This window comes from Entelurus aequoreus, linkage group LG07, assembly GCF_033978785.1.
Source record: "Entelurus aequoreus isolate RoL-2023_Sb linkage group LG07, RoL_Eaeq_v1.1, whole genome shotgun sequence".
Classification (NCBI taxonomy): domain Eukaryota; kingdom Metazoa; phylum Chordata; class Actinopteri; order Syngnathiformes; family Syngnathidae; genus Entelurus; species Entelurus aequoreus.
Window position 1 is genome coordinate 81,247,955 of NC_084737.1, and position 72,089 is coordinate 81,320,043.

Here is a 72,089-nt window from a genome sequence, read left to right on the forward strand (position 1 = left end):
ACCCTAACCCTAACCCTAACCCTAACCCTAACCCTAACCCTAACCCTAACCCTAACCCTAACCCTAACCCTAACCCTAACCCTAACCCTAACCCTAACCCTAACCCTAACCCTAACCCTAACCCTAACCCTAACCCTAACCCTAACCCTAACCCTAACCCTAACCCTAACCCTAACCCTAACCCTAACCCTAACCCTAACCCTAACCCTAACCCTAACCCTAACCCTAACCCTAACCCTAACCCTAACCCTAACCCTAACCCTAACCCTAACCCTAACCCTAACCCTAACCCTAACCCTAACCCTAACCCTAACCCTAACCCTAACCCTAACCCTAACCCTAACCCTAACCCTAACCCTAACCCTAACCCTAACCCTAACCCTAACCCTAACCCTAACCCTAACCCTAACCCTAACCCTAACCCTAACCCTAACCCTAACCCTAACCCTAACCCTAACCCTAACCCTAACCCTAACCCTAACCCTAACCCTAACCCTAACCCTAACCCTAACCCTAACCCTAACCCTAACCCTAACCCTAACCCTAACCCTAACCCTAACCCTAACCCTAACCCTAACCCTAACCCTAACCCTAACCCTAACCCTAACCCTAACCCTAACCCTAACCCTAACCCTAACCCTAACCCTAACCCTAACCCTAACCCTAACCCTAACCCTAACCCTAACCCTAACCCTAACCCTAACCCTAACCCTAACCCTAACCCTAACCCTAACCCTAACCCTAACCCTAACCCTAACCCTAACCCTAACCCTAACCCTAACCCTAACCCTAACCCTAACCCTAACCCTAACCCTAACCCTAACCCTAACCCTAACCCTAACCCTAACCCTAACCCTAACCCTAACCCTAACCCTAACCCTAACCCTAACCCTAACCCTAACCCTAACCCTAACCCTAACCCTAACCCTAACCCTAACCCTAACCCTAACCCTAACCCTAACCCTAACCCTAACCCTAACCCTAACCCTAACCCTAACCCTAACCCTAACCCTAACCCTAACCCTAACCCTAACCCTAACCCTAACCCTAACCCTAACCCTAACCCTAACCCTAACCCTAACCCTAACCCTAACCCTAACCCTAACCCTAACCCTAACCCTAACCCTAACCCTAACCCTAACCCTAACCCTAACCCTAACCCTAACCCTAACCCTAACCCTAACCCTAACCCTAACCCTAACCCTAACCCTAACCCTAACCCTAACCCTAACCCTAACCCTAACCCTAACCCTAACCCTAACCCTAACCCTAACCCTAACCCTAACCCTAACCCTAACCCTAACCCTAACCCTAACCCTAACCCTAACCCTAACCCTAACCCTAACCCTAACCCTAACCCTAACCCTAACCCTAACCCTAACCCTAACCCTAACCCTAACCCTAACCCTAACCCTAACCCTAACCCTAACCCTAACCCTAACCCTAACCCTAACCCTAACCCTAACCCTAACCCTAACCCTAACCCTAACCCTAACCCTAACCCTAACCCTAACCCTAACCCTAACCCTAACCCTAACCCTAACCCTAACCCTAACCCTAACCCTAACCCTAACCCTAACCCTAACCCTAACCCTAACCCTAACCCTAACCCTAACCCTAACCCTAACCCTAACCCTAACCCTAACCCTAACCCTAACCCTAACCCTAACCCTAACCCTAACCCTAACCCTAACCCTAACCCTAACCCTAACCCTAACCCTAACCCTAACCCTAACCCTAACCCTAACCCTAACCCTAACCCTAACCCTAACCCTAACCCTAACCCTAACCCTAACCCTAACCCTAACCCTAACCCTAACCCTAACCCTAACCCTAACCCTAACCCTAACCCTAACCCTAACCCTAACCCTAACCCTAACCCTAACCCTAACCCTAACCCTAACCCTAACCCTAACCCTAACCCTAACCCTAACCCTAACCCTAACCCTAACCCTAACCCTAACCCTAACCCTAACCCTAACCCTAACCCTAACCCTAACCCTAACCCTAACCCTAACCCTAACCCTAACCCTAACCCTAACCCTAACCCTAACCCTAACCCTAACCCTAACCCTAACCCTAACCCTAACCCTAACCCTAACCCTAACCCTAACCCTAACCCTAACCCTAACCCTAACCCTAACCCTAACCCTAACCCTAACCCTAACCCTAACCCTAACCCTAACCCTAACCCTAACCCTAACCCTAACCCTAACCCTAACCCTAACCCTAACCCTAACCCTAACCCTAACCCTAACCCTAACCCTAACCCTAACCCTAACCCTAACCCTAACCCTAACCCTAACCCTAACCCTAACCCTAACCCTAACCCTAACCCTAACCCTAACCCTAACCCTAACCCTAACCCTAACCCTAACCCTAACCCTAACCCTAACCCTAACCCTAACCCTAACCCTAACCCTAACCCTAACCCTAACCCTAACCCTAACCCTAACCCTAACCCTAACCCTAACCCTAACCCTAACCCTAACCCTAACCCTAACCCTAACCCTAACCCTAACCCTAACCCTAACCCTAACCCTAACCCTAACCCTAACCCTAACCCTAACCCTAACCCTAACCCTAACCCTAACCCTAACCCTAACCCTAACCCTAACCCTAACCCTAACCCTAACCCTAACCCTAACCCTAACCCTAACCCTAACCCTAACCCTAACCCTAACCCTAACCCTAACCCTAACCCTAACCCTAACCCTAACCCTAACCCTAACCCTAACCCTAACCCTAACCCTAACCCTAACCCTAACCCTAACCCTAACCCTAACCCTAACCCTAACCCTAACCCTAACCCTAACCCTAACCCTAACCCTAACCCTAACCCTAACCCTAACCCTAACCCTAACCCTAACCCTAACCCTAACCCTAACCCTAACCCTAACAGTGCATCCTTGCCCATCCCCATTCCCCTAACCCTAACCCAACAACACCTAACTTGGCCAGTGCCGCCAGTCCGTGCGCAGGTGTCTTGTCTCCTCGGTGGACCTGACGGGTGCCTTGTGGGTGAGTTATCCTTTTGCGGCAGGTGTGATGGGGGCAACAAGTCATAAACTTGAAAGACTTGTTTTAAACACATTGTAAATAGGAGTTTGAGGGAGATCAAGGCATATATCTTTTTGCCTTGATGTGGAGGGTGTCAGCCCCGCCCCCTTCCTGCTCAAAACCTCCTCCATTCCTGAGACAGGCACATCTCCCTCACAGCGCTCGATGAGAGGACATCACGCTGCAGAGAAAACATGGAGAAGCCAAAGCCAGCCTGATGAGGCTTGACAAGCCGAAACGCGTCGCTGGAATCAGGTCCAACAATGTGTTTGACATCACATCTAATGCTTTTGTGATTTCTTTCTTGCAGGGTGCCCTGAGGGCCTACCGTTGGAGCTTGACGTTACCGGCACGGGCTGAAGCAGGACAGTGCATCCTTGCCCATCCCCATTCCCCTAACCCTAACCCAACAACACCTAACTTGGCCAGTGCCGCCAGTCCGTGCGCAGGTGTCTTGTCTCCTCGGTGGACCTGACGGGTGCCTTGTGGGTGAGTTATCCTTTTGCGGCAGGTGTGATGGGGGCAACAAGTCATAAACTTGAAAGACTTGTTTTAAACACATTGTAAATAGGAGTTTGAGGGAGATCAAGGCATATATCTTTTTGCCTTGATGTGGAGGGTGTCAGCCCCGCCCCCTTCCTGCTCAAAACCTCCTCCATTCCTGAGACAGGCACATCTCCCTCACAGCGCTCGATGAGAGGACATCACGCTGCAGAGAAAACATGGAGAAGCCAAAGCCAGCCTGATGAGGCTTGACAAGCCGAAACGCGTCGCTGGAATCAGGTCCAACAATGTGTTTGACATCACATCTAATGCTTTTGTGATTTCTTTCTTGCAGGGTGCCCTGAGGGCCTACCGTTGGAGCTTGACGTTACCGGCACGGGCTGAAGCAGGACAGTGCATCCTTGCCCATCCCCATTCCCCTAACCCTAACCCAACAACACCTAACTTGGCCAGTGCCGCCAGTCCGTGCGCAGGTGTCTTGTCTCCTCGGTGGACCTGACGGGTGCCTTGTGGGTGAGTTATCCTTTTGCGGCAGGTGTGATGGGGGCAACAAGTCATAAACTTGAAAGACTTGTTTTAAACACATTGTAAATAGGAGTTTGAGGGAGATCAAGGCATATATCTTTTTGCCTTGATGTGGAGGGTGTCAGCCCCGCCCCCTTCCTGCTCAAAACCTCCTCCATTCCTGAGACAGGCACATCTCCCTCACAGCGCTCGATGAGAGGACATCACGCTGCAGAGAAAACATGGAGAAGCCAAAGCCAGCCTGATGAGGCTTGACAAGCCGAAACGCGTCGCTGGAATCAGGTCCAACAATGTGTTTGACATCACATCTAATGCTTTTGTGATTTCTTTCTTGCAGGGTGCCCTGAGGGCCTACCGTTGGAGCTTGACGTTACCGGCACGGGCTGAAGCAGGACAGTGCATCCTTGCCCATCCCCATTCCCCTAACCCTAACCCAACAACACCTAACTTGGCCAGTGCCGCCAGTCCGTGCGCAGGTGTCTTGTCTCCTCGGTGGACCTGACGGGTGCCTTGTGGGTGAGTTATCCTTTTGCGGCAGGTGTGATGGGGGCAACAAGTCATAAACTTGAAAGACTTGTTTTAAACACATTGTAAATAGGAGTTTGAGGGAGATCAAGGCATATATCTTTTTGCCTTGATGTGGAGGGTGTCAGCCCCGCCCCCTTCCTGCTCAAAACCTCCTCCATTCCTGAGACAGGCACATCTCCCTCACAGCGCTCGATGAGAGGACATCACGCTGCAGAGAAAACATGGAGAAGCCAAAGCCAGCCTGATGAGGCTTGACAAGCCGAAACGCGTCGCTGGAATCAGGTCCAACAATGTGTTTGACATCACATCTAATGCTTTTGTGATTTCTTTCTTGCAGGGTGCCCTGAGGGCCTACCGTTGGAGCTTGACGTTACCGGCACGGGCTGAAGCAGGACAGTGCATCCTTGCCCATCCCCATTCCCCTAACCCTAACCCAACAACACCTAACCCTAACCCTAACCCTAACCCTAACCCTAACCCCTAACCCTAACCCTAACCCTAACCCTAACCCTAACCCTAACCCTAACCCTAACCCTAACCCTAACCCCTAACCCCTAACCCTAACCCTAACCCTAACCCTAACCCTAACCCTAACCCTAACCCTAACCCTAACCCTAACCCTAACACTACTAACCCTAACCCTAACACTACTAACCCTAACCCTAACCCTAACCCTAACCCTAACCCTAACCCTAACCCTAACCCTACCCTAACCCTAACCCTAACCCTAACCCTAACCCTAACCCTAACCCTAACCCTAACCCTAACCCTAACCCTAACCCTAACCCTAACCCTAACCCTAACCCTAACCCCTAACCCTAACCCTAACCCTAACCCTAACCCTAACCCTAACCCTAACCCTAACCCTAACCCTAACCCTAACCCTAACCCTAACCCTAACCCTAACCCTAACCCTAACCCTAACCCTAACCCTAACCCTAACCCTAACCCTAACCCTAACCCTAACCCTAACCCTAACCCTAACCCTCTAACCCTAACCCCCTAACCCTAACCCTAACCCTAACCCTAACCCTTTTTCTTTATGCCTAACCCTAACCCTAACTCTAAACCTAACCCTAACCCTAACCCCAACCCCAACCCCAACCCCAACCCCAACCCTAACCCTAACCCTAACCCTAACCCTAACCCTAACCCTAACCCCTAACCCTAACCCTAACCCTAACCCTAACCCTAACCCCTAACCCTAACCCTAACCCTAACCCTAACCCTAACCCTAACCCTAACCTGATGAGGCCTAGGGGGCCGAAACGCGTAGTTGGACAGCCACAATAGTTTCTGCGCTTGTGTTTGCCACCGCATTCTCATTCGGGGTCTCTGGGGAGTTTTGCGTTTGGCGTGGGCGTCGCCTGACGGGTTGTAGACGGACAGTGCACACCCTTTGCCCCTCCCCCTTACCCTAACCCTAACCCTAACCACAAACCTAACCCGCCAGTGCCTCCAACCCGTCTGTTGGGTGGCGCCCTGCCGTCCGTGGGCCCTCTGGGGACTTTGTTTGTGATGTGGTGGAGGGGTCAAACACATTAATAACACAGGAGTCAGAGCTTGATCAAAGCAAACATTTTAATACAGGTAACAAACACATTGATACTTACCTGGGTGTTTGTCCACTGTGTGACGCACACAATACGTCAAGATGACACGTCACACATGTAGGATTAATTTTTGATCAATATTTTTGAGAAGTCGCTGGCGACACTGCAGTGGAGAGCTTGAGCCCCGCCCCCTGCAGTATTCTCCTATAAATAGCTCCTCCTGCCAGAAGGCTCACTCCCTCCCCGGCGGTCGATGAGGGCACATCCTGCTGTAGAGAAATAGGGAAGATGAATTAGCCTCAGGAGACTAGGAGTGCTCCACCTACTGGGAATTAGAAGCGTCCCAGTAGGCATGAGGTAACAGAAAGCCAACCTGATGAGGCCTAGGGGGCCGAAACGCGTAGTTGGACAGCCACAATAGTTTCTGCGCTTGTGTTTGCCACCGCATTCTCATTCGGGGTCTCTGGGGAGTTTTGCGTTTGGCGTGGGCGTCGCCTGACGGGTTGTAGACGGACAGTGCACACCCTTTGCCCCTCCCCCTTACCCTAACCCTAACCCTAACCACAAACCTAACCCTAACCCTAACCCTAACCCTAACCCTAACCCTAACCCTAACCCTTTTGTGATTTCTTTCTTGCAGGGTGCCCTGAGGGCCTACCGTTGGAGCTTGACGTTACCGGCACGGGCTGAAGCAGGACAGTGCATCCTTGCCCATCCCCCTTCCCCCAACCCTAACCCAACAACACCTAACCCTAACCCTAACCCTAACCCTAACCCTAACCCTAACCCTAACCCATCTGTGTACTCCGGCTCAAATAGATACGGCCGGCCATCAAAATCAAATGCAATTTCATCCACGTCATCCACATCAGGCAAAAATTCAGCCATGACAGACAAACAAACAAACTTTTCTATAAAACTAAAATAACAGTCTTCGGTAATCCAACAGAAAATCACTTCAGTCATCTCTCTTCACCTCAGTCAGGTAACTGTTTTTCCACCGGTGTTTTGTCGCGAGTTATCGCGAGATTTCGGAACGAGATTTGTAGCGTGGTGAGATTTGGACACAGCTCACAACAAACAGCGATCTCCAGCTAAAGGTAGAGACATACGTTAATTTCTCCTTTCTAGTATGTTGTCGGACACTCATTGTAACTATCTGAGCCTGTCAGTGTGAAAAAAATGCATGTTTATAGGCCGAATTTTGACGAGAGCCAGTTGCCCTGTGTACGAGCGTTAGCTGGGCTGGAGGCTGCCTGCCCTGCTCAATACTGGCGCGACCTCAAAAAATGTTTTATCCAGCACTCACATATACAGAAAAAATTATGAAAACAGGGCCCAGGTTGAAAAAAACCGAAGTTTCCCTTTAAGGGCACTGCTATGGGCAAGTAATTTGCGCCGGCTTATGCCAATATTTTTATGGCAGAGTGGGAGACCTCGGCCTTGGCCTCTTGCCCAAAACGTCCCCTCCACTACTTCTGGTACCTTGATGACATCGGGGGCGTCTGGACTCATTCTAGTGAGGAGTTCGGCACGTTTTTGAACGTGCTGAACACTCTCAATAAAAACATTACCATCAAGTCGACCACGAGTATCACATCTGTCGACTTTTTGGACACGACGACATTCAAGGGTCCGAATTTTGCTAAAACGCAACATTTGGACATTAAAGTGTTCTTCAAGGAGACAGACACCCATGCGCTCCTTTACAAAAGCAGCTTCCACCCCAAACACACCTTTCGGGGCTGGTGAAATCCCAATTACTCAGGTTTCATCGGATCTGCACCAGGCCGGGGGACCTTCTGGTGGCCTCGAAGGCCCTCTTTTCTGCTCTGAAGAGGAGGAGCTACTCCAGGTCCTTCCTCAGACGACAGTTGAGGGTCTGTTTGGACCCGAAGGGACCTCCCCCTGGGGCAGACATGATTCCCTTGATCACCACCTACTTTCCCTCGGCCGTACGGGGTCGTTAGAAAGGTAAACAACAACTTCCGGACCTTCGTGGAGAGTAGTGGGAGGCTGCCGGAGCATTATGTGGTGCCGGCCTACCGGAAGAATTCTAACTTGAATGATCTGTTGGTCAGGGCCAGGGTCAGCTCATTGAGAGACCCTCCCCCCACCCGGAGGGACACCCTTGTCCGCCATGCGCAGTGGTTGGTGAACCCCCATAACCGCAAGGTTTTCCGGCCGCTGTGCCGTGGCGGCCCACACACCCATAATTGTGTGTATGTGATTCGGTGTCAACGATGTGGCGAGATGTACATGGGCGAGACGGGCAATACCATAGCTAGGAGATTCGCCCAACACAAGTACAACATCGTTCGACACAAAAATACCGACACTCACCTGGTCCAGCATTTTGTCCGACACGGTTGGTCTTCCGTCCGAGCGACGGTCGTCGAGACGAACCCCAGATGGAGCCTCGCCCAACGCCACAGGGCGGAGCTCCTTTGGATCGTTAAGCTGGGCACCAGATTTCCGGGGGGCCGAAACGAGATGTGAGTGTTAGCCGATTGGACTGTTGAAGGACAGTGCACATTCCCTCTTTATTTCCCCTCTTTATTTTCCTTATATCGCCCCGCCCCCCGTCTCCCCTAACCAATTATTTTCTCCAATCCTAACCCTAACCTCTAGCCCTAACCCTAACCCCAAACCTAACTCTAATCCTAACCCTAACCCCAACCTCAACCCCATTTGGAAAAAGGCTCCAGCTGATGAGGTGGCATTATGCTGGAGACCTCAAATGTCGTAGCTTTGCATGCCCGAAGAGGCCAAGAAGGCCGAAACGTGTTGCATGTTGATATATATATAAAAAAATGGTTGGTGTGTCTGACACCACTCTCAGCAGTGTTCGATTGGGGCTCTTGGGGGTTGTGCGCTTGGTGGGGTGTCACTCTGGCAGACTGTAGACGGACAGTGCCTATTCCCCTTCCCCCAATCCTAAACCTAACCCCCCAACACCTAACTTGCGAGTGCCTCCAGTCTGCCGTTGGAGTGGCCCCCTGCCTTTCGTGCGTCCCCCCGGGGGCTCTGTTTGGCATTGTTGGGATGTGGTGATAGGCTCTGATAATAATCAGACACATTTTAAAATTGGGGTCAGAGGTCACAGACACCAAGGAATTATCTGGATGTGTGTTTATTTTGAAATACTTACCTGGATTTGTTTGCAGTGCTTTCCTTTTCCCAGCTGGTCTGGATGATTTCCTGTATATATTTTGCAGTGATTTATTTGTTTAGATTAGTGTGTGTTGTGATTATTATCTTTCTTATTTTGGATTGATTTTTCCACAACTGATTTTTGCCTTGGTGATCTGTTGAGCTGACTAAATGACTGCAGGTGTGAGTGCTAGCCCCGCCCCCTGCAGAGCTCTAATAAAATCCTCTTCCTTCCATATGCTCCATTTGGAAAAAGGCTCCAGCTGATGAGGTGGCATTATGCTGGAGACCTCAAATGTCGTAGCTCTGCATGCCTGAAGAGGCCAAGAAGGCCGAAACGTGTTGCATGATGACAAAATGGTTGATGTGTCTGACACCACTTTCGCAGTGTTCGATCGGGGTCATTGGGGGGTGTGCGCTTGGTGGGGTGTCACTCTGGCAGACTGTAGATTGGACAGTGCCTATTCCCTTTCCCCCAACCCTAAACCTAACCCTAACCCCTTTGGATCACCAGGTTGGGCACGAGGCATTCGGGAGGCCTCAATGAGGTGTGCGTGTGAGCCCGTCGGATTGTCGATGAACTGTGCACATCCCCCTTCTTACTTCTCTTTTTTATTTTCCTTCTATCCCCCCGCCTCCCTTCTTCCCTAACCCTAACCATTTTTCTTACCTTATTCTTCGGCTTCTTTAGCCCTAACCTTAACCCTAACCCCAACTCTAACCCCTGAGTATTATGCCTTTAGATTCTGAGATGTAACAATTGTTCCTGCGGCATATGCATTCTTGAGTCTTCTAAACACAGTTAAGACAGACTTACTTCTCTTGCTTAGCAGTGCAAACCACGTTCCTACTTGTTTAACAAATGATGCCAAAAGTCGAGTTGTGCTTTTTCTTTTGTGTCTTAAACTACATTTGTTGGACACGTTTACATGTGGATTGGTGAGAAAACCACTGTTGGTGTTACCTTGTTACAGCATGCAGTGAAAGGGAATGACACAGAAATCATTTTGACAGGTAGCTTTTACAAGGCTGTCACCATGTTGCTTTGAGTGTTCACGATTTGGGTCAGCTGCACTGAATTGATGTCCTTATTAAAAAAACATTTATGCCTTTCTCATGTGGGTGTGTTTTTGTTTATGATGGCACCTTTCAGGACCTTACCCTTTGCTGCACATCACAGCATAATCCTCTGGATGGGTCTACTGCATGCCTGTGTCAATGGGAATTACCACAAGTAAAAGCAAAGATTTTAAGCATGATAAAGTACCTTATGATTCAATATTGCAAACAAATCAAGAACAATTGCTGTGGCGGATTCTATTACAGTTTTTTTTAGTCGCTAACAACAGTTTTTCTTAACAGTAGTCACATTTTCAAAACTCTAAACACGATTAGCACAACATCGGTCCTTTGTGGCCATACCATCCACACATTCCATGTTGTTTTCACACAATATGCAGTCAGTGAACACATTTATATTATGCTTACATTTTCTTAACAGACAAGCTATACCTCCAAACAAAATTATGGATTGTTTTTGTATTATTTACAAATGTTAACACACAACATCCCACAATTGCAAACACAATATGCCAAACCTTAGATACAGTATAAAAACCTCTGCTTCTGTAATACAGTAATATCAGTTCTAAAACAATATATCCCAGCTGATAATAAACAAACAATTAAATAATTGACACACAGCTGATGTATGTTGGGTCAACCACAGCTGATTCCACTCTGGCTTAGAATCAATGGCATTACTAAAAGGAGGACTTTGAGGAGTGATGTTTTTGGAAACAGAAACCGAAAAAGATGTCTGGACGAGGAAGAGTTAGAGCAAGGGGCCCAGGGAGAAGAGCAGGCCCAGTGAGAGGAGCAGTGAGAGGTGTAGTAGTGAGAGGAGCAGGAGTAGTGAGAGGTGCAGGAGAAGTGAGAGGAGCAGGAGAAGTGAGAGGAGCAGGAGAAGTGAGGAGCAGGAGTAGTGAGAGGAGCAGGTCCAGGGAGAAGAGCAGGCCTAAGGAGAGGGCAAGGTAGAGGTATAAGAATGCGTGGTGGTGGCATTCTAAGGGCTACAAGGGCAGTAGTGAGTGATGGAATTCGTGCCACTATCATTGACCATGTGATAAACCACGGTCTTTCACTAAGGGAGGCTGGTGAAAGAGTAAAGCCCAATTTGGGGCGGTCAACGGTTGCGTCAATTATACGCATCTTTCAACAAACCAACAGGTAAGTTTGCATTTTACATGGATGTTTCTATTCTCACTTGACATGTCAATGAGGCCATACAGTAATGCATATGTTGATTTTTTTTTGTCCCTCAAAAGATTGTAACATCTTCCTCCCTCTGGGGGAAGAGGAAAGCTCCTTAATCATCAACAAGAGCTTGCCATAGTAGATATGGTTGTTGCAAATAATGCAATTAAACTGCATGAGATTCAAAGCAGAATTTTGGAGGACCAAGAGATATTTCACAATATCAATAGCATCAGCCTCGCAACCATTACGCGGACATTGTCCAAACACAGAGTGCGGATGAAACAGCTCTACACTGTTCCCTTTGAGAGGAACAGTGAGCGAGTCAAGGTGCTACGACAACAATATGTCCAGGTATAGTGTGTATATTCAATTATATGTACAGTTCTATAAACTTTGCACTTTTCAAGTAGGTAACCTACTCAGTAATAGGTTACAGTACTGTATGGTATATAGTACTATAATGGCATGATTTACATACATTTTGTTTCAGAGAGTTATGGAATTGGAGGCCAACCAGGCCCCTCATGAATTCGTATACGTGGATGAGGCAGGATTTAATCTGGCCAAAAGGTGTCGACGTGGAAGAAACGTCATTGGAAAAAGGGCCACAGTTGATGTCCCCGGACAGAGAGGGGCAAATATCACTATGTGTGCGGCAATTTCAAATGCAGGATCACTCCACAAATGTCAGGTTGGACCTTACAACACTGAGCGCCTCCTTGTTTTTCTCGACGATCTCCTCCAGCGCCTGGTTCCAGAGCAGGATCAGGAGGGTGAAAACAGGAGGACCTTCGTTATCACCTGGGACAACGTGGCCTTCCATCACTCACAAGCAGTTACAGTTCTTATGCCTTTTGATCTCTCTCTCTCTCTCTCTCTCTCTCTCTCTCTCTCTCTATGTCCACTACTTGATGTCCATACCCCCCCCCCCCGCCCCCCACACCCCTGATTGTAAATAATGTAAATAATTCAAGGTGATTATCTTGTGTGATGACTGTATTATGATGATAGTATATATGATAGTATATATCTGTATCATGAATCAATTTAAGTGGACCCCGACTTAAACAAGTTGAAAAACTTATTGGGGTGTTACTATTTAGTGGTCAATTGTACGGAATATGTACTTCACTGTGCAACCTACTAATAAAAGTCTGAAAAAACAGCATGGTTTGAGGTCCACCCAAGACTGATTCGTCTATTTCTTCCACCCTATTCACCTTTCCTCATCCCCATAGAGGAGTTATTTTCTACATGGAGGTGGAAAGTCTATGACCATCAGCCACATGACCAGTTGTCCCTCCTTGAAGCCATGGATGCTGGCTGCAGGGACATCACAGTTGATGATTGTCAAGGGTGGATCAGGCATTCCAAGCGGTTTTATCCAAGGTGTATCGCCTTGGATAACATCAGATGCGATGTGGATGAAAACTTGTGGCCTAACCCTGAAGATCGCAGGGATTAGATACTATAAAGGAATTTTGTGCTTTTTTTTAGTTCTCCCTTTTTACTGGGCTTTTTGCTGTTGCTTTTTTGTTCATGGATATTTTGTTAACTTTACTGTAAACAATACTGTAAAACGTTTTCTGTTGTATCATACTGTAAACAGTATTTCTACTATACCTCCTGTAGTAAACAGTAAAGGAAAAAAAACGGATTCGCTTTTTACTGGAATGTTTTGAATGTGAACATTACATGTGGATATACAGTTCCCAACCAAAAAAATAGGCGTAGAAAACTGTGGATTGCATGTTTTGCATGCAAATACCTGTAAAACTGAAACATAAAAGTCTACGCAGTTTTTGTAATGTCCACAACAGCCAGTATTTTGAAACCTGGTGTACTTTGATTGGCTGCATGTTCCTTGTGAAGTGAAAACAAGAGTTATTCTTTGAAATAATAATTTCATTTAGAGTCAGATGTCCAGTGTTTTGGTAAAGTTAATGTGTGCAGAGAAAGATGTCTTCTATTTTGAAATGAAGAGTTAGTATATAGTTAACAAAATGTGCTTTTGAGAAGAAAATTATTTATTTGGCCAATTGTGTTTTGTAGGTGTAAGTGTCACGATTTAACAAGATGGCGGACCCAAAAGCAGACAAGACAGGCAGATTAAAAGTCCAAAGGGTTTAATTTGGGCAAATGAGGGATTAGGGAAAGGCGTTGTCAACTGGAGTGGAGGTGTCTGGCAGGCAGGCAGGCTTAGAGGAGGTAGGCACTGGATGCAGAGGAAACAATGGTGAGTCGAGGAACAAGATAACAGGAGCAAAGGCACAAACAAAAGATCATCAAAAGACTACTAGAACTGGCGAGAAGCGTTACCACATGGAGAGCTGTGAAACGATCTGGCAGCGTCGTGTGAGGAGGCCAGGGCTTTTGTGGAGTGGAGGTGATCAGCTGATGGCAGGCAGGTGAGTAGGCTGATCAGCGCCAGGTGTGCCAGACTGGGAAGCCAGGAACCCAAACTCCGCCCACACATGACCACACCCAGACAAACAACACAGACACACAAGACACTGCAGGGACTGTGACAGTAAGTCTGTGTTAAGAGTTTAGTAAAAGTATTTTAAGTATAGGTAAGCGCTTGTTAGCGATGGAAAAAAACTGTAAATACTAAACTAGATGGAGACAATAATCACCACCAAACACCCTTTTCTCCCAATTTATTAAAAGGCCACTGATAAGCTTTGATCTGCAGGATTCCAAATATAATAGCAAATTCAAACTCCTATTCAATATTCCACATAAATTTACAACATTTCAAAGGAGACCTGTCATAATCATTTTCCATACTTTGTGCTTCTCTAGAGCAATTACACACAATTACCCACTCAAAATGTTTGGAAGATATTTTTAGATTTGCATCAAATCCATGTATACAGTATATATATATATATTCCACCCACCCATCCATCCATTTTCTACCGCTTATTCCCTTCGGGGTCGCGGGGGGCGCTGGAGCCTATCTCAGCTACAATCGGGCGGAAGGCGGGGTACACCCTGGACAAGTCGCCACCTCATCGCAGGGCCAACACAGACAGACAACATTCACACTCACATTTATATATATATATATATATATATATATATATATATATATATATATATATATATATATATATATATATATATATATATATATATAAATACATAAAGTAGATAGAATCATTTGGACAGGGGCCAGGCTAAGCCTTTGTTGCCCACGAGTCAAAACGTTTGGGCAGGCCTGGTCTAGATCATTTCTAGTGGATATGCTTTGGTTTAAATTGTGTATGAATGTTGCTCCACACTCACTTTTAGAACACGCTGTCCATTTGTGGAAACCGTTTAGGGATCCCCTTGAAAACGAGATGCTGTATCTAAAGGGACTATCCAAATACATTGAAATTGAGGTGCTCCCTAAATATGATTTAAACCCTCCATGCCACACCCTCTTTAAAGTCTCATAATTGATGTTTTAAAAATGGACACTAACCCTAACCCTTACCCTAACCGCCCGAATGCAGCTGAGATAGGCTCCAGCACCTCCCGCGACCCCAAAAGGGACAAGCGGTAGAAAATGGATGGATCTTGAAGACGAACATCAGCGTTTTTATTTACATTTTTTGGTCGCGATAAAATAAAACATTCTTAGGTACAGGGTCCGGGTCAGGGTCAGGGTTCGTCTGGTCACATCAATAAGTAAAGCTGCCCGCTCAGATCAATATCAATATAGCACTGCATATAATTATTTACTATTATTATTATTGTGCCCATGCCAAGATGATATGAAAATAACACTGCAGCCTATTGTCTGTCCTGTTTCCTGAGACCAAACAACAATATTGTAATGGCACCTCTTTTCAAGGCTAATGAAATTTTGCAGTGGTCCAAATGTCGTGTGAAAGTATTTATTTTATAGACATAGATCAGGCGGGAGGGTATGAAAAGAAAAGGAATACGAAAGCAGTTTCAGCTGGGGAGGGGGTCTTCAAATCTGTAGGCTGCTGCCGTTTGGTTTAGTGCACCTAAGGAGTTTGATATGGTGCACCTAAGGAGAACACCCAGGAAGACTTTTCACGTATTCACCTTTATAACTCATCAGATAGCAAAAATATCTCACAGAGAGTCTTTTATATTCCTAATGAATGAAAACAAAAAATAGGGTCTCCAACAAAAATGTTACCTGTGCTCGTGCCTGCCGGGCGCGACATTTTGCCCTGGTTTTGGACTTGCTTTGGCATGGTTTACTGTAACACGACCAAATAACAACAGTTGTAGGTCTAACAGAGGAAAAGCACAATAGAGTCCTCTTTCCTTGAATCATGTCCTGAGAAACACACTCTACATAGCAAGATAGTATACATTGTGCCAGACACAAATGACATGTTCTGATAAACATTTTGTATAAGACATAAAAATTTAAAAAAACTGCCATCAAAAGAAAAAATGTCATCATTTCAAAGCAAAACATCAACCCAACAACTCTATTGAGATACGCGTATATAACGGCAATTTACAGTGTTTTCATGGCACAATATCAAATGTTAAGAATGTCACTGTGAAAAATAAGTCCAAAATAAAGCATTTCTGTATATGACTTTTTGATGTAAGACTGGTCCTTCCTTGAGAGTGGCTCTAAACAAATAATTAGCCACTCTTGTCCTGTGAAAGTTGTGTGCCTTTTTCTCCTATCATCTGGTTGCAGATGCAACCCAAGTGCCCAAATTGTGGTCCCAAATCATTCAGGAAGTGAAAATCTTCTCCCGAATTGCTGAATGACAGCTCATCCAGTGACTGGCATCTACTGCCCTCTCCTTCATAAGCATAGTCATGTGCTTGGTACTCTGGGTGGTTTCTGTCCATCATGTGGATTCTCTGTGGGGTGAATGGGTTACATGGCTGAACAGAACATAGCATGATGCAACACAAACAATCCTCTTACTCTGTTGAGCTGATCTGAAATGTTATTGTTGGACCTCAAGGAGCCTCCCTGCACACAGACAATTGGATTGTCATTGTAGTGCTGTGGAAACAAGTAAAATCTGAAAGGTGAATATTTGGAAATATTGCATATTTTTGAACTAATGTTAGGATTATATTTTATAACACAAACATTTGTGCCAACAGTGTTGTCTTTTTTCTTCTGTATGTGACCCCCAAGATAAACAAGTCAGATGTATTAAAGTCACATTTATTTTTGACATTGCAATAATAATAATACAAATGATAAATTGCATTTATGTTTCTCCCCAGCAGGATGCTCTCTCTTCGACCGCTGGAGAAGGAATGAGCCGTTCAGGCAGGAGGAGGTTTTATAGGAGTGCTGTAGGGGGCGGAGCTTACGCTCACAGCTGCAGTGTCGTTAGTGACTCTCAAAGATAATTCCTACGTATGTGATGTGTCTGCTTGACATATTATGTGCATCACATAGTGGACAAACACACAGGTGAGTATTATGGTATTTGACGAATGTAATAAAATGTTTGCTTTGATGTACCTCTGTGACTCCTGTTTTATGATGTGTTTGAATCAAGTTCCTGATTTATTCGGACCTTTTTTAGGTTCCGGTAGCAATTTTTCTGACTTGTAGCCCCTCACCACATTCACACGGTGTCTATGCACACACATGTTTTACAAACAAAGTCACTAGTGGGCCCACGAACGGCAGGACGCCACCCAAACGACAGATTGGAGGCACGGGCCGGTTAGGTTTAGAGTTGGGGTTAGGGTTAGGGTTAGGGGGAGGAGAGGGTGTGCACTGTCCATCGACAACCTGTCCAAGCAACGTCCACGCCAAACACAGGACCCGCCGAGGACCCTGAATGAAAAAACTCAAGTCGGTGTTGAATGGTGTGTCAAACACATATGTGGGAACACTAATTAATTATGGGCACGACTGGCCCTAAAAAAAATTGTGGTATTTTGCCATGGCAAGTCTTTCGCTACGCATTTCTGTCTGTTTGACCTTCATCAGGTGGACTTGCAATAAACGCTCAAGCAGGATTACAAACATCTTTCTAACTGCGTAAGAAGAATTACAAACATCTTTCTAACTGCGTAAGCAGGATGACTTTCATCTTTCTAACTGCGTAAGCAGGATGTCTTTCATCTTTCTAACTGCGTAAGCAGGATGACTTTCATCTTTCTAACTGCGTACTTCATGCCTACTTGGACTCTTCTAGTTCCCTAGTAGGTGTGGCACTTCTAATCCCTGAGGCTAATTAATATTGGCTTCCCCATGTTTCTCCCCAGCAGGATGCTCTCTCATCGACCGCTGGAGAAGGAATGAGCCGTTCAGGCAGGAGGAGGTTTTATAGGAGTGCTGTAGGGGGCGGGGCTTACGCTCACAGCTGCAGTGTCGTTAGTGACTCTCAAAGATAATTCCTACGTATGTGATGTGTCTGCTTGACATATTATGTGCATCACATAGTGGACAAACACACAGGTGAGTATTATGGTATTTGACGAATGTAATAAAATGTTTGCTTTGATGTACCTCTGTGACTCCTGTTTTATGATGTGTTTGAATCAAGTTCCTGATTTATTCGGACCTTTTATAGGTTCCGGTAGTAATTTTTCTGACTTGTAGCCCCTCACCACATTCACACGGTGTCTATGCACACACATTTTTTACAAACAAAGTCACCAGTGGGCCCACGAACGGCAGGACGCCACCCAAACGACAGATTGGAGGCACGGGCCAGTTAGGTTTAGAGTTGGGGTTAGGGTTAGAGTTAGGGGGAGGGGTGTGTGCACTGCCCATCGACAACCTGTCCAGGCAACGTCCACGCCAAACACAGGACCCGCCGAGGACCCTGAATGAAAAAACTGTCGGTGATGAATGGTGTGTCAAACACATATGTGGGAACACTAATTAATTAAGGGCACAACTAGCCCTACCAAAAAGTGTGGCATTTTGCCATGGCAAGTCTTTCGCTACGCATTTCTGTCTGTTTGACCTTCATCAGGCGGACTTGCAATAAACGCTCAAGCAGGATTACAAACATCTTTCTAACTGCGTTAGCAGGATGACTTTCATCTTTCTAACTGCGTTAGCAGGATGTCTTTCATCTTTCTAACTGCGTACTTCATGCCTACTTGGACTCTTCTAGTTCCCTAGTAGGTGTGGCGCTTCTAATCCCTGAGGCTAATTAATATTGGCTTCCCCATGTTTCTCCCCAGCAGGATGCTCTCTCTTCGACCGCTGGAGAAGGAATGAGCCGTTCAGGCAGGAGGAGGTTTTATAGGAGTGCTGTAGGGGGCGGGGCTTACGCTCACAGCTGCAGTGTCGTTAGTGACTCTCAAAGATAATTCCTACGTATGTGATGTGTCTGCTTGACATATTATGTGCATCACATAGTGGACAAACACACAGGTGAGTATTATGGTATTTGACGAATGTAATAAAATGTTTGCTTTGATGTACCTCTGTGACTCCTGTTTTATGATGTGTTTGAATCAAGTTCCTGATTTATTCGGACCTTTTATAGGTTCCGGTAGTAATTTTTCTGACTTGTAGCCCCTCACCACATTCACACGGTGTATATGCACACACATGTTTTACAAACAAAGTCACTAGTGGGCCCACGAACGGCAGGACGCCACCCAAACGACAGATTGGAGGCACGGGCCGGTTAGGTTTAGAGTTGGGGTTAGGGTTAGAGTTAGGGTTAGGGGGAGGAGAGGGTGTGCACTGTCCATCGACAACCTGTCGAGGCAACGTCCACGCCAAACACAGGACCCGCCGAGGACCCTGAATGAAAAAACTCAGAGTCGGTGTTGAATGTTGTGTCAAACACATATGTGGGAACACTAATTAATTATGAGCACGACTGGCCCTAAAAAAAATTGTGGTATTTTGCCATGGCAAGTCTTTCGCTACGCATTTCTGTCTGTTTGACCTTCATCAGGTGGACTTGCAATAAACGCTCAAGCAGGATTACAAACATCTTCCTAACTGCGTAAGCAGGATGACTTTCATCTTTCTAACTGCGTAAGCAGGATTACAAACATCTTTCTAACTGCGTAAACAGGATTACAAACATCTTTCTAACTGCGTTAGCAGGATGACTTTCATCTTTCTAACTGCGTTAGCAGGATGTCTTTCATCTTTCTAACTTCATCTTTCTAACTGCGTACTTCATGCCTACTTGGACTCTTCTAGTTCCCTAGTAGGTGTGGCACTTCTAATCCCTGAGGCTAATTAATATTGGCTTCCCCATGTTTCTCCCCAGCAGGATGCTCTCTCTTCGACCGCTGGAGAAGGAATGAGCCGTTCAGGCAGGAGGAGGTTTTATAGGAGTGCTGTAGGGGGCGGGGCTTACGCTCACAGCTGCAGTGTCGTTAGTGACTCTCAAAGATAATTCCTACGTATGTGATGTGTCTGCTTGACATATTATGTGCATCACATAGTGGACAAACACACAGGTGAGTATTATGGTATTTGGTGAATGTAATAAAATGTTTGCTTTGATGTACCTCTGTGACTCCTGTTTTGTGATGTCAACTTGGAGGTTTGATGTCAACTTGGAGGTTTGCTCCTTGCAGCTGCCCTTTTTTCCGTACCCCTTTGTACGTCACAGAAATTGGTAGTATTGCTCAGAAGAAAACATTACATGTCGATAACAGCATTCCACTTGCTCAACACTTTGATTAATAAATGTGGGATTTGGGGTTATGAATGATCATTCAAAAATGTTCAATGTTTCATGGCTGTATGTCAAATCACTTCAAATATATAAGAAACAGCTTTATTGGCCAGGTATGTTTAACAGACAAGGAATTGGACTTGGTAGTCAAAATTAACGTTGTCCCTCACTTGCTCCCAGAGCTGAATGGTTCTATCAGGCTTGTCCCTGACAGTTTGGCCATGTTTTAGTTTTTCCTCTGCGTTTGTCTTTGTTTCCTGTCAGTGCTCTTATTTTGGTTATTTCCTGATTATCTCCCTGAGTGCTTTGTCCCCTCAGCTGTGGCTGATTGGCACCTGGCCACACCTGGTGTCAATCAGCCAGCTGCTATTTGAACCTGCCTTCCCCTCCAGTCAGTGTTGGATTATTGTCGCTAATACTTGTTGATGTCGTTCCGACCTGTCGTGTCGATATCAGTGTAGCTGTATGCAGTAAGCTATATTTTGTAGCTGTTTGTAGATTACTGTCTTTTTGTTCCTAGTCCCTGTTTGGTGGATCCCTGTTTCCAGTTTGTCCATTCCTAGTTCCTGGTTTGTGTCTTTTCTTTATTTTTCACATTTTGGACATTAAATCATGTTTTCTCGCACAATGCCTGCCGCCTTCTCTGCATCTTGGGGTTCATCACCAACACAATGTGACAGGTTCTTCTATTTACAGCAAGTCCAAAACACTGCTAGCCCTGTGCTACATTCATAACATGCTGGAAACATGGCTGTAATTACTCACACTGTACTACAATCATAACATGCTGGAAACATGGCTGTTATTACTCACACTGTACTACAATCATATATCCTTCATAGTTGACATGCTGGAAACATGGCTGTAATTACTCACACTACAATCATATATCCTTCATAGTTGACATGCTGGAAACATGGCTGTAATTACTCACACTGTACTACAATCATATAATCTTTCATAGTTGACATGCTGGAAACATGGCTGTAATTACTCACACTGTACTACAATCATATAATCCTTCATAGTTGACATGCTGGAAACATGGCTGTAATTACTCACACTGTACTACAATCATATATCCTTCATAGTTGACATGCTGGAAACATGGCTGTAATTACTCACACTGTACTACAATCATATATCCTTCATAGTTGACATGCTGGAAACATGGCTGTAATTACTCACACTGTACTACAATCATATATCCTTCATAGTTGACATGCTGGAAACATGGCTGTAATTACTCACTGTACTACAATCATATAATCCTTCATAGTTGACATGCTGGAAACATGGCTGTAATTACTCACACTGTACTACAATCATATATCCTTCATAGTTGACATGCTGGAAACATGGCTGTAATTACTCACACTGTACTACAATCATATATCCTTCATAGTTGACATACTGGAAACATGGCTGTAATTACTCACTGTACTACAATCATATAATCCTTCATAGTTGACATGCTGGAAACATGGCTGTTATTACTCACACTGTACTACAATCATATATCCTTCATAGTTGACATGCTGGAAACATGGCTGTAATTACTCACACTGTACTACAATCATATAATCCTTCATAGTTGACATGCTGGAAACATGGCTGTAATTACTCACACTGTACTACAATCATATATCCTTCATAGTTGACATGCTGGAAACATGGCTGTAATTACTCACACTGTACTACAATCATAACATGCTGGAAACATGGCTGTAATTACTCACACTGTACTACAATCATAACATGCTGGAAACATGGCTGTAATTACTCACACTGTACTACAATCATAACATGCTGGAAACATGGCTGTAATTACTCACACTGTACTACAATCATAACATGCTGGAAACATGGCTGTAATTACTCACACTGTACTACAATCATAACATGCTGGAAACATGGCTGTAATTACTCACACTGTACTACAATCATAACATGCTGGAAACATGGCTGTAATTACTCACCACCGTGTGCCACTGATGGCCTTTGGACATTCCTCTGTGAGATTGCTGGCCCAATGAAGTCATGTCAGAGTTCCTCTTTTAGAAACAAACATTAATATACAGGTTTCAAAGTGGGATAGCAATGCATATATTAAGGTAAGTCCCTGAAAATCTATAATATGTGCTGTGTCAATGAAGACAAATATAGTCTTGTTACTCACCAGAGTGAGCCCAGCATTGTAAGTATCAAGGTATTCTGTCATTATTGGAGCCACTTGAGTTATCTGAGAAAAAAAACAAAAACATTTCTAGTAAAAAACACTGATAAATGTGTTTGGGCTCATGTAGCTTTATATGGCAAATACTTGAGAGTGTGTTGAAAGACGTGTCAGAAAAGTTTCAGGACAACTGCAATTGATCACATTCTTGGAAGTGAGCGGTATTATTCACTGCGAGTATTTCCACAAAACTGGACAATTAGCATGTCTACTGTCGGGACAGCGCATGATCAGTTGTTGGAATGACGCACATGCAACGTGCAGGTAAAAGCTGATTTATTGATAGAAATGAAGGGAGCACCATCCTGATCAAGGCAGTGAACCACTGATGGACAGAACACGCAGACGTGCCAACAGAATACCGAGATGAACAGGCGCTGTCCAGAGGATGGCGGTGGTTCATCCATATGCAATCATGACATTAACAAAAGGATCCCGCTGTGTTTCCTTTATCAGTTATGTGAGAACAGGTGAACATTGTCACATAACAATGTGGCTGCTACTCCATGAAAACAGGCATGCTCACAACGCCCTGAACATCCACTTGTTCCTGGCTCCCAAGAAGATGGCATTGCTGGAGCAACAGCTCTAGTCACCTGGCTCCGTTTAAATTGTTCTTCTTTTTCATGCTCAATGAGGTCATCAATGGGCTCTGGTTCGCATGAAGGTTTTGCGTGGCAGAAAAGAAGAAATGTGGCTGGGTTGCGCCCAGATTCTACCAGTCTTGGAACACACCTCAAATATATCTGGCTGTATTGGCTATAGTGGCTCCATTTATCTTAGCTCTTTGAGGGTTGCATTTTTGACAATCATAACATTTTATTAAACAAGCGTTCTGGTAGTCAACTTCATCTCAAATTAAAAAAAAATAGAATTTGTATTTCTTCTACTATGTAGTTGTTGACTGATTCCATAGTGCAAACACTAATTAAACAGAAACATTCAGTTGCCAAAAGGTCTTGGTCTATAACAAGTAATACCTGAAGAGTGCCCGGGTGTTGTCCATTTGTAAAAGTCATTGCGACATCCTTTGCACGTGTCAGCAGCAAGGATGGCTCAGTCTAGCACAGGCACATTGGAAAATAACTGAACTTGCAGACAGTACAATACAATAGCTGGTTTATTTCCTATTGTCATTCCTCGTCATTTGTGTAAACACAACACACCTTGCATTCAGAACCGCCTCCTTCTTGGTTGTACTTGATTAAGGTCTGGTGGCCCTCATCTGGTTGGACCTCGGACACATGCTTGAACTTGTTTCGACACTTACACGTCAGGAGGAATAACAGTACTGCAAACACATAAAACAAACAGTTTGTATGCATAAGGTGAACAAAGGACCTGTGAATAACACCCAAGATTCCCAACACGATACGAGCGTCCAATGGCTTACAGACGAGACTGTAGGCTGTGCTGTTGTCATAGTAACACTGTTGCATTGTATTGTATTGTATTGCAAGGATTTATTTCGGACATGTGCAAGAACAAAAAAGGGAAAAAACGAAACGAAAATAGTAATGTAAAGAAAAATAATACTAATACAGGAATTTGTGTTTTCAAATATGTTTAGTTACAAGGTTATAAGGTTCAGGATGTTTAGCATTTTTCCCCTTCCTTGTACTTTGTAAACACTTAAGTTTGAACGGTTTCTTAAAGTGGATCGTATTAGTACATTATCAATCCATTTCATAATTTATTTCCACATACTGATATATACTAAAGGTCTTAAGTGTTGTACGTGTGTACAAATGTTCAAATTACATTTTTCTCTAAGGTTATACTTTGTCTCTTTTGTTGAGAGTAATTGTTGTACATTCTTGTCTGGCAGGTTATAGTTTGCTTTGTACATCATTTTAGCTGTTTGCAAATGCACCAAATTGTTGAATTTCAATATTTTTGGTTCAATTAAGTGTTTGTATGTTTTCTATATTCTAAATGATGTACAAAACCCAAAAGCAGTGAAGTTGTCACGTTGTGTAAATGGTAAATTAAAACAGAATTCAATGATTTGCAAATGATTTTCAACGTATATTCAATTGAATAGACTGCAAAGACAAGATATTTCATGTTCACACTGAGAAACCAATGTTTTTATTTTGCAACTAATCATGAACTTAGAATTTAATGGCAGCAACACATTGTACACAATTTGACACAGGGTCATTTTTTAGCACTGTTTTGCATGGCCTTTCCTTTTAACAAGACTCAGTAAAGGTTTGGGAAGTGAGGAGACACATTTTTGAAGGGGAATTATTTCCCATTCTTGCTTGATGTACAGCTTAAGTTGTTCAATAGTCCGTGGTCTCTGTTGTGCTATTTTAGGCTTCATATTGCACCACACATTTTCAATGGGAGACAGGTCTGGACTACAGGCAGGCCAGTCTAGTACCCGCACTCTTTTACTGTGAAGCCACGTTGATGTAACACGTGGCTTGGCATTGTCTTGCTGTTATAAGCAGGGGCGTCCATGGTAACGTTGCTTGGATGGCAACATATGTTGCTCCAAAAGCTGTATGTACCTTTCAGCATTAATGGTGCCTTCACAGATGTGTAAGTTACCCATGTCTTGGGCACTAATACACCCCCATACCATCACAGAGGATGGCTTTTGAACTTTGCGCCAATAACAGTCCGGATGGTTCTTTTCCTCTTTGTTCCGGAGCACACAACGTCCACAGTTTCCAAAATCAATTTGAAATGTGGACTCGTCAGACCACAGAACACTTTTACGTCAATCCATCTTAGATGAGCTCGGGCCCAGTGAAGCTGGCGGCGTTTCTGGGTGTTGTTGATAAATGGCTTTGGTTTTGCATAGTAGAGTTTTAACTTGCACTTACAGATGTAGTGACCAACTGTAGTTACTGACAGTGGGTTTCTGAAGTGTTCCTGAGCCCATGTGGTGATATCCTTTACACACTGATGTCACTTTTTGACGCAGTACCGCCTGAGGGATCAAAGGTCACGGGCATTCAATGTTGGTTTTCAGCCTTGCTGCTTACGTGCAGTCATTTCTCCACATTCTCTGAACCTTTTGATGATATTACGGAGCGTAGATGTTGAAATCCCTAAATTCCTTGTTGAGAAATGTTGTTGTTCAACAATTTGCTCAGGCATTTGTTGACAAAGTGGTGACCCTTGACCTGTGACCCTTGACCTGTGACCCTCGCCCCGTCCTTGTTTGTGAATGACTGAGCATTTCATGGAAGCTGCTTTTATAGCCAATCATGGCACCCACCGGTTCCCAATTTGCCTGTTCACCTGTGGGATGTTCCAAATAAGTCTTTGATGAGCATTTCTCAACATTCTCAGTATTTTTGCCACTTGTGCCAGCTTTTTTGAAACATGTTGCAGGCATCAAATTCCAAATGAGCTAATATTTGCAAAAAATAAAGTTTTCCAGTTTGAACGTTAAATATCTGCAGTCTATTCAATTTAATATAAGTTGAAAAGGATTTGTTGTATTCTCTTTTTTGACAGGTGACAATTTCACTGTTTTTGGGTTTTATATTATTATAACTGATATTTTTTTGTAACAGTTGGTGAAAGAAGAGTACTTTTTGTAATTATTTCCCCATATTTGTAGACAATTATGGAAATACTAGCGAGTAGAAGAGAATATGAACTGAGTTGTCATCCTCAATATATTTAGCTTGAGTGATTATTGAAGTATTTCTTGCTACCTTATGTTTTATATGAGATGTCAAGTTCATTCTATCTTTTTTTTAAAAAAATATTCACACATGTAGTTTATTTCACTCTGTCAATAACTACTCCATCTATTTGTATTAATCTTTGACTTTCTCTTCTGAGATTGTAGGATACACTCTGTCAGTCCCAGAATTGATTCCTGGGGTACGCCACAAGATAGATTTAGCTCTGTCGACAAACGTTTGGCTCGCTTCAGGTATTGTTTCTATTGTAATGCCATACCGTTCTATAATTGGTCAATTAGAATATTATTATTGTATGGAATGCTTTTGTCAGATCAATAAACAGCAGCTTCACACTATTTATGTGTGAAGTTGCCCCGATTTACATTTATTCACAATTTTTCACAATTTAGGTGATTTTTTCATATGTCATCTTCTTGACGAACATCAAGATGGAATTTATTTCTATGGTGTTATTCAAGTCCTCAACTTACTGGGCTCAATGTTGCTACCAGAGTTTTTGATCATTTTGAAGCTCTTTTGACCACTGATTGCGATTACAGCCCCAGAAGAGTTAGCTAGCATCTTCGGACAATGTTTGGTCCGGTAAGAAGCACACATTTGCTGAAGTAAGGCCAATTGGAAGAGCTGTTAGCCTCCAGCCAACGGCCCCCATGCACCGCAATCATACTTGCCAACCCTCACGATTTTCCCGGGAGACTCACGAATTTCAGTGCCCCTCCTGAAAATCTCCTGGGGCTACCATTCTCCCGATTTTTTCCCGATTTTCACCTGGAAATCAATATTGGGGGCGTGCCTTATAGGCACTGCCTTTAGCGTACTCTACAACTGTCTTCACGTCCGCTTTTCCTCCATACTAACAGCGTGTCGGCCCAGTTACATAATATATGCGTCTTCTACACACATATACTTGTAAGTGAATGCAAGGCATACTTGTTTAACAGCCATACAGGTCACACTGAGGGTGACCGTATAAACAACTTTAACACGGTTACAAATATGCGCCACACTGTGAACCCACACCAAACAAGAATGACAAACACAATTCGGGAGAACATCCGCACCGTAACACAACATAAACACAACAGAACAAATATCCAGAACCCCTTGCAACACTAACTCTTCCGGGACGCTACTATATACACCCCCGCTACCACCAAACCCGCTCCCCCAACCCCCCATCTCCAGAATTCGGAGGTCTCAAGGTTGGCAAGTATGACCGCAATTCAAAGCAGATACCTAGTAACGAGAAGCTTCAATGAGATTGCACGGCAATAGTTTGGAGCTGTGTTAAAGTGTTTCGATCACACAGAGTGATCTCTGTTTACGGGATGACACCTCCAGTTGATCGCTGGACGGCGCAAGGTATGAAATTGTTGAAATGAACAAGTTACAAGTACTGCAAGTTGCTAAAGAGGTAACTGCTGTTAGCGATAAGCTGCAATGTCAAAAGCTTAAAAGAACCATCAAATCCTGGAACTTTCAGTGTCATCTGGATTAAATGAGTCTCTGGATACAAGAAACGATAGAAAGCAAAACTTAACGTTTCAAAAAGTAGCTGAACTTAGAGAAGAAATAGAAAAAGCAAGATTAGATAATAAGTGTGTAACGGTACGTGTATTTGTATTAAACTGTTTTGGTACTGGGTGTTCTGTTCGGAATGAAGGTGCACTGAACGAGTTTCCACGCTGACATATTAAGTAGCGCACCGCAAGTACGGACATAAGTAGCGTACCGCACGTTGTGTAAATAATGCACAACACATGGCATGATAGCAACGACCGAGCTAGGACAACATGCAAAAGCCAGAGCTGGAAGACCCTCCTGCCTCGTTAAAATCTCCCGTTTGGGAACACTTGGGCTTTGCGGTGCGATACAACAATGGAGGACGAGAGGCGAACAAAACGAAAGTGGTTTGCCGACATTGTTCAACAGCGGTAGGGTATGCTTCTGGCAACACGTCAAACATGTTAGTCAAGTTAGCCAGGCACTACCTCGCCATACCTGATAGCTCCGTGCCCAGCGAAAAGGTATTTTCCACAGCCGGAGAAATTGTAACTGCAAGCAGGTCTGCTCTTTCTGCACACAATGTGGGTAAACTGATTTGTCTGGCAAAAAACATGAAGATTGAGTGAAAGTCACCAGGGTTATAGGCTGGGGGGGGGGGGAATAAAAGTTAATCTGAGGCTGAGTTGATTTAAAACTGTTTAATGTTGCACTTTTTATAAGTAGAAGAAAAGTTTTGTTAAAATCTGAGTCATTTTATTCCATCCGAGCAACAACTTGAAGCAGTTTAATGTTGCACTTTATATGTCAAGAAACCAATTCTGAGCCTTATCTTATTTAGTTTGAGTTTTTATTTGATAAATGTTGACCACATTAACCCTGGCAATGGACCCTGTGTGTGTATATGTATGTTATTGTTATGTGTGTGTATATGTATGTTATTGTTATCCTGAGCGTTCATGACTGCCTGTGTGTGTATATGTATGTTATTGTTATGTGTGTGTGTATGTGTGTGTATATGTATGTTATTGTTATGTGTGTGTGTGTATGTGTGTGTATATGTATGTTATTGTTATCCTGAGCGTTCATGACTGCCTGTGTGTGTATATGTATGTTATTGTTATCCTGAGCGTTCATGACTGCCTGTGTGTGTATATGTATGTTATTGTTATCCTGAGCGTTCATGACTGCCTGTGTGTGTATATGTATGTTATTGTTATCCTGAGTGTTCATGACTGCTTGCTGTTGCACTGATCAGCCTAGTGGTGGCTCACATCCATCACACACAGAGCTATTTCTATTTTTGGGTAGAATTATTATAGTGTTCCCAATGTTAAAAGGATAAAGTCATTTTTTACAAATTTGGAAAATAAATAATCAGGAAATGTATATTTTGTTGTTTTCTTACTGTACCGAAAATGAACTGAACAGTGACCTCTAAAGTGAGGTACGTACCGAACCGAGATTTGTGTGTACCGTTACACCCTTCTTAGATAACAAAGCAGACTTGGAATGAGCAATATTAGAACAAAAGGAAGGTCTGAGAAGTCTGCAGGAAAATATAGAAAGTCTGCAAACTCAGAATAATAACGCGAGAAAGAAAATTCAAGAAATGAGTCAAGAGATGAAGATTCTCCAAAGAAAGTTTTCGCAGTGAAACATAATCCCGAGGAATATCATAAATGAAATGGATCAGGATGATTGAATGACATCATTGTGACAGGGCACCAAATTAAAACAAAGATCCCCCGCGAAAGGTATGAATATTGGACGAGAACCAGAAGAAACGGATGTCTTCAGCAGATTAGCAAGCGGTGAACTTTCTGCAATCAAGGGAAATTGAAGCAGACACAAACACCATCCAAATATAATATTCTATACCATCTTTATTTATAAAGCCCTTTAAAAACAACCACAGTTGAAGAACAAAGGACTGTACACCACAAAGAAATACAGGCAAAGGACAGACTAAAAAATAACATTTAAAACAGAGGTAAAATGCAAATTGAAAAAGCAAATACAAATTATCCTAAGAACAATTTGTTAGATAAAAAGCAGTTAAAAAGTTAAAAACAGTTTAAAGTTTCATGCTAGGTTGAAAGCCAGTGCATAAAAATGGGTTTTAAGAAGGGTCTTAAAAGTAGCCAAAGAAGGGGCCTGGCTCACATGGAGAGGGAGATGGTTCCAGAGTTTGGGACCCGCAACAGAGAAGTCCCTGTCCCCTTGCACTTTGATTTGGGTACCTCCAGGAGCAGCTGATCAGCTGACCTGAGGGAACGGGTGGGGGCATAGAGGTGGAGCAGCTCAGAGAGGTACGGTGGGGCAAGACCACGTAAGGATTTAAAAACAAGTAAGATCATTTTAAAATGGACTCTAAAAGACACAGTGGAGGGAGGCTAAAACAGGAGTAATGTGCTCTCTTTTTCTTGTATTAGTTAAAAGTCGGGCAGCTGCATTTTGGACCAGCTGCAGATGTGAGAGGGAGGATTGACTAATTCCAAAATATAAAGCGTTACAGTAATCCAGCAGAGATGTGATAAAGGCATGGATTACTGTCTCTAACTGTTGCCTAAAAAGAAGGTTTTTAACCTTGGCCAGCTGACGTAAATAAAAAAAAAAAGCTGGCTTTCACCACTGTGCCAATCTGACGCTCCAAGTTAAAATCACGGTCAATACCAAAGCCCAGGTTGGTGACCATGGTCTAACGTGCAAAGCCAAGGGGCCAAAGTCAACAGGGGGAGCTCACAGGTACCACTGGGTCCAAACACTATTACTTCTGTCTTCTTTTCATTGAAATGTAAGAAGTTTAGGGCCATCCAGGCCTTGAGAACAGTCAGGATCAAAGCCCGCTCTGAACCATGGATGAATCCAGACCTATTAGCTGCGATAAAAGACAGAGACAGAAAATACTCAGAATACCAAAAGTGCAAAACCGAAGTAGACAAACAACCCAATAATAACCTTATATCACTCCTTACAACACTCAAAAAGCAATGCAATAAATTAAGAAATAAGACAACCAACCTGACTAAATCCTTAAAAAAAAATACATTACCGACAAAATAGAGGAAAACACAAATAAGCCACGTGAGCTCTGGAAAATCCTCAACAACCAGCTTCCTGGTTGCAGCCAGAAACTTAAAACCAGACTCACCAACATCAGCATCAAGGAGGGTGACTCCCTCATTACAGACAAAATGAAGGTAGTTAGCAGACTTAACACCTTTTTCACCAGCATAGTTACAACTCTTGTCAACAAGCTGTCCCACCACTCTGGTCGCTTTGGTGTAGAACACATTAAAGCCTTCTACAGAAAGCTAGGAGTATCCAACAACGATTTCAAATTAGAAATGGTCTCAGCTGACGAGGTGTTTAAAAAATTGAGCGCGCTCCACCCAAACAAGGCCACCGGCCTTGACAATATCCCCTCCAGATTCCTCAGGGACTCTGCCACCACCATTGCCCCAATCATCATGCACATAATAAACCTATCAATTACTCAAGGCCAAGTACCAAAAGATTTCAAAATACCAAGAGTAACTCCCCTCTTTAAAAAAGGAAGCAAATTAGAACCTGGCAACTACCGACCTGTTTCTATTCTCAGTTCCATTTCGAAAGTAATGGAGAAAATAGTTTATGAACAGGTCGATAGTTACCTTGCCACTAATAAACTTGTGTACTCATATACAAATTCCAATCCGGCTTCAGAACTAACCACTCCACTGAAACATGCCTTCTCTATGTGAGCGACCACATCAAACATGAGGTGGACGCGGGCAAATACTGCGGCATGGTCATGCTGGACCTTCACAAGGCCTTTGACACCGTTAACCACATTATACTGTTAGATAAGTTCAGAGCAATCGGATTTGATAAAACCTCATCGAGCTGGATGCAATCTTACTTGGAGGGGAGGAAACAGGTGGTAGAGGTGAACGGCACCGTGTGTCCCCCCCCCCCCTCTCTCAGTAAGCTGTGGAGTCCCCCAAGGCAGTATATTAGGGACTTTAATGTTCCTAATATACATAAACGACATGTCATCAGCATGCGACTGTGAATTGTTCTTGTTTGCGGATGACTCGGCCCTGCTGGTATCAGACAAGGACAAGTCACAGCTGGAGAAAATCCTCAGTGCTGAGCTGTGTAGAACTTGCACCTGGCTCGCTGACAACAAGCTATCCATACACTTGGGTAAAACAGAATCCATCCTGTTTGGGTCCCAATTCCACCTTAAGAAAGTCAGTGACTTCACTATTGAAGTGGGTGACATTGTTATCACCAGGAAGGATGAGGTCACCTACCTAGGTTCCATTCTAGAGGCTAATCTTTCCTGTGATAAAATGGCAACCAAGGTAATCAAAAAGGTCAACCAACGGACGACATTTCTCTATAGAATCTCCTCTCTGGTCAACAAAAGCACCATGAAGATTCTGGCGGGAACTCTCTTTCAACCCTTTTTCCATTACGCATGCACCTCCTGGTACCCTAGCACCTCCAAAACCCTCAAATCTAGACTTCAAACATCTCAGAACAAGCTAGTCAGGTTACTTCTAGACATCCACCCCAGATCCCACCTCACTCCTACCCACTTCTCCAAAGTGGGCTGGCTCAGGGTGGAGGACAGAGTAAAACAACTTGCACTGAGCCTAGTCTATAAAATCCGATACACCTCCCTGATACCGAAGTACATGTCAAACTACTTCCTTAACGTAAATGACCGCCATAACCACAACACCAGAGGGAGCTCCACTAACCACGTTAAACCCAGATTCTGATCTAACTTAACTCATTCTCTTTCTATGCCACATCAATGTGGAATGCACTCCCAACAGGTGTAAAAGAAAGGGCATCTCTATCCTCCTTCAAAACCACACTAAAACAACACCTCCAGGCAACTTCAACCCTAAACTAATTTTCTCTGATGATGCAATTGTTGATGACTGAAGTGTTGACATCAACCCAATCCTAACCCCCCCCCCCCTCCATATCCCACACCCCGGATTGTAAATAATGTAAATAATTCAATGTATATACTCTGATGATTATCTTGTGTGATGACTGTATTATGAAAATAGTATATATCTGTATCATGAATCAATTTAAGTGGACCCCGACTTAAACAAGTTGAAAAACTTATTGGGGTGTTACCATTTAGTGGTCAATTGTACGGAATATGTACTTCACTGTGCAACCTACTAATAATAGTTTCAATCAATCAATCAATGATATCATCAAGACAAGCAAGTAGTGGCTGCATTGAAGAGGCATGATTTCTCTTTAACGCAAAATAAATGTGTGTGTCATCAGCATAACAATGGAAATAAATATCATACTTTCTTAGGATTGAGTCCAGGGGAAGTAAATAAATAGAAAAGAGCAGTGGCCCTAAAACTGAGCCCTGTGGGACCCCACATGTCAAGAGAGCAACAAAGGATTCTGAACCAGCAACATTTACAGAGAAGATCAAATATGACGTCAGCCAACTCAATGCAGTACCACAAATGCCCACTTGATGCTGTAGGTGGCTAATTAAAATATTATGGTCCACCGTATCAAATGCTGCTGTTAGATCGAGTAAGACTAAAATCACATAAACATGCATCCCACTGAATGGAAGAAACAACAACAACACTACCCCGGTCACCCTTGTGAAACTCGTTAACAGGAAATGTAGGCAACACGGCACCAATATCATGAAATAATAAACATAGATTCAACCAGTTGGATAGCTAAAATGTCAAGAAGTTGAGTGCTTGAATCCTTAATCAATGATACAATAAAAGTAATGTGTCTATGTAGCTAAAATACCTGGAGTTAATAATACAATAAATATACAATGAATCCTTCAAAAAAACAAGGACTGAATACTGTTCATGAGTCTGATTGAGTTGGGTATGGTGTTAAACTGGACATTGCTCCCTTAAATCTGAACAAATTTAGACTGACCTTTTCAATAGAACTTAATTCTGAGCGATATTTTTGCTCCATCACAGTGTAGGTGAAGATGGTGATACTCACCCAAAAATAGGAGCAATCCTGCTATTATCAGTCCAATGGCAGCTGCTCCCAGACTTGTTGAGAGCCGTTTGTGGTGACACACGTTTCCCGCTTGGCAATCACACACCGTTATGACCGCAGTGTCCTCTCCAGACATGCCTTGTTGATCCTCAATCAGAAGGGGTACTGTGTATTTGCCATTAGCAAGTGTCTTCAGGCTAACCAGCCCAACTTCCTCACCTGACGCAGAATGAAGAGAAGCACGAGTGGTCTCTAGAATTTGGACCAATTTCAACTTTGAACAGAAAAGCTATAATTACAACATTTACCGGTGGAGGGGTCCACTTTCCATCGCTGTAACTGGGTTGCATCATCACGCTTCAGTGAAACGGTAAAGGGTCCGCTGTAAGGGTGTGAATCCAGATCCTTTGCAGCAATCATGACTTTGTTGAACTTGTTTCCACACATTGTGACGCTAGTGTTGATCAGCTTTGGCTTGTTGTCATTTACATCCAGGAGGTGAACCAGTACGGTTCCGGTGCTCGTAGCTGGAGGATCACCTTGTTAACAAATATTTGTATTATTTGGTGTTTTGTCCTATATGGTCGTTAGTAGTGGCTTCATACCATCATCTATTGCAGCCAACAGTATTTTATAAATGTTGTCATGGACAAAGGGTGACTCCCGGTCCATTTTCTTAGTGGTTGTGACTTGTCCTGTTTTCTTGTCAATTGTCACCCAATCAGCTGCATCTTCTATCTTTGTAAACCTAGAAAACATCATGTTTTCAATTCCCTCAATGACATATTGTATTGCCATTGTTATTGATTCTAACAATGTGAATGTCTGTTCCATATCATCTGTGTAGTTTTGAAATAAACACCAATTCACCGGTTTAAAGAAAAATCCCAATTAATCTTTCTGACACCTTTAACCAATTCATCTTGATACACATTTGACACATAAAGATCAAGTTGGTCCATTTATTTGTATTGTTATGGTTAAAAGATCCACAAAGATGTATTTAAAGTTATGCTCATAGTGAATAATATTTACAAAGCCCAAAACCAGTGAAGTTGTCACGTTGTGTAATTCGTAAATAAAAACAGAACACAAGGATTTGCAAATCCTTTTCAACTTAAAATCAATTGAATAAACTACAAAGACAAGACATTTAATGTTTGAACTGAGAAACTTTTTTTTTTTTTTGCAAATAATTATTAACTTAGAATTTGATGGCAGCAACACATTGCAAAAAAGTTGGCACATGGACATTTTTACCAGTGTGTTACATGGCCTTTCCTTTTAACAACACTCAGTAAAAGTTTGGGAAGTGAGGAGACACATTTTTGAAGTGGAATTCTTTCCCATTCTTGCTTGATGTACAGCTTAAGTTGTTCAACAGTCTCCCTTCTCATATTTTAGCCGCCACACATTTTCAATGTCTGGACTACAGGCAGGCCAGTCTAGTAAAGCATCCACTTCCTTTTAGAAGTTGTCTCTCTAGATCTGCATTTGCCATTGTTTTCAGGTAGCCATTGATCAGCCAGCATGAGGAGTTTGTTTCTTGAAGTGGTCATCATCGAATCATGTAAACACCCACCTAATGTTTGATATGTCCGAGTCCACATCAAGAACCTTTGGAGTGTACAGCAATCTTCCTGGTTCCTGCTCTTCTTTCTCATAGACTTTGACGGTATATTGTTCAAAGTCAGGAGGGTCATTAACGTCTGTCACTTTCATTGTAATGTTAACGGTATCCCAGAAGCCTTTGCTGGTGGTTGCTGCATCCCCACAGACATACAATGCTTCCTCATTCTCTACCCTGATTTGCAGCGTTGTCATGGTTGTTCTCTCGAAATCTTTCCCCTAGAGGGCACACATGCCAAGTCAGCTTTGGTGCAGCTCCAGTCGTGTTTGATGAATTGTTGACACATTTACCTTGATGACACTCAAAATACCCTCATTAGTCTCAGGGTCAGTTTCAATTTTGTAGTTGTTTTCCTCATTTCCTTTGACAAAGAAGTATTTGGCCCGCCAGCCAGGGGTTTTAGGAGTGTCTTTGTCTTCTACTGAAAGCCTTAAAACATTTTCACGTGTGACCATTTCCTGAATGTCACCAAGATACTGCATAGATGGAGCATCAACATCATTAGGAACTTCAATAGTACTTGTTGCAGTATGATACAAAACGAGCTTGCCTTCTTTGCTTTGAACGTCGGCGGATGACTGTTGCTGTCAATGATATTGAGAGTGATGACAGCGGTTGATGACAGGGATGGTTTTCCATGATCTTTCGCCTGAAGTATTATTTCATACGTCTTTACTTTCTGAAACATAGATATAGACCAGTATTATACTTGGGATGTCACGTGAACAAGTTTTATCATGCGGCCTTAGGTAGGAAGTTAGCAAGACTTACGTCGTAGTCAAGACATCCTTTAAAAGTAAGCTGAGCCAGCCGGTCATCAATCTGGTGTAAATCCATTTTGGGGAGTTGTGGGGACTGTGATATGACACTCAGGCTAATGGTGGAGTTCGGGGTGTTCACTCCATCAGGGTCTGTGACCTCGACCCTAACTGGCAAGAGGCCTTGGCAGGAGTTGACACCCAAGGTAGTAAGAGTAAACAAGTAAAAAATAGGATGTAAGGAAAATAAATATTCTAATATTCATTTGGTACCAATTTGGAAACAATAATAATAAATCATTGACCCTGTTTCATATATTTTTCACAAAAAGCTCCTTATGTTCAATTGCTAGTTGAATAGATGACTCAAGATTTAGCTTGAACTTACCAGATTTGTTAGGAATATTAACAATTTGTCACTTTTTTATTTTCTTGCTTCCAGTGTAAATAAATCCATAAAAGGGTATATATACACTGTATCTGGCAAATGTATGTGGCCCTCACATTGCTCTGTGGTTAGGGTGTCACATGTTTTGTTCAGAAACTCACCCTCTGGTGTGTTCTCGCTCACATCAACGCTCATTCGTGGATGGAGAAATGTCGGTGCGTTGTCATTAATGTCCTGTATTTCTACATCGAATGCTAATTCTCGGTCTATTGTGCTGCCTGTGTTTATGTCCAAGATGTCGAACTTGATCTGTGGGTAGGCAAATGTTCTAGTTTTCTGAATGAAGATTAGAAATATGATAAATGTATGATGCACTTTGAACTCACATGAAAGAAGGCGTGCTTCTCTCTGTCAATGGGTTTATGGGCGAAGAATTCCCCACTTTGTTCATCAATAGAGAACACACCAAGTGGCTCCTCAGTCACACCCATTCCACTTATCACATATTTATGATCATTGTGTTGATAAATCCTGTCATTGAACATCTGCAAAGAAAAAGCACGGTTGAGTTGTTGGCTTGACTTTGCCGACAGTGGATTTTGGCTACAAAATGTTGTTTTAACCTGAGCAATTTGTTTAGGGTACGGTCCTGGGTCTTCTTCCACTACTTCAATGGTAGACAAAACCCACCTTCTTTTGGAACGTGCTAAAAGCTCCTGTTGACCACACAATGACCATGAAGCCAGACAGCACATGTTCTTGCACGTCATTGTGAAAGTGACAGTTACCCGCTTGGCACGCTGGCTGTTGTGCCCTGGAGGAGAGGCCAGTGTCGACATGACTAAAGCCTACAGAAACAACAGAACAAGATCACTTAGAAAGCACTTCGCTGAGTCTAGGCTCAAACATCGGTCACCTGCAAAGGGTTAGGGTTTAGTTTTTAGGGTTTAGTGTTACTAAAAATAACAATACTATAGGATGCATACATCCATGTAGTACCATACTAGCACCACTGCTGAATTGATCATAATTATTGTGAGTTACCCGGAAATTGAATGACATTAATCAACAGATTCTCATTGTAATAAAACGGTTCATGTCAGTTGTAACCACACCCCTTTCTTATTGTCCAGCCAACACAAACACACACTCTCACCCTTTTCCGACCCTAACCCTCAGGACTTACCTGTATACATTTACAGACTTTACAGAACGCAAACAAAATACATAAGTTCTGGGTCACTGCACTATTGACTTAGTGGTAACTGTAGAATGATCAAGGGCAAGTTCTTGGTTTCTTATGTGCATACTTGCCAAACCTCCTAGATTTTCCGGGAGACTCCTGAAATTCAGCGCCTCTCCCGAAAACCTCCCGGGACAAATTTTCTCCTGAAAATCTCCCAAAATTCAGGCGGAGCTGGAGACCACGCCCCCTCCAGCTCCATGCGGACCTGAGTCCGCTTTCCCACAATATAAACAGCGTGGCGGCCCAATCACGTTATAACTGTAGAATGATCAAGGGCGAGTTCTTGGTTTCTTATGTGGGTTTATTGTTAGGCACTTTCATTAACGTCCTCCCAGCGCGGTAACACACAACAACACACGTCACGTTTTCGTCTACCGTAAAGCAGTTTGTCTGCCGTAAACAGCAATGTTGTGACACTCTTAAACAGGACAATACTGCCATCTACTGTACATGCATATGTGACGATAACATCTACGGCTTTTAGAGAGTGCAGTGCACAACTGCGCACACAACAAGGAGACGAAGCAGAAGAAGGAGGAAGATACAGCCGTGGCAACGCCGACGACGAGTAAGATAAAGAAATACGCTTGTAAGTTCCAAGCCGCAGCTGCGATTGGACCTGGATAGCCTCCGGGAAGAAGTAGTGGACTACCAAGTGCTTGGCAGTGAAGATCTTCCTCAGGAAGCAAAGATTGACCGGTTTTGGGCCATGCTAGGGAGAGATGGAAGATTCCAGACTCTAGTGCATTTGATGAAAGCACTTTTGTGTGCCACACAGCAATGCATCACCAGAGAGGGTGTTCAGCATCACCAGAGAGGGTGTTCAGCATCATCAGAGAGGGTGTTCAGCATCACCAGAGAGGGTGTTCAGCATCACCAGAGAGGGTGTTCAGCATCACCAGAGAGGGTGTTCAGCATCACCAGAGAGGGTGTTCAGCATCATCAGAGAGGGTGTTCAGCATCACCAGAGAGGGTGTTCAGCATCACCAGAGAGGGTGTTCAGCATCACCAGAGAGGGTGTTCAGCATCACCAGAGAGGGTGTTCAGCATCATCAGAGAGGGTGTTCAGCATCACCAGAGAGGGTGTTCAGCATCACCAGAGAGGGTGTTCAGCATCATCAGAGAGGGTGTTCAGCATCATCAGAGAGGGTGTTCAGCATCACCAGAGAGGGTGTTCAGCATCACCAGAGAGGGTGTTCAGCATCATCAGAGAGGGTGTTCAGCATCATCAGAGAGGGTGTTCAGCATCACCAGAGAGGGTGTTCAGCATCATCAGAGAGGGTGTTCAGCATCACCAGAGAGGGTGTTCAGCATCATCAGAGAGGGTGTTCAGCATCACCAGAGAGGGTGTTCAGCATCACCAGAGAGGGTGTTCAGCATCATCAGAGAGGGTGTTCAGCATCATCAGAGAGGGTGTTCAGCATCATCAGAGAGGGTGTTCAGCATCACCAGAGAGGGTGTTCAGAATCATCAGAGAGGGTGTTCAGCATCATCAGAGAGGGTGTTCAGCATCATCAGAGAGGGTGTTCAGCATCACCAGAGAGGGTGTTCAGAATCATCAGAGAGGGTGTTCAGCATGGTAGAAAAATAGTGACAGACAATAGAACAAGGATGGACAATTCAACCCTTAACTCAACAATGAGTAGATGAGTGTTATGTGTGTGTATATGTGTAAATAAATGAACACTGAAATTCAAATACAAACCCCGTTTCCATATGAGTTGGGAAATGGTGTTAGATGTAAATATAAACGGAATACAATGATTTGCAAATCCTTTTCAAGCCATATTCAGTTGAATATGCTACAAAGACAACATATTTCATGTTCAAACTCATAAACATTATTTTTTTGCAAATAATCATTAACTTTATAATTTGATGGCAGCAACACGTGACAAAGAAGTTGGGAAAGGTGGCAATAAATACTGATAAAGTTGAGGAATGCTCATCAAACACTTATTTGGAACATCCCACAGGTGAACCGGCTAATTGGGAACAGGTGGGTGCCATGATTGGGTATAAAAGTAGATTCCATGAAATGCTCAGTCATTCACAAACAAGGATGGGGCGAGGGTCACCACTTTGTCAACAAATGCCTGAGCAAATTGTTGAACAGTTTAAGAAAAACCTTTCTCAAGCAGCTATTGCAAGGAATTTAGGATTTTCACCATCTACGCTCCGTAATATCATCAAAGGGTTCAAAGAATGTGGAGAAATCACTGCACGTAAGCAGCTAAGCCCGTGACCTTCCATCCCTCAGGCTGTACTGCATCAACAAGCCAAAACCAGGTTTGTAAAGGATATCACCACATGGGCTCAGGAACACTTCAGAAACCCACTGTCAGTAACTACAGTTGGTCGCTACTAGGGATGTGCGTATCGATCCTGTGGTATCGATATATCGATACTCACACGCTACTCATTTGGCATCACTTTTTTGAAAAAAGTATGGATATAAACCAAAAAACGGCATGTGGGGGGTGCAAGCATCACTTTCAGATGTTTTTGATGACTTACTTAACTTCCTATGTGCTGGGACACACCTGTACCTGGCAGAGTATAGAGCTGGCCCAGTCACGTGACAGGAGACAGCCAATGAGCGTCGTCAACGTGCAACACACACAGCCAGCCGACAGCGGAGGAGGAATGGAAAAGCCAGAGATGCGATAATGGCAGACAAGAAGCGAAGCGTGGTGTGGTGTTATTTTTCACCAGTAGATAAAGCCACGGCACGGTGCGAACTGTGTGACAAACATGTGCCACACAGCAGCAACACCAGCAATCTATTTAAACATTTGAAGACCACACATCCCGAGAGCCACAGTGAGCTGGAAAAAAGACAGGCTCACGCTGCTGTGAAAGCACCTGCAGCGCCACCCGCAGCCTGGCAGAAGACCCTGCACGAAAGTCTGCAAAAAAGCCACGTGTATCCAGGTAGCCTACAGACAGTTAGCGTCCGACCTTTGACAGTGTAGTGATGAAGTCTATAAATATTCCGATCACAATCTACTAATAACAGACACTTCAGGTGAAGGGGAAATTATATCCAGTTTTGTCCAATTGTTGACTTAAAACAGGCATTGTTTTTTTTAGTAATGTTTACTGAATATTTTTGTTTAAAAGATTATCCTAAATTCAAATAATTTCCACACAGGGGAATTTACTGTTAGTTGAAAATTGCTTGAGTATTTAAAACAAGATAAGAAAGAGATCAAATTTGGAGATTCTTCATCTTTGCATTACAGTTTTATTTTTTTCCAAGAAAATCTTGAAATATATGATTGAATGTGATTTTGGTTTTAATCTGTAACATGATTTCTTACATTTAGAAAACATTGGCCTATTTCATATTTCATTAATTGCTAATTATATCACAAACTTTAAAAAATAACTGCAGCTTCTTGCAATTCGGATTTGGCAGTTAATTGGAAAGCCCTAATATCTGATTAAATCATTAATATCTTTTATAACAAATACATTTTATCTTCCCTATTGTGACATGAAAATGTTATACTTTTCAGATGAATCTCAAAGAGCACGTGAGATCACAACAAGCCTTGCCAAAATGATTGTGAAGGACTTGCAACCCATTTCAATAGTAGAGGACCAAGGTTTCCGGCATTTTATGAAGGTGGTAGATCCTCGATACCAGATCCCTAGTCGGAAGTCCATGATGACAGGTGAAATTCCCAAACTGTACAAGCATGCACAAAAAACAGTAAAGGACTCCATGCAATCAGCAAGCAGTGTGGTTTTAACAACCGACATGTGGACTGCAAGAACCACTGAAGGTTATTTGACTCTGTCAGGACATTTTATTGACAAAGACTGGCAGATGCAATCCTGCAACAATCCATGTAGCTGTGCAGCACACAGCAGACAATATATCTGAACTCCTCAAAAAAACAACTGATGAATGGGCATCACCAGTAAGGTTCATGCGGTTGTTACAGACAATGGAGCCAATATGGTCTCTGCTGTGCGTAAAACTCGTTGGAAACATATTCCTTGGTTTTCTCACACACTCAACCTCATTGTGAAGGACTCCATTAAGGCTGACACAAGTCTTGAGTCCAGCTTGGAGAAATGCAGTGCCATTGTTTGGTTCTTCCGTCACAGCACCAGAGCAACTGACAAGCTAAAAGAAGTACAAAATCAGTTGAATTTACCACAGCATAAACTAGTCCAAGCAGTGGATACTAGATGGAACTCTGTGTTGTACATGATTGACAGACTGTATGAGCAACAACAAGCCATCACAACAACACTTTGTCTTCTCGGGAGAAACAACATGTGCCTATGTGATGAAGAATGGTCCCACATCAGGCAGGCCAGTGATGTCCTCAGGCCTTTTGAAGAGGCCACCAAGGAGGTTTCAGCAGAGCAGTATGTCACGATTTCCAAAGTCATACCTCTGGTCTGTCTTCTTCTCCAGAAAGTAACCACATCTGCTGACCAGGGTAACAGTCTGGCTTCACAACTTGCTGCACAATGCAAGCGAAGGTTCCAAAACATTGAACACAACCACACTCTTCCAGCCAGCACCTTTTTGGACATTCGCTTCAAAAACATTGTGTTCAGTGATTCTGCAAATGTGGAGATGATTAAATCACGGATCATCACAGAAATGCGAGCCCTGGCCTTTACGGAAACACAGTCAACGAGACATGAGGCCGCCGCGACTGCATCAACTGTGACACAAGAGTCACCTTCTGAGTGCTCATCATCCAAGGGAATATGGCAGGAGTTTGACAGTCGTGTTCTGGCTTTTCAGAGCAATCGCACAGCAAACATAGATGTGTATGTTGAAATGAGAAGATACATGGAGGAAAAGGTGATCCCAAGGAGTGAGGACCCTTTGGTTTGGTGGAAAAAAAATGAAACCACATTCCCAATGCTGAACAAAGTTGCGAACAAATACCTTGGAACTATTGCAACGTCTGTTCCAGCAGAGAGACTCTTCTCTAACTAAGGCCGGAGAAATAATCAGCCAGAGGCGTAATCGCATCAAAGCAGAAAAGGTGAACATGTTACTTTTCCTGAACAGCGATTTGAGACTTCACTAAAGGTGTGATGGTGTCAGACATTTTTGTTGATCATTTTTCCAAGTTCATTTTCTTTCGTGTGCAGGTTTATAGGACAAGGAAATCCTAGTTTATTGTGTTAAAGAAATTGTTGACTTTGCTTCAGAGAAGTGTTATAAGTTTACTTCCACAAAGAGGTTTGAAACATAACATTGTTATGAATAATTGTTTGTTTAAGATTTTTCTACAAATATTTTTTTTTTGAGAAATAAGAAAAGTGAAAATGTGTATATTTTTGTTTATAATTAATTTATTTTTCATATTTATGTTATTTATTTTAATTTTACTTTTATCATATATTGACCACAATAAATGTGGTATAAATGGTCTGTATTTGTCTTGTGATTTGTCTTAAATAATAACAATAGTAATAATATTTTTGACTGACAAAAATTGCAATAAGAAATTAATGGTATCGGTATCGATGTGGCCGTTGTGTCTTCCAGACCAAAGAGGAAAAGAACCATCCGGATTGTTCTAGGGTGAAAGTGTAGAAGGCAGCATGTGTGATGGTATGGGGGTGTATTAGTGGTCAAGACATGTTCTAGGGTGAAAGTGTAAAAGGCAGCATGTGTGATGGTATGGGGGTGTATTAGTGGTCAAGACATGTTCTAGGGTGAAAGTGTAGAAGGCAGCATGTGTGATGGTATGGGGGTGTATTAGTGGTCAAGACATGTTCTAGGGTGAAAGTGTAAAAGGCAGCATGTGTGATGGTATGGGGGTGTATTAGTGGTCAAGACATGTTCTAGGGTGAAAGTGTAGAAGGCAGCATGTGTGATGGTATGGGGGTGTATTAGTGGTCAAGACATGGGTAACTTACACATCTGTGAAGGCACCATTAATGCTGAAAGGTACATACAGCTTTTGGAGCAACATATGTTGCCATCCAAGCAACGTTACCATGGACGCCCCTGCTTATTTCAGCAAGACAATGTCAAGCCACGTGTTACATCAATGTGGCTTCATAGTAAAAGAGTGCGGGTACTAGACTGGCCTACCTGTAGTCCAGACCTGTCTCCCATTGAAAATGTGTGGTGCATTATGAAGCCTAAAATAGCAGAAGGGAGACCCCCGGACTGTTGAACAACTTAAGCTGTACATCAAGCAAGAATGGGAAAGAATTCCACTTCAAAAATGTGTCTCCTCACTTCCCAAACCTTTATTGAGTGTTGTTAAAAGGAAAGGCCATGTAACACAGTGGTGAACATGCCCTTTCCCAACTACTTTGGCACGTGTTGCAGCCATGAAATTCTAAGTTAATTAATATTTGCAAAACAAAAATAAAGTTTATGAGTTTGAACATGAAATATGTTGTCTTTGTAGCATATTCAACTGAATATGGCTTGAAAAGGATTTGCAAATCATTGTATTCCGTTTATATTTACATCGAACACCATTTCCCAACTCATATGGAAACGGGGTTTGTATTTCTTTTATATATATATATATATATATATATATATATATATATATATATATATATATATATATATATATATATATATTATTAAATATATATATATTTATAGCTAGAATTCACTGAAAGTCAAGTATTTCTTTTATATACACTACCGTTCAAAAGTTTGGGGTCACCTAAACAATTTTGTGGAATAGCCTTCATTTCTAAGAACAAGAATAAACTGTCGAGTTTCAGATGAAAGTTCTCTTTTTCTGGCCATTTTGAGCGTTTAATTGACCCCACAAATGTGATGCTCCAGAAACTCAATCTGCTCAAAGGAAGGTCAGTTTTGTAGCTTCTGTAAGGAGCTAAAGTGTTTTCAGATGTGTGAACATGATTGCACAAGGGTTTTCTAATCATCAATTAGCCTTCTGAGCCAATGAGCAAACACATTGTACCATTAGAACACTGGAGTGATAGTTGCTGGAAATGGGCATCTATACACCTATGTAGATATTGCACCAACAACCAGACATTTGCAGCTAGAATAGTCATTTAGCACATTAGCAATGTATAGAGTGTATTTCTTTCAAGTTAAGACTAGTTTAAAGTTATCTTCATTGAAAAGTACAGTGCTTTTCCTTCAAAAATAAGGACATTTACATGTCACCCCAAACTTTTGAACGGTAGTGTATATAAATATGAAATACTTGACTTGGTGAATTCTAGCTGTAAATATACTCCTCCCCTCTTAACCACGCCCCCCTCCCGAAATTGGAGGTCTGAAATTGTCAAGTATGCTTAGGTGGGTTTATTGTAGGCTGTTTTCATTAACGTCCTCCCAGCGCGGTAACAACAGTCACGTTTTTAGTCTACCGTAAAGCAGTTCTTCTGCCGTAAACAGCAATGTTGTGACACTCTTAAACAGGGCAATACTGCCATCTACTGTACATGCATATGTGACAGTAACAATATGAGATACAGCTGTAATATAGGTATGCAAGTGTGACAATATTCAGCCACCTGGAACAAGAGCTTGAAGGTGATATTTCACAAGTACGGTTTAGTTAATGACGTCATTTAGCCCAATTGGTAAATGACTCTTGCACATACCATTAACCAGCAAACAGTGTAGTTAACAGTTGGCTAACATCGCCAGGATTTTCCATCAAAGATCAATCTCTGCTCCGATTGCACTTCAACGGCACAATGTTTGCACTTCAAGTACTTATTTTGGAATATTCCCTGCATTCTATATTGGGATTATTTGTTTTGAATTGTATTCCATTTTGGTAAATGCATTGTTTGCTTGTAATTTAATGTATATTAATTAAGAATTTGATATCCTATTTCCATCCGTTCTTGGCACCGTTTAAGCACCGACATTATTTCCAAAATAGCGATTTGCAGCGGTATTGTCCGATATGTAAACGACACCCAACTCCACTGCTCTAATGAGACGAGACCTGATGATAACATGTTAACTATGACTATGACTACAGAACTATGCTGGAAGATCAGAATGGTGAAATCTGAATCCTGATAGAACTGCACACCAAAAGGAAGGTTTGAAAATGTTATCACCAATTACTCAATACAACTTATAGGAAACACATTTGAGGAGCACCTATCATACTTTTCAGCAATACTGTAGGAACAAATGAAATGTATACAACTTTAGTTTTAATGTGAGGAGACTCACCTTGAAAGCAGTAGTTTACTTCTTTGTTGTACCAAGCCTGTCTTTTGAAAACTAAGTGTCAAGGGTTCTACTGTACACGACTGTACTCGTTTACGACAGTTAGTCTTAAAAAGCAAAATGTCTTCTCATTGCCTTCTGAGCAGTAAACTTCCCTCCATAGGTTTTATGTTGTTTTTATTTCATTTTAACAGCAGTTTTCTTCTTTTTATGTTTGCATACCAGGTAATAATGTTACCTGTACAGTTCATGTCTGTTTTATAATGGCCATGGTTTGACTGTGAATCACATTATTATTTGAATTTCATATTTAATTCCTACCTTGCAAAATATAATGTAAATCAAAACAGCTTTGTAATTAAAAATGCTCTAAATGGAGTTTTCTTGATCAAATTGTAATCTGTTAAACTCCAGACTAAAGCCCTTTTAGTCATAAAACATTCAAAAGTGTTCTAGCTCTTTTGTATCGTTTTGTAAGGTTGATCTGTGATTAAGGTTAATCTTTCATTCCAATTAGGATTTTCTTAGCAGTTTTAAACAATAACAGCATTGTTGTGGTCGCGTATAATATGACATAAACATTCAAAGTTCTAAACGCACATACAGTAATACAATATAAATAAAGTACTACACTGAACAACACCAAGTCCACATTTTCAAAATAATGTCTGTACCAGTATGGTATTATTAGACAGTCGACAATAGTGTGGCGTAGCAACAAAACTCCTTCGGGACAAATCCACTGTAATTGATGTTATTCATTCAAATTGGAGACATTTTAGGATCAGACCTACCAGCAGAGGTATGGAAATGGTCCTCATCTTGATCCTCCCAGCTCTCAGCAGCTATGTGGTCGTGCTCATCAGCTTTGGTGCATAACCCACTACGCCTGCAGGCAGTTGCATCATGCCATTGTATCAACAAAGGAGTGTTTCTTCATTTCACCTCCACTTACTTGTGATCCAGAGGCCTACACGTTCATATTTGCAACGTTTGAGAGTTGAAGTCAATGTCAACTCAGCGCTACTCGTTTGCTGAGAAATAACACATTAGGCTCAGGTGTACCTTATTCTCTGTCCTCTGCAAATCAATGCCAAGCATTCTAATCATTGACACTTTAGACCAGGGTCACCAACCTTTTCCAGCCCGAGATCCTCGGTCTCAGCCAAAAACCAATACAAGATCTACTGTTAAGTGCGGGTGTTGTGGATCCCAAAAATGCAGAGACGGTTAGCGTTTTGGCGAAAGGGTCTTCCTCTCTACTGTGGAGGACAAACAATAAGGCAGCAAACAAAAGGCGATGGCGGCAAAAACTCGCATGCCATGAGTGAACTACAAAGAAAAACAAAATACACAAATAAGAACGCTAGGCTAGGCTAGGAAAGTACTGAGCAGACCTGGGAAACGGGGCATGTGGAAAACTCGGACTCTCTCTTGCAGGACCACGGACCATGTGGCTGTGGTGAGTGCATACAAAGCTCCGGTGCTAACATGCTGCACCAGCACGGTTAAGTAGAGTGACCCTAATTTGTATTTCCCCTCGGGGATTAATAAAGTATTTCTGATTGAAATCAGGGGTGGCCTGCATGCCACACCGTGGAAGAGAGAGTGGACGACCACACCTACCTCTGCGTCAACTATGTCTATATATTTATGTGTATATTTCATTTCTATTTATTTTTCATTTCATTTTTATTTATCTCCTTCATTGATGTGCATCTTTGATAGACAATTATACCACAATTATTCAGTTACACACCAATGCCTGAGAAGGAGCAGGATGAAGAAAAATCTTATATTTTCCTGCCCCCTTCAACATAATACGTAGTCTTACTTAATGATAACCAACAATTGCATCCAAATATAACGAAAACAAACAAAAAAACACAAGTGTAAAACTTCATGAAATACAAACCCAACAAAAGAAGTAATATATACATATATTATATATTATATATATATATATATATATATAATATACACCTCACGGGATGATACAAAACAAATACAAAACCAGGCAAAAAATAATAAATATAAAGCAAAATGTAAACACTTATGGCTGTCCCTATATATTTTTTTCAATTGGAATATATTTGTACAATCTTTTATGTCATTGTAAAGAGAATTCCATAGTTGAAGCCCCACCACTGATATGCACGTTTGTTTGAAAGTTGTCCTTGAATACTGATGTTGGAAATGACCTATAAATACTATAAACATTTTCTGTTAGTTTTTTAAAGACAAAGCTTTGTGGTTTTATTATTCCTAATGTCAACATGTACTTGTTTTCTCATTGTGCATCCTAACTGTTTTCCCAATTTTGGTCGGTGTTCTTTTAATGTGCCGATGACAAAGGAGTCAGGGCCACAAATGGCCCCTGTGCCACACTATGAGCACCGTGGCTGTACAAACTAGACATGCGCGGATAGGCAATTATTTCATCCGCAACTGCATCACAAAAGTCGTCATCCACCCACCATCCACCCGAACTAACATTTGATCAAAACCACAAGCGCCCGCCACCCGCCCGTTGTTATATATCTAATATAGACCATGCAAGGCATTAGTGAGGTGAGAAAGGAGACTACATGTAATATAGACCATGCAAGGCATTAGTGAGGTGAGAAAGGAGACTACATGTAATATAGACCATGCAAGGCATTAGTGAGGTGAGAAAGGAGACTACATGTAATATAGACCATGCAAGGCATTAGTGAGGTGAGAAAGGAGACTACATGTAATATAGACCATGCAAGGCATTAGTGAGGTGAGAAAGGAGACTACATGTAATATAGACCATGCAAGGCATTAGTGAGGTGAGAAAGGAGACTACATGTAATATAGAGGATGCAAGGCATTAGTGAGGTGAGAAAGGAGACTACATGTAATATAGACCATGCAAGGCATTAGTGAGGTGAGAAAGGAGACTACATGTAATATAGAGGATGCAAGGCATTAGTGAGGTGAGAAAGGAGACTACATGTAATATAGACCATGCAAGGCATTAGTGAGGTGAGAAAGGAGACTACATGTAATATAGACCATGCAAGGCATTGGTGAGGTGAGAAAGGAGACTACATGTAATATAGACCATGCAAGGCATTAGTGAGGTGAGAAAGGAGACTACATGTAATATAGAGGATGCAAGGCATTAGTGAGGTGAGAAAGGAGACTACATGTAATATAGACCATGCAAGGCATTAGTGAGGTGAGAAAGGAGACTACATGTAATATAGAGGATGCAAGGCATTAGTGAGGTGAGAAAGGAGACTACATGTAATATAGACCATGCAAGGCATTAGTGAGGTGAGAAAGGAGACTACATGTAATATAGACCATGCAAGGCATTGGTGAGGTGAGAAAGGAGACTACATGTAATATAGACCATGCAAGGCATTAGTGAGGTGAGAAAGGAGACTACATGTAATATAGACCATGCAAGGCATTAGTGAGGTGAGAAAGGAGACTACATGTAATATAGACCATGCAAGGCATTAGTGAGGTGAGAAAGGAGACTACATGTAATATAGAGGATGCAAGGCATTAGTGAGGTGAGAAAGGAGAAAGGAGACTACATGTAATATAGACCATGCAAGGCATTGGTGAGGTGAGAAAGGAGACTACATGTAATATAGACCATGCAAGGCATTAGTGAGGTGAGAAAGGAGACTACATGTAATATAGACCATGCAAGGCATTAGTGAGGTGAGAAAGGAGACTACATGTAATATAGAGGATGCAAGGCATTAGTGAGGTGAGAAAGGAGACTACATGTAATATAGACCATGCAAGGCATTAGTGAGGTGAGAAAGGAGAAAGGAGACTACATGTAATATAGACCATGCAAGGCATTAGTGAGGTGAGAAAGGAGAAAGGAGACTACATGTAATATAGACCATGCAAGGCATTAGTGAGGTGAGAAAGGAGACTACATGTAATATAGACCATGCAAGGCATTAGTGAGGTGAGAAAGGAGAAAGGAGACTACATGTAATATAGACCATGCAAGGCATTAGTGAGGTGAGAAAGGAGACTACATGTAATATAGACCATGCAAGGCATTAGTGAGGTGAGAAAGGAGCCTACATGTAATATAGACCATGCAAGGCATTAGTGAGGTGAGAAAGGAGACTACATGTAATATAGACCATGCAAGGCATTAGTGAGGTGAGAAAGGAGACTACATGTAATATAGACCATGCAAGGCATTAGTGAGGTGAGAAAGGAGACTACATGTAATATAGACCATGCAAGGCATTAGTGAGGTGAGAAAGGAGACTACATGTAATATAGACCATGCAAGGCATTAGTGAGGTGAGAAAGGAGACTACATGTAATATAGACCATGCAAGGCATTAGTGAGGTGAGAAAGGAGACTACATGTAATATAGACCATGCAAGGCATTAGTGAGGTGAGAAAGGAGACTACATGTAATATAGACCATGCAAGGCATTAGTGAGGTGAGAAAGGAGACTACATGTAATATAGACCATGCAAGGCATTAGTGAGGTGAGAAAGGAGACTACATGTAATATAGACCATGCAAGGCATTAGTGAGGTGAGAAAGGAGACTACATGTAATATAGACCATGCAAGGCATTAGTGAGGTGAGAAAGGAGAAAGGAGACTACATGTAATATAGACCATGCAAGGCATTAGTGAGGTGAGAAAGGAGACTACATGTAATATAGACCATGCAAGGCATTAGTGAGGTGAGAAAGGAGACTACATGTAATATAGACCATGCAAGGCATTAGTGAGGTGAGAAAGGAGACTACATGTAATATAGACCATGCAAGGCATTAGTGAGGTGAGAAAGGAGCCTACATGTAATATAGACCATGCAAGGCATTAGTGAGGTGAGAAAGGAGACTACATGTAATATAGACCATGCAAGGCATTAGTGAGGTGAGAAAGGAGACTACATGTAATATAGACCATGCAAGGCATTAGTGAGGTGAGAAAGGAGACTACATGTAATATAGACCATGCAAGGCATTAGTGAGGTGAGAAAGGAGACTACATGTAATATAGACCATGCAAGGCATTAGTGAGGTGAGAAAGGAGACTACATGTAATATAGACCATGCAAGGCATTAGTGAGGTGAGAAAGGAGAAAGGAGACTACATGTAATATAGACCATGCAAGGCATTAGTGAGGTGAGAAAGGAGACTACATGTAATATAGACCATGCAAGGCATTAGTGAGGTGAGAAAGGAGACTACATGTAATATAGACCATGCAAGGCATTAGTGAGGTGAGAAAGGAGACTACATGTAATATAGAGGATGCAAGGCATTAGTGAGGTGAGAAAGGAGAAAGGAGACTACATGTAATATAGACCATGCAAGGCATTGGTGAGGTGAGAAAGGAGACTACATGTAATATAGACCATGCAAGGCATTAGTGAGGTGAGAAAGGAGACTACATGTAATATAGAGGATGCAAGGCATTAGTGAGGTGAGAAAGGAGACTACATGTAATATAGACCATGCAAGGCATTAGTGAGGTGAGAAAGGAGACTACATGTAATATAGAGGATGCAAGGCATTAGTGAGGTGAGAAAGGAGACTACATGTAATATAGACCATGCAAGGCATTAGTGAGGTGAGAAAGGAGACTACATGTAATATAGACCATGCAAGGCATTGGTGAGGTGAGAAAGGAGACTACATGTAATATAGACCATGCAAGGCATTAGTGAGGTGAGAAAGGAGACTACATGTAATATAGACCATGCAAGGCATTAGTGAGGTGAGAAAGGAGAAAGGAGACTACATGTAATATAGACCATGCAAGGCATTAGTGAGGTGAGAAAGGAGACTACATGTAATATAGAGGATGCAAGGCATTAGTGAGGTGAGAAAGGAGACTACATGTAATATAGAGGATGCAAGGCATTAGTGAGGTGAGAAAGGAGACTACATGTAATATAGAGGATGCAAGGCATTAGTGAGGTGAGAAAGGAGACTACATCTAATATAGACCATGCAAGGCATTAGTGAGGTGAGAAAGGAGACTACATGTAATATAGACCATGCAAGGCATTAGTGAGGTGAGAAAGGAGACTACATGTAATATAGACCATGCAAGGCATTAGTGAGGTGAGAAAGGAGACTACATGTAATATAGAGGATGCAAGGCATTAGTGAGGTGAGAAAGGAGAAAGGAGACTACATGTAATATAGACCATGCAAGGCATTAGTGAGGTGAGAAAGGAGACTACATGTAATATAGAGGATGCAAGGCATTAGTGAGGTGAGAAAGGAGACTACATGTAATATAGACCATGCAAGGCATTAGTGAGGTGAGAAAGGAGACTACATGTAATATAGACCATGCAAGGCATTAGTGAGGTGAGAAAGGAGACTACATGTAATATAGAGGATGCAAGGCATTAGTGAGGTGAGAAAGGAGACTACATGTAATATAGACCATGCAAGGCATTAGTGAGGTGAGAAAGGAGACTACATGTAATATAGACCATGCAAGGCATTAGTGAGGTGAGAAAGGAGACTACATGTAATATAGACCATGCAAGGCATTAGTGAGGTGAGAAAGGAGACTACATGTAATATAGACCATGCAAGGCATTAGTGAGGTGAGAAAGGAGACTACATGTAATATAGACCATGCAAGGCATTGGTGAGGTGAGAAAGGAGAAAGGAGACTACATGTAATATAGAGGATGCAAGGCATTAGTGAGGTGAGAAAGGAGACTACATGTAATATAGACCATGCAAGGCATTAGTGAGGTGAGAAAGGAGACTACATGTAATATAGACCATGCAAGGCATTGGTGAGGTGAGAAAGGAGACTACATGTAATATAGACCATGCAAGGCATTAGTGAGGTGAGAAAGGAGACTACATGTAATATAGACCATGCAAGGCATTAGTGAGGTGAGAAAGGAGACTACATGTAATATAGAGGATGCAAGGCATTAGTGAGGTGAGAAAGGAGAAAGGAGACTACATGTAATATAGACCATGCAAGGCATTGGTGAGGTGAGAAAGGAGACTACATGTAATATAGACCATGCAAGGCATTAGTGAGGTGAAAAGGAGACTACATGTAATATAGAGGATGCAAGGCATTGGTGAGGTGAGAAAGGAGAAAGGAGACTACATGTAATATAGACCATGCAAGGCATTAGTGAGGTGAGAAAGGAGACTACATGTAATATAGACCATGCAAGGCATTAGTGAGGTGAGAAAGGAGACTACATGTAATATAGACCATGCAAGGCATTAGTGAGGTGAGAAAGGAGACTACATGTAATATAGAGGATGCAAGGCATTAGTGAGGTGAGAAAGGAGACTACATGTAATATAGACCATGCAAGGCATTAGTGAGGTGAGAAAGGAGACTACATGTAATATAGACCATGCAAGGCATTAGTGAGGTGAGAAAGGAGACTACATGTAATATAGAGGATGCAAGGCATTAGTGAGGTGAGAAAGGAGACTACATGTAATATAGACCATGCAAGGCATTAGTGAGGTGAGAAAGGAGACTACATGTAATATAGACCATGCAAGGCATTAGTGAGGTGAGAAAGGAGACTACATGTAATATAGAGGATGCAAGGCATTAGTGAGGTGAGAAAGGAGAAAGGAGACTACATGTAATATAGACCATGCAAGGCATTAGTGAGGTGAGAAAGGAGACTACATGTAATATAGACCATGCAAGGCATTGGTGAGGTGAGAAAGGAGACTACATGTAATATAGACCATGCAAGGCATTAGTGAGGTGAGAAAGGAGACTACATGTAATATAGAGGATGCAAGGCATTAGTGAGGTGAGAAAGGAGAAAGGAGACTACATGTAATATAGACCATGCAAGGCATTGGTGAGGTGAGAAAGGAGACTACATGTAATATAGACCATGCAAGGCATTAGTGAGGTGAGAAAGGAGACTACATGTAATATAGAGGATGCAAGGCATTAGTGAGGTGAGAAAGGAGACTACATGTAATATAGAGGATGCAAGGCATTAGTGAGGTGAGAAAGGAGACTACATGTAATATAGACCATGCAAGGCATTAGTGAGGTGAGAAAGGAGACTACATGTAATATAGACCATGCAAGGCATTAGTGAGGTGAGAAAGGAGACTACATGTAATATAGACCATGCAAGGCATTAGTGAGGTGAGAAAGGAGAAAGGAGACTACATGTAATATAGACCATGCAAGGCATTAGTGAGGTGAGAAAGGAGACTACATGTAATATAGAGGATGCAAGGCATTAGTGAGGTGAGAAAGGAGACTACATGTAATATAGACCATGCAAGGCATTAGTGAGGTGAGAAAGGAGACTACATGTAATATAGACCATGCAAGGCATTAGTGAGGTGAGAAAGGAGACTACATGTAATATAGACCATGCAAGGCATTAGTGAGGTGAGAAAGGAGACTACATGTAATATAGACCATGCAAGGCATTAGTGAGGTGAGAAAGGAGACTACATGTAATATAGACCATGCAAGGCATTAGTGAGGTGAGAAAGGAGACTACATGTAATATAGAGGATGCAAGGCATTAGTGAGGTGAGAAAGGAGAAAGGAGACTACATGTAATATAGACCATGCAAGGCATTGGTGAGGTGAGAAAGGAGACTACATGTAATATAGACCATGCAAGGCATTAGTGAGGTGAGAAAGGAGACTACATGTAATATAGAGGATGCAAGGCATTAGTGAGGTGAGAAAGGAGACTACATGTAATATAGACCATGCAAGGCATTAGTGAGGTGAGAAAGGAGACTACATGTAATATAGACCATGCAAGGCATTAGTGAGGTGAGAAAGGAGACTACATGTAATATAGACCATGCAAGGCATTAGTGAGGTGAGAAAGGAGACTACATGTAATATAGACCATGCAAGGCATTAGTGAGGTGAGAAAGGAGACTACATGTAATATAGAGGATGCAAGGCATTAGTGAGGTGAGAAAGGAGAAAGGAGACTACATGTAATATAGACCATGCAAGGCATTGGTGAGGTGAGAAAGGAGACTACATGTAATATAGACCATGCAAGGCATTAGTGAGGTGAGAAAGGAGACTACATGTAATATAGAGGATGCAAGGCATTAGTGAGGTGAGAAAGGAGAAAGGAGACTACATGTAATATAGACCATGCAAGGCATAAGTGAGGTGAGAAAGGAGACTACATGTAATATAGACCATGCAAGGCATTAGTGAGGTGAGAAAGGAGACTACATGTAATATAGACCATGCAAGGCATTAGTGAGGTGAGAAAGGAGACTACATGTAATATAGACCATGCAAGGCATTAGTGAGGTGAGAAAGGAGACTACATGTAATATAGACCATGCAAGGCATTAGTGAGGTGAGAAAGGAGACTACATGTAATATAGACCATGCAAGGCATTAGTGAGGTGAGAAAGGAGACTACATGTAATATAGACCATGCAAGGCATTAGTGAGGTGAGAAAGGAGACTACATGTAATATAGACCATGCAAGGCATTGGTGAGGTGAGAAAGGAGACTACATGTAATATAGACCATGCAAGGCATTAGTGAGGTGAGAAAGGAGAAAGGAGACTACATGTAATATAGACCATGCAAGGCATTAGTGAGGTGAGAAAGGAGACTACATGTAATATAGACCATGCAAGGCATTAGTGAGGTGAGAAAGGAGACTACATGTAATATAGACCATGCAAGGCATAAGTGAGGTGAGAAAGGAGACTACATGTAATATAGACCATGCAAGGCATTAGTGAGGTGAGAAAGGAGACTACATGTAATATAGACCATGCAAGGCATTAGTGAGGTGAGAAAGGAGACTACATGTATTATAGACCATGCAAGGCATTAGTGAGGTGAGAAAGGAGACTACATGTAATATAGACCATGCAAGGCATTAGTGAGGTGAGAAAGGAGAAAGGAGACTACATGTAATATAGACCATGCAAGGCATTAGTGAGGTGAGAAAGGAGACTACATGTAATATAGACCATGCAAGGCATTAGTGAGGTGAGAAAGGAGACTACATGTAATATAGACCATGCAAGGCATTAGTGAGGTGAGAAAGGAGACTACATGTAATATAGACCATGCAAGGCATTAGTGAGGTGAGAAAGGAGACTACATGTAATATAGACCATGCAAGGCATTAGTGAGGTGAGAAAGGAGACTACATGTAATATAGACCATGCAAGGCATTAGTGAGGTGAGAAAGGAGACGGCGTGGCGAAGTTGGTAGAGTGGCTGTGCCAGCAATCGGAGTGTTGCTGGTTACTGGGGTTCAATTCCCACCTTCTACCTTCCTAGTCACGTCCGTTGTGTCCTTGGGCAAGACACTTCACCCTTTGCCTCTGATGGCTGCTGGTTAGCGCCTTGCATGGCAGCTCCCGCCATCAGTGTGTGAATGTGTGTGTGAATAGGTAAATGTGGAAATACTGTCAAAGCGCTTTGAGTACCTTGAAGGTAGAAAAGCGCTATACAAGTACAACCCATTTATCATTTATCATTTACATGTAATATAGACCATGCAAGGCATTGGTGAGGTGAGAAAGGAGACTACATGTAATATAGACCATGCAAGGCATTAGTGAGGTGAGAAAGGAGACTACATGTAATATAGACCATGCAAGGCATTAGTGAGGTGAGAAAGGAGACTACATGTAATATAGACCATGCAAGGCATTAGTGAGGTGAGAAAGGAGACTACATGTAATATAGAGGATGCAAGGCATTAGTGAGGTGAGAAAGGAGAAAGGAGACTACATGTAATATAGACCATGCAAGGCATTGGTGAGGTGAGAAAGGAGACTACATGTAATATAGACCATGCAAGGCATTAGTGAGGTGAGAAAGGAGACTACATGTAATATAGACCATGCAAGGCATTGGTGAGGTGAGAAAGGAGACTACATGTAATATAGACCATGCAAGGCATTAGTGAGGTGAGAAAGGAGACTACATGTAATATAGACCATGCAAGGCATTAGTGAGGTGAGAAAGGAGACTACATGTAATATAGACCATGCAAGGCATTAGTGAGGTGAGAAAGGAGACTACATGTAATATAGAGGATGCAAGGCATTAGTGAGGTGAGAAAGGAGACTACATGTAATATAGACCATGCAAGGCATTAGTGAGGTGAGAAAGGAGACTACATGTAATATAGAGGATGCAAGGCATTAGTGAGGTGAGAAAGGAGACTACATGTAATATAGACCATGCAAGGCATAAGTGAGGTGAGAAAGGAGACTACATGTAATATAGACCATGCAAGGCATTAGTGAGGTGAGAAAGGAGACTACATGTAATATAGACCATGCAAGGCATTAGTGAGGTGAGAAAGGAGAAAGGAGACTACATGTAATATAGACCATGCAAGGCATTAGTGAGGTGAGAAAGGAGACTACATGTAATATAGAGGATGCAAGGCATTGGTGAGGTGAGAAAGGAGAAAGGAGACTACATGTAATATAGACCATGCAAGGCATTAGTGAGGTGAGAAAGGAGACTACATGTAATATAGACCATGCAAGGCATTAGTGAGGTGAGAAAGGAGACTACATGTAATATAGACCATGCAAGGCATTAGTGAGGTGAGAAAGGAGACTACATGTAATATAGAGGATGCAAGGCATTAGTGAGGTGAGAAAGGAGACTACATGTAATATAGACCATGCAAGGCATTAGTGAGGTGAGAAAGGAGACTACATGTAATATAGACCATGCAAGGCATTAGTGAGGTGAGAAAGGAGACTACATGTAATATAGAGGATGCAAGGCATTAGTGAGGTGAGAAAGGAGACTACATGTAATATAGACCATGCAAGGCATTAGTGAGGTGAGAAAGGAGACTACATGTAATATAGACCATGCAAGGCATTAGTGAGGTGAGAAAGGAGACTACATGTAATATAGAGGATGCAAGGCATTAGTGAGGTGAGAAAGGAGAAAGGAGACTACATGTAATATAGACCATGCAAGGCATTAGTGAGGTGAGAAAGGAGACTACATGTAATATAGACCATGCAAGGCATTGGTGAGGTGAGAAAGGAGACTACATGTAATATAGACCATGCAAGGCATTAGTGAGGTGAGAAAGGAGACTACATGTAATATAGAGGATGCAAGGCATTAGTGAGGTGAGAAAGGAGAAAGGAGACTACATGTAATATAGACCATGCAAGGCATTGGTGAGGTGAGAAAGGAGACTACATGTAATATAGACCATGCAAGGCATTAGTGAGGTGAGAAAGGAGACTACATGTAATATAGAGGATGCAAGGCATTAGTGAGGTGAGAAAGGAGACTACATGTAATATAGAGGATGCAAGGCATTAGTGAGGTGAGAAAGGAGACTACATGTAATATAGACCATGCAAGGCATTAGTGAGGTGAGAAAGGAGACTACATGTAATATAGACCATGCAAGGCATTAGTGAGGTGAGAAAGGAGACTACATGTAATATAGACCATGCAAGGCATTAGTGAGGTGAGAAAGGAGAAAGGAGACTACATGTAATATAGACCATGCAAGGCATTAGTGAGGTGAGAAAGGAGACTACATGTAATATAGAGGATGCAAGGCATTAGTGAGGTGAGAAAGGAGACTACATGTAATATAGACCATGCAAGGCATTAGTGAGGTGAGAAAGGAGACTACATGTAATATAGACCATGCAAGGCATTAGTGAGGTGAGAAAGGAGACTACATGTAATATAGACCATGCAAGGCATTAGTGAGGTGAGAAAGGAGACTACATGTAATATAGACCATGCAAGGCATTAGTGAGGTGAGAAAGGAGACTACATGTAATATAGACCATGCAAGGCATTAGTGAGGTGAGAAAGGAGACTACATGTAATATAGAGGATGCAAGGCATTAGTGAGGTGAGAAAGGAGAAAGGAGACTACATGTAATATAGACCATGCAAGGCATTGGTGAGGTGAGAAAGGAGACTACATGTAATATAGACCATGCAAGGCATTAGTGAGGTGAGAAAGGAGACTACATGTAATATAGAGGATGCAAGGCATTAGTGAGGTGAGAAAGGAGACTACATGTAATATAGACCATGCAAGGCATTAGTGAGGTGAGAAAGGAGACTACATGTAATATAGACCATGCAAGGCATTAGTGAGGTGAGAAAGGAGACTACATGTAATATAGACCATGCAAGGCATTAGTGAGGTGAGAAAGGAGACTACATGTAATATAGACCATGCAAGGCATTAGTGAGGTGAGAAAGGAGACTACATGTAATATAGACCATGCAAGGCATTAGTGAGGTGAGAAAGGAGACTACATGTAATATAGACCATGCAAGGCATTGGTGAGGTGAGAAAGGAGACTACATGTAATATAGACCATGCAAGGCATTAGTGAGGTGAGAAAGGAGACTACATGTAATATAGACCATGCAAGGCATTAGTGAGGTGAGAAAGGAGACTACATGTAATATAGAGGATGCAAGGCATTAGTGAGGTGAGAAAGGAGAAAGGAGACTACATGTAATATAGACCATGCAAGGCATTGGTGAGGTGAGAAAGGAGACTACATGTAATATAGACCATGCAAGGCATTAGTGAGGTGAAAAGGAGACTACATGTAATATAGAGGATGCAAGGCATTGGTGAGGTGAGAAAGGAGAAAGGAGACTACATGTAATATAGACCATGCAAGGCATTAGTGAGGTGAGAAAGGAGACTACATGTAATATAGACCATGCAAGGCATTAGTGAGGTGAGAAAGGAGACTACATGTAATATAGACCATGCAAGGCATTAGTGAGGTGAGAAAGGAGACTACATGTAATATAGAGGATGCAAGGCATTAGTGAGGTGAGAAAGGAGACTACATGTAATATAGACCATGCAAGGCATTAGTGAGGTGAGAAAGGAGACTACATGTAATATAGACCATGCAAGGCATTAGTGAGGTGAGAAAGGAGACTACATGTAATATAGAGGATGCAAGGCATTAGTGAGGTGAGAAAGGAGACTACATGTAATATAGACCATGCAAGGCATTAGTGAGGTGAGAAAGGAGACTACATGTAATATAGACCATGCAAGGCATTAGTGAGGTGAGAAAGGAGACTACATGTAATATAGAGGATGCAAGGCATTAGTGAGGTGAGAAAGGAGAAAGGAGACTACATGTAATATAGACCATGCAAGGCATTAGTGAGGTGAGAAAGGAGACTACATGTAATATAGACCATGCAAGGCATTGGTGAGGTGAGAAAGGAGACTACATGTAATATAGACCATGCAAGGCATTAGTGAGGTGAGAAAGGAGACTACATGTAATATAGAGGATGCAAGGCATTAGTGAGGTGAGAAAGGAGAAAGGAGACTACATGTAATATAGACCATGCAAGGCATTGGTGAGGTGAGAAAGGAGACTACATGTAATATAGACCATGCAAGGCATTAGTGAGGTGAGAAAGGAGACTACATGTAATATAGAGGATGCAAGGCATTAGTGAGGTGAGAAAGGAGACTACATGTAATATAGAGGATGCAAGGCATTAGTGAGGTGAGAAAGGAGACTACATGTAATATAGACCATGCAAGGCATTAGTGAGGTGAGAAAGGAGACTACATGTAATATAGACCATGCAAGGCATTAGTGAGGTGAGAAAGGAGACTACATGTAATATAGACCATGCAAGGCATTAGTGAGGTGAGAAAGGAGAAAGGAGACTACATGTAATATAGACCATGCAAGGCATTAGTGAGGTGAGAAAGGAGACTACATGTAATATAGAGGATGCAAGGCATTAGTGAGGTGAGAAAGGAGACTACATGTAATATAGACCATGCAAGGCATTAGTGAGGTGAGAAAGGAGACTACATGTAATATAGACCATGCAAGGCATTAGTGAGGTGAGAAAGGAGACTACATGTAATATAGACCATGCAAGGCATTAGTGAGGTGAGAAAGGAGACTACATGTAATATAGACCATGCAAGGCATTAGTGAGGTGAGAAAGGAGACTACATGTAATATAGACCATGCAAGGCATTAGTGAGGTGAGAAAGGAGACTACATGTAATATAGAGGATGCAAGGCATTAGTGAGGTGAGAAAGGAGAAAGGAGACTACATGTAATATAGACCATGCAAGGCATTGGTGAGGTGAGAAAGGAGACTACATGTAATATAGACCATGCAAGGCATTAGTGAGGTGAGAAAGGAGACTACATGTAATATAGAGGATGCAAGGCATTAGTGAGGTGAGAAAGGAGACTACATGTAATATAGACCATGCAAGGCATTAGTGAGGTGAGAAAGGAGACTACATGTAATATAGACCATGCAAGGCATTAGTGAGGTGAGAAAGGAGACTACATGTAATATAGACCATGCAAGGCATTAGTGAGGTGAGAAAGGAGACTACATGTAATATAGACCATGCAAGGCATTAGTGAGGTGAGAAAGGAGACTACATGTAATATAGAGGATGCAAGGCATTAGTGAGGTGAGAAAGGAGAAAGGAGACTACATGTAATATAGACCATGCAAGGCATTGGTGAGGTGAGAAAGGAGACTACATGTAATATAGACCATGCAAGGCATTAGTGAGGTGAGAAAGGAGACTACATGTAATATAGAGGATGCAAGGCATTAGTGAGGTGAGAAAGGAGAAAGGAGACTACATGTAATATAGACCATGCAAGGCATAAGTGAGGTGAGAAAGGAGACTACATGTAATATAGACCATGCAAGGCATTAGTGAGGTGAGAAAGGAGACTACATGTAATATAGACCATGCAAGGCATTAGTGAGGTGAGAAAGGAGACTACATGTAATATAGACCATGCAAGGCATTAGTGAGGTGAGAAAGGAGACTACATGTAATATAGACCATGCAAGGCATTAGTGAGGTGAGAAAGGAGACTACATGTAATATAGACCATGCAAGGCATTAGTGAGGTGAGAAAGGAGACTACATGTAATATAGACCATGCAAGGCATTAGTGAGGTGAGAAAGGAGACTACATGTAATATAGACCATGCAAGGCATTGGTGAGGTGAGAAAGGAGACTACATGTAATATAGACCATGCAAGGCATTAGTGAGGTGAGAAAGGAGAAAGGAGACTACATGTAATATAGACCATGCAAGGCATTAGTGAGGTGAGAAAGGAGACTACATGTAATATAGACCATGCAAGGCATTAGTGAGGTGAGAAAGGAGACTACATGTAATATAGACCATGCAAGGCATAAGTGAGGTGAGAAAGGAGACTACATGTAATATAGACCATGCAAGGCATTAGTGAGGTGAGAAAGGAGACTACATGTAATATAGACCATGCAAGGCATTAGTGAGGTGAGAAAGGAGACTACATGTATTATAGACCATGCAAGGCATTAGTGAGGTGAGAAAGGAGACTACATGTAATATAGACCATGCAAGGCATTAGTGAGGTGAGAAAGGAGAAAGGAGACTACATGTAATATAGACCATGCAAGGCATTAGTGAGGTGAGAAAGGAGACTACATGTAATATAGACCATGCAAGGCATTAGTGAGGTGAGAAAGGAGACTACATGTAATATAGACCATGCAAGGCATTAGTGAGGTGAGAAAGGAGACTACATGTAATATAGACCATGCAAGGCATTAGTGAGGTGAGAAAGGAGACTACATGTAATATAGACCATGCAAGGCATTAGTGAGGTGAGAAAGGAGACTACATGTAATATAGACCATGCAAGGCATTAGTGAGGTGAGAAAGGAGACGGCGTGGCGAAGTTGGTAGAGTGGCTGTGCCAGCAATCGGAGTGTTGCTGGTTACTGGGGTTCAATTCCCACCTTCTACCTTCCTAGTCACGTCCGTTGTGTCCTTGGGCAAGACACTTCACCCTTTGCCTCTGATGGCTGCTGGTTAGCGCCTTGCATGGCAGCTCCCGCCATCAGTGTGTGAATGTGTGTGTGAATAGGTAAATGTGGAAATACTGTCAAAGCGCTTTGAGTACCTTGAAGGTAGAAAAGCGCTATACAAGTACAACCCATTTATCATTTATCATTTACATGTAATATAGACCATGCAAGGCATTGGTGAGGTGAGAAAGGAGACTACATGTAATATAGACCATGCAAGGCATTAGTGAGGTGAGAAAGGAGACTACATGTAATATAGACCATGCAAGGCATTAGTGAGGTGAGAAAGGAGACTACATGTAATATAGACCATGCAAGGCATTAGTGAGGTGAGAAAGGAGACTACATGTAATATAGAGGATGCAAGGCATTAGTGAGGTGAGAAAGGAGAAAGGAGACTACATGTAATATAGACCATGCAAGGCATTGGTGAGGTGAGAAAGGAGACTACATGTAATATAGACCATGCAAGGCATTAGTGAGGTGAGAAAGGAGACTACATGTAATATAGACCATGCAAGGCATTGGTGAGGTGAGAAAGGAGACTACATGTAATATAGACCATGCAAGGCATTAGTGAGGTGAGAAAGGAGACTACATGTAATATAGACCATGCAAGGCATTAGTGAGGTGAGAAAGGAGACTACATGTAATATAGACCATGCAAGGCATTAGTGAGGTGAGAAAGGAGACTACATGTAATATAGAGGATGCAAGGCATTAGTGAGGTGAGAAAGGAGACTACATGTAATATAGACCATGCAAGGCATTAGTGAGGTGAGAAAGGAGACTACATGTAATATAGAGGATGCAAGGCATTAGTGAGGTGAGAAAGGAGACTACATGTAATATAGACCATGCAAGGCATAAGTGAGGTGAGAAAGGAGACTACATGTAATATAGACCATGCAAGGCATTAGTGAGGTGAGAAAGGAGACTACATGTAATATAGACCATGCAAGGCATTAGTGAGGTGAGAAAGGAGAAAGGAGACTACATGTAATATAGACCATGCAAGGCATTAGTGAGGTGAGAAAGGAGACTACATGTAATATAGAGGATGCAAGGCATTGGTGAGGTGAGAAAGGAGAAAGGAGACTACATGTAATATAGACCATGCAAGGCATTAGTGAGGTGAGAAAGGAGACTACATGTAATATAGACCATGCAAGGCATTAGTGAGGTGAGAAAGGAGACTACATGTAATATAGACCATGCAAGGCATTAGTGAGGTGAGAAAGGAGACTACATGTAATATAGAGGATGCAAGGCATTAGTGAGGTGAGAAAGGAGACTACATGTAATATAGACCATGCAAGGCATTAGTGAGGTGAGAAAGGAGACTACATGTAATATAGACCATGCAAGGCATTAGTGAGGTGAGAAAGGAGACTACATGTAATATAGAGGATGCAAGGCATTAGTGAGGTGAGAAAGGAGACTACATGTAATATAGACCATGCAAGGCATTAGTGAGGTGAGAAAGGAGACTACATGTAATATAGACCATGCAAGGCATTAGTGAGGTGAGAAAGGAGACTACATGTAATATAGAGGATGCAAGGCATTAGTGAGGTGAGAAAGGAGAAAGGAGACTACATGTAATATAGACCATGCAAGGCATTAGTGAGGTGAGAAAGGAGACTACATGTAATATAGACCATGCAAGGCATTGGTGAGGTGAGAAAGGAGACTACATGTAATATAGACCATGCAAGGCATTAGTGAGGTGAGAAAGGAGACTACATGTAATATAGAGGATGCAAGGCATTAGTGAGGTGAGAAAGGAGAAAGGAGACTACATGTAATATAGACCATGCAAGGCATTGGTGAGGTGAGAAAGGAGACTACATGTAATATAGACCATGCAAGGCATTAGTGAGGTGAGAAAGGAGACTACATGTAATATAGAGGATGCAAGGCATTAGTGAGGTGAGAAAGGAGACTACATGTAATATAGAGGATGCAAGGCATTAGTGAGGTGAGAAAGGAGACTACATGTAATATAGACCATGCAAGGCATTAGTGAGGTGAGAAAGGAGACTACATGTAATATAGACCATGCAAGGCATTAGTGAGGTGAGAAAGGAGACTACATGTAATATAGACCATGCAAGGCATTAGTGAGGTGAGAAAGGAGAAAGGAGACTACATGTAATATAGACCATGCAAGGCATTAGTGAGGTGAGAAAGGAGACTACATGTAATATAGAGGATGCAAGGCATTAGTGAGGTGAGAAAGGAGACTACATGTAATATAGACCATGCAAGGCATTAGTGAGGTGAGAAAGGAGACTACATGTAATATAGACCATGCAAGGCATTAGTGAGGTGAGAAAGGAGACTACATGTAATATAGACCATGCAAGGCATTAGTGAGGTGAGAAAGGAGACTACATGTAATATAGACCATGCAAGGCATTAGTGAGGTGAGAAAGGAGACTACATGTAATATAGACCATGCAAGGCATTAGTGAGGTGAGAAAGGAGACTACATGTAATATAGAGGATGCAAGGCATTAGTGAGGTGAGAAAGGAGAAAGGAGACTACATGTAATATAGACCATGCAAGGCATTGGTGAGGTGAGAAAGGAGACTACATGTAATATAGACCATGCAAGGCATTAGTGAGGTGAGAAAGGAGACTACATGTAATATAGAGGATGCAAGGCATTAGTGAGGTGAGAAAGGAGACTACATGTAATATAGACCATGCAAGGCATTAGTGAGGTGAGAAAGGAGACTACATGTAATATAGACCATGCAAGGCATTAGTGAGGTGAGAAAGGAGACTACATGTAATATAGACCATGCAAGGCATTAGTGAGGTGAGAAAGGAGACTACATGTAATATAGACCATGCAAGGCATTAGTGAGGTGAGAAAGGAGACTACATGTAATATAGAGGATGCAAGGCATTAGTGAGGTGAGAAAGGAGAAAGGAGACTACATGTAATATAGACCATGCAAGGCATTGGTGAGGTGAGAAAGGAGACTACATGTAATATAGACCATGCAAGGCATTAGTGAGGTGAGAAAGGAGACTACATGTAATATAGAGGATGCAAGGCATTAGTGAGGTGAGAAAGGAGAAAGGAGACTACATGTAATATAGACCATGCAAGGCATAAGTGAGGTGAGAAAGGAGACTACATGTAATATAGACCATGCAAGGCATTAGTGAGGTGAGAAAGGAGACTACATGTAATATAGACCATGCAAGGCATTAGTGAGGTGAGAAAGGAGACTACATGTAATATAGACCATGCAAGGCATTAGTGAGGTGAGAAAGGAGACTACATGTAATATAGACCATGCAAGGCATTAGTGAGGTGAGAAAGGAGACTACATGTAATATAGACCATGCAAGGCATTAGTGAGGTGAGAAAGGAGACTACATGTAATATAGACCATGCAAGGCATTAGTGAGGTGAGAAAGGAGACTACATGTAATATAGACCATGCAAGGCATTGGTGAGGTGAGAAAGGAGACTACATGTAATATAGACCATGCAAGGCATTAGTGAGGTGAGAAAGGAGAAAGGAGACTACATGTAATATAGACCATGCAAGGCATTAGTGAGGTGAGAAAGGAGACTACATGTAATATAGACCATGCAAGGCATTAGTGAGGTGAGAAAGGAGACTACATGTAATATAGACCATGCAAGGCATAAGTGAGGTGAGAAAGGAGACTACATGTAATATAGACCATGCAAGGCATTAGTGAGGTGAGAAAGGAGACTACATGTAATATAGACCATGCAAGGCATTAGTGAGGTGAGAAAGGAGACTACATGTAATATAGACCATGCAAGGCATTAGTGAGGTGAGAAAGGAGACTACATGTAATATAGACCATGCAAGGCATTAGTGAGGTGAGAAAGGAGAAAGGAGACTACATGTAATATAGACCATGCAAGGCATTAGTGAGGTGAGAAAGGAGACTACATGTAATATAGACCATGCAAGGCATTAGTGAGGTGAGAAAGGAGACTACATGTAATATAGACCATGCAAGGCATTAGTGAGGTGAGAAAGGAGACTACATGTAATATAGACCATGCAAGGCATTAGTGAGGTGAGAAAGGAGACTACATGTAATATAGACCATGCAAGGCATTAGTGAGGTGAGAAAGGAGACTACATGTAATATAGACCATGCAAGGCATTAGTGAGGTGAGAAAGGAGACGGCGTGGCGAAGTTGGTAGAGTGGCTGTGCCAGCAATCGGAGTGTTGCTGGTTACTGGGGTTCAATTCCCACCTTCTACCTTCCTAGTCACGTCCGTTGTGTCCTTGGGCAAGACACTTCACCCTTTGCCTCTGATGGCTGCTGGTTAGCGCCTTGCATGGCAGCTCCCGCCATCAGTGTGTGAATGTGTGTGTGAATAGGTAAATGTGGAAATACTGTCAAAGCGCTTTGAGTACCTTGAAGGTAGAAAAGCGCTATACAAGTACAACCCATTTATCATTTATCATTTACATGTAATATAGACCATGCAAGGCATTGGTGAGGTGAGAAAGGAGACTACATGTAATATAGACCATGCAAGGCATTAGTGAGGTGAGAAAGGAGACTACATGTAATATAGACCATGCAAGGCATTAGTGAGGTGAGAAAGGAGACTACATGTAATATAGACCATGCAAGGCATTAGTGAGGTGAGAAAGGAGACTACATGTAATATAGAGGATGCAAGGCATTAGTGAGGTGAGAAAGGAGAAAGGAGACTACATGTAATATAGACCATGCAAGGCATTGGTGAGGTGAGAAAGGAGACTACATGTAATATAGACCATGCAAGGCATTAGTGAGGTGAGAAAGGAGACTACATGTAATATAGACCATGCAAGGCATTGGTGAGGTGAGAAAGGAGACTACATGTAATATAGACCATGCAAGGCATTAGTGAGGTGAGAAAGGAGACTACATGTAATATAGACCATGCAAGGCATTAGTGAGGTGAGAAAGGAGACTACATGTAATATAGACCATGCAAGGCATTAGTGAGGTGAGAAAGGAGACTACATGTAATATAGAGGATGCAAGGCATTAGTGAGGTGAGAAAGGAGACTACATGTAATATAGACCATGCAAGGCATTAGTGAGGTGAGAAAGGAGACTACATGTAATATAGAGGATGCAAGGCATTAGTGAGGTGAGAAAGGAGACTACATGTAATATAGACCATGCAAGGCATAAGTGAGGTGAGAAAGGAGACTACATGTAATATAGACCATGCAAGGCATTAGTGAGGTGAGAAAGGAGACTACATGTAATATAGACCATGCAAGGCATTAGTGAGGTGAGAAAGGAGAAAGGAGACTACATGTAATATAGACCATGCAAGGCATTAGTGAGGTGAGAAAGGAGACTACATGTAATATAGAGGATGCAAGGCATTAGTGAGGTGAGAAAGGAGACTACATGTAATATAGACCATGCAAGGCATTAGTGAGGTGAGAAAGGAGACTACATGTAATATAGACCATGCAAGGCATAAGTGAGGTGAGAAAGGAGACTACATGTAATATAGACCATGCAAGGCATTAGTGAGGTGAGAAAGGAGACTACATGTAATATAGACCATGCAAGGCATTAGTGAGGTGAGAAAGGAGACTACATGTAATATAGACCATGCAAGGCATTAGTGAGGTGAGAAAGGAGACTACATGTAATATAGACCATGCAAGGCATTAGTGAGGTGAGAAAGGAGACTACATGTAATATAGACCATGCAAGGCATTAGTGAGGTGAGAAAGGAGACTACATGTAATATAGACCATGCAAGGCATTGGTGAGGTGAGAAAGGAGACTACATGTAATATAGACCATGCAAGGCATTGGTGAGGTGAGAAAGGAGACTACATGTAATATAGACCATGCAAGGCATTAGTGAGGTGAGAAAGGAGAAAGGAGACTACATGTAATATAGACCATGCAAGGCATTAGTGAGGTGAGAAAGGAGACTACATGTAATATAGACCATGCAAGGCATTAGTGAGGTGAGAAAGGAGACTACATGTAATATAGACCATGCAAGGCATTAGTGAGGTGAGAAAGGAGACTACATGTAATATAGACCATGCAAGGCATTAGTGAGGTGAGAAAGGAGACTACATGTAATATAGACCATGCAAGGCATTAGTGAGGTGAGAAAGGAGACTACATGTAATATAGACCATGCAAGGCATTAGTGAGGTGAGAAAGGAGACTACATGTAATATAGAGGATGCAAGGCATTAGTGAGGTGAGAAAGGAGAAAGGAGACTACATGTAATATAGACCATGCAAGGCATTGGTGAGGTGAGAAAGGAGACTACATGTAATATAGACCATGCAAGGCATTAGTGAGGTGAGAAAGGAGACTACATGTAATATAGACCATGCAAGGCATTAGTGAGGTGAGAAAGGAGAAAGGAGACTACATGTAATATAGACCATGCAAGGCATTAGTGAGGTGAGAAAGGAGACTACATGTAATATAGAGGATGCAAGGCATTAGTGAGGTGAGAAAGGAGACTACATGTAATATAGACCATGCAAGGCATTAGTGAGGTGAGAAAGGAGACTACATGTAATATAGACCATGCAAGGCATAAGTGAGGTGAGAAAGGAGACTACATGTAATATAGACCATGCAAGGCATTAGTGAGGTGAGAAAGGAGACTACATGTAATATAGACCATGCAAGGCATTAGTGAGGTGAGAAAGGAGACTACATGTAATATAGACCATGCAAGGCATTAGTGAGGTGAGAAAGGAGACTACATGTAATATAGACCATGCAAGGCATTGGTGAGGTGAGAAAGGAGACTACATGTAATATAGAGGATGCAAGGCATTAGTGAGGTGAGAAAGGAGACTACATGTAATATAGACCATGCAAGGCATTAGTGAGGTGAGAAAGGAGACTACATGTAATATAGACCATGCAAGGCATTAGTGAGGTGAGAAAGGAGAAAGGAGACTACATGTAATATAGACCATGCAAGGCATTGGTGAGGTGAGAAAGGAGACTACATGTAATATAGACCATGCAAGGCATTAGTGAGGTGAGAAAGGAGACTACATGTAATATAGACCATGCAAGGCATTAGTGAGGTGAGAAAGGAGACTACATGTAATATAGACCATGCAAGGCATTAGTGAGGTGAGAAAGGAGAAAGGAGACTACATGTAATATAGACCATGCAAGGCATTAGTGAGGTGAGAAAGGAGACTACATGTAATATAGAGGATGCAAGGCATTAGTGAGGTGAGAAAGGAGACTACATGTAATATAGACCATGCAAGGCATTAGTGAGGTGAGAAAGGAGACTACATGTAATATAGAGGATGCAAGGCATTAGTGAGGTGAGAAAGGAGACTACATGTAATATAGACCATGCAAGGCATTAGTGAGGTGAGAAAGGAGACTACATGTAATATAGACCATGCAAGGCATTAGTGAGGTGAGAAAGGAGACTACATGTAATATAGACCATGCAAGGCATTAGTGAGGTGAGAAAGGAGACTACATGTAATATAGACCATGCAAGGCATTAGTGAGGTGAGAAAGGAGACTACATGTAATATAGACCATGCAAGGCATTAGTGAGGTGAGAAAGGAGACTACATGTAATATAGACCATGCAAGGCATTAGTGAGGTGAGAAAGGAGACTACATGTAATATAGACCATGCAAGGCATTAGTGAGGTGAGAAAGGAGAAAGGAGACTACATGTAATATAGACCATGCAAGGCATTAGTGAGGTGAGAAAGGAGACTACATGTAATATAGACCATGCAAGGCATTAGTGAGGTGAGAAAGGAGACTACATGTAATATAGACCATGCAAGGCATTAGTGAGGTGAGAAAGGAGACTACATGTAATATAGACCATGCAAGGCATTAGTGAGGTGAGAAAGGAGACTACATGTAATATAGAGGATGCAAGGCATTAGTGAGGTGAGAAAGGAGAAAGGAGACTACATGTAATATAGACCATGCAAGGCATTGGTGAGGTGAGAAAGGAGACTACATGTAATATAGACCATGCAAGGCATTAGTGAGGTGAGAAAGGAGACTACATGTAATATAGAGGATGCAAGGCATTAGTGAGGTGAGAAAGGAGACTACATGTAATATAGACCATGCAAGGCATTAGTGAGGTGAGAAAGGAGACTACATGTAATATAGAGGATGCAAGGCATTAGTGAGGTGAGAAAGGAGACTACATGTAATATAGACCATGCAAGGCATTAGTGAGGTGAGAAAGGAGACTACATGTAATATAGACCATGCAAGGCATTAGTGAGGTGAGAAAGGAGACTACATGTAATATAGACCATGCAAGGCATTAGTGAGGTGAGAAAGGAGACTACATGTAATATAGAGGATGCAAGGCATTAGTGAGGTGAGAAAGGAGAAAGGAGACTACATGTAATATAGACCATGCAAGGCATTGGTGAGGTGAGAAAGGAGACTACATGTAATATAGACCATGCAAGGCATTAGTGAGGTGAGAAAGGAGACTACATGTAATATAGAGGATGCAAGGCATTAGTGAGGTGAGAAAGGAGACTACATGTAATATAGAGGATGCAAGGCATTAGTGAGGTGAGAAAGGAGAAAGGAGACTACATGTAATATAGACCATGCAAGGCATTAGTGAGGTGAGAAAGGAGACTACATGTAATATAGAGGATGCAAGGCATTAGTGAGGTGAGAAAGGAGACTACATGTAATATAGACCATGCAAGGCATTAGTGAGGTGAGAAAGGAGACTACATGTAATATAGACCATGCAAGGCATTAGTGAGGTGAGAAAGGAGACTACATGTAATATAGACCATGCAAGGCATTAGTGAGGTGAGAAAGGAGACTACATGTAATATAGACCATGCAAGGCATTGGTGAGGTGAGAAAGGAGAAAGGAGACTACATGTAATATAGACCATGCAAGGCATTGGTGAGGTGAGAAAGGAGACTACATGTAATATAGACCATGCAAGGCATTAGTGAGGTGAGAAAGGAGACTACATGTAATATAGACCATGCAAGGCATTAGTGAGGTGAGAAAGGAGACTACATGTAATATAGACCATGCAAGGCATTAGTGAGGTGAGAAAGGAGACTACATGTAATATAGACCATGCAAGGCATTAGTGAGGTGAGAAAGGAGACTACATGTAATATAGAGGATGCAAGGCATTAGTGAGGTGAGAAAGGAGACTACATGTAATATAGACCATGCAAGGCATTAGTGAGGTGAGAAAGGAGACTACATGTAATATAGACCATGCAAGGCATTAGTGAGGTGAGAAAGGAGACTACATGTAATATAGACCATGCAAGGCATTAGTGA

General features: G+C 42.3%; 1 protein-coding gene across 2 annotated transcripts; it reads right to left on the reverse strand.

The window, feature by feature from the left end:
* Positions 1-14,719: 14,719 nt before the first annotated feature.
* LOC133653214 (cadherin-like protein 26) lies at positions 14,720-46,696 on the reverse strand. Of its 2 annotated transcripts, none has more exons than XM_062052283.1 (18): positions 46,639-46,696; positions 37,205-37,264; positions 37,040-37,132; positions 36,803-36,961; positions 36,578-36,725; positions 36,042-36,211; positions 35,821-35,949; positions 35,561-35,746; positions 35,223-35,488; positions 34,246-34,388; positions 33,949-34,179; positions 33,641-33,859; positions 23,612-23,736; positions 23,426-23,506; positions 22,389-22,451; positions 22,189-22,263; positions 16,504-16,551; positions 14,720-16,436 (listed from the first exon to the last, which is right to left on the reverse strand). In XM_062052283.1, exons 1-18 carry the CDS (start codon positions 46,663-46,665, stop codon positions 16,209-16,211), a joined length of 2,451 nt encoding a protein of 816 aa, XP_061908267.1. In that variant the 5' UTR covers positions 46,666-46,696; the 3' UTR covers positions 14,720-16,208. The 2 variants fall into 2 exon arrangements, with proteins under 2 accessions (XP_061908267.1, XP_061908266.1); XM_062052282.1 differs by having other exon boundaries at positions 16,504-16,584.
* Positions 46,697-72,089: the final 25,393 nt, after the last annotated feature.

Excerpts from the sequence above, each read along its gene's own strand:
- LOC133653214 (XM_062052282.1), bottom strand. The coding sequence starts at position 46,665 with ATGAGGACCATTTCCATACCTCTGCTG. Across the intron at positions 37,265-46,638 it reads CCATTTCCATACCTCTGCTG|GCTTTAGTCATGTCGACACT; the intron begins GTAGGTCTGATC and ends TTGTTTCTGTAG. Across the intron at positions 36,962-37,039 it reads ACCCTAAACAAATTGCTCAG|ATGTTCAATGACAGGATTTA; the intron begins GTTAAAACAACA and ends TTTTCTTTGCAG.